The 72089-nt window shown below is 44.3% G+C and overlaps 1 protein-coding gene and 1 non-coding gene across 3 annotated transcripts; both read left to right on the forward strand.

Moving 5' to 3' along the window:
* The first annotated feature begins 2519 nt into the window (after positions 1-2519).
* trnal-cag (transfer RNA leucine (anticodon CAG)) lies at positions 2520-2601 on the forward strand. The gene has a single exon. It is a non-coding gene; the product is annotated as a tRNA-Leu (tRNA).
* A 2186-nt stretch (positions 2602-4787) lies between these two features.
* Positions 4788-56155, forward strand: LOC144981478 (uncharacterized). Of its 2 annotated transcripts, none has more exons than XM_078929546.1 (4): positions 4788-4969; positions 5064-5129; positions 5211-5279; positions 52386-56155. In XM_078929546.1, the coding sequence occupies exons 1-4, from the start codon at positions 4915-4917 to the stop codon at positions 56135-56137; spliced, it is 3942 nt and encodes a 1313-aa protein (XP_078785672.1). In that variant the 5' UTR covers positions 4788-4914; the 3' UTR covers positions 56138-56155. The 2 variants fall into 2 exon arrangements, with proteins under 2 accessions (XP_078785672.1, XP_078785673.1); XM_078929547.1 differs by lacking the exons at positions 4788-4969; positions 5064-5129; positions 5211-5279 and adding exons at positions 51839-51995; positions 52090-52155; positions 52237-52305.
* The last annotated feature ends 15934 nt before the right edge of the window (positions 56156-72089 follow it).

Below are 72089 nucleotides of genomic sequence, written 5' to 3' on the forward strand. Positions count from 1 at the left end.
TGACTTCTCCGGAAACAAGGTAGGTGAAGCTATCAGTTTGTAGATCCCAACACAATCCTAAGCTTCTCTGAATGGGGAGAGGATCCACACTGAGATCTAAATCTTTGAGATTTTTTGCACGATCTTCAGATGTGAATGCTTCCATAACCTCACTGCTATTTGAAGCCACTTTATGCAAACGGACAAGAAGGTCAATCACGGAAACGACAGATGTCTAACTTTGACAATTTTCCAAAACGAACTGTTAAGCATAGATTACATAAACAAAAATGCTTCTTTTGACAACTAAACACAAGGCATTACAATCAACATGAATACCAGATTTGTTCATGAGTGAACTATTTATCTAAAATGGTCTGTCTGTTTTACAACATGTTTGCAAAACTAAAGCTTTAGTGCTGCTGTCTTATATGGCAGCGCTATAATTTCTGCTTCTTTTTGGTTTCTGCATTGAAAGGAGGGCATGACACACTACACTTTGATGAAGTCGCATGCCATATTTCCTTCCAGTCTTGTACTGGCACGTGTTTGAATCCAAATTCTGATATTCAGCCAGCAGTCATGCTTTTGCTCAACTGTCCACTGCTGTCCTTAACAATGTAACAGTGCATTATATTTACCGTCAAGCAACATCATCAACAAACTTGGTTGATGTCAAGTCATTCAGACAAAACGGACCTCTTAGGAGGCTGTTGTCGTACGTGCTAGAAATGAAGGAAAGACTGATCAATCCTTTCTGATTCCCTCCATCAGAAAACTCTTTCTGAGGTTCTGTGTGGTTTGTTTTGTGTTTGTTTATAAGAACTTCAATTATATAGAATTTTCTGTTTTGAAGTGAATGGAAAAGGATGAGATGGGATTTCCTGGCAGTGAGGATTTATCTTAATACCAATGAAACAAATTCTTAGGTCATTTACAAACAAGTTACAAATTGTATTTGTCCTTATTGCGGGAGTATTAAGGGCTACCTGGCTGTCATTGGATGCTAATGAATGAGGAGTCAAGTCATTGCATTAGAACAATCGGTCTGACGACTTAAGGCCTGTTCACACCGGGACGAATTTCGCCGGCGATTTTCGCTGACGTTTAACGCCTCGTGACTAAACAAAGGGCACCAATGTGAGTGTGCACACCGACGCGAAAAAACGCCACGCGTCAAAGCGTCAAAAAAAAAACGCCTCGGGTTTGTTTATTTTTTTTGACGCCTCGCGTCGAAATCTATTCGACCAATGAGAATGGCGCTTTTGCACACGTGTCTGGAGCTTCTGAAGTTACAGTAAAACACAACTTGGGGGCGCTCAAACACAAAACTGCCTTTCTGAGCACACATACCAGCGAAGAAGATAGACGCCAAGTCGCGTCTACACTGCCGCAAAGAAATAATGAGGGACATTCTTAAATATCCCCGAACCAAGCACCAGTTGGAGCTACTGGTGCTTGAAATATTCATGTATTCTTTGTATTATTCTGACAAGCGCGTAAATACTTGCTCTCTTCTTCTGAGTGAAAAGCGACTTTAAGAAGCGTAAAGTTGTGCAGCGCCACCTTGTGTACAGGAGTATTTCTGTTTACATTAAGCGCCATCTAATGTCAGGGAATGAAATTGCATGTTGCACGCTCGGCTCATCGTCAGCGAAAATCGCCTGGGTGTGAACACAAAAAACGCTGGCGAATAACGCCTGGCGAATATTCGTCCCGGTGTGTACGGGCCTTAACACTGTACCTCACTGGTGAGTTGAGAATGGATGCTCTTGACATAAGTTTCGGTCCGATCGTCTCGCAGCTCCACCGTGATTGGTCGCTGCAGCCGCAGTCCGATAGGACCAGCCACTTTGTGAAAGGTAGAAATGAGCTCGACTGCCTGTTCAGCACTTCGGCGAGGGTAGAAAACGACCCAGATGTTCAAAGGGATCTAAAGGAAAAACATTTAGACCAACACAATACTAAAAACGTCAAGGCTGGAAAATCTGGGGCTGCTATGACATCGTCAGCGAAAATCGCCTGGGTGTGAACACAAAAGACGTGGCGAAAAACGCTGGCGAATAACGCCTGGCGAATATTCGTCCCGGTGTGTACGGGCCTTTAGCTGTAATGCACAGTGGGCATCTTGCTGCACTTACCAACACCTTTCCTGAAGTGTGAGAAAACAATGTCTGTCACTAAGGTTTCTGTAGTGTAGTGGTTATCACGTTCGCCCAAACCGCGAAAGGTACTCAGCTCGAAACTGGGCAGAAGCATGTACTTACTTCTTAAATTGGAGACGTCAGGAGATATGACAGTTTCGTAACGGAACTTCTTTGCTGATCATGTCTCTAACGACAAGCAAACTCATTGTGAAAGGCCAGTTAGCTCAGATGGTTTAGAGCGCTACTCAGCAAGACAAACATCTCAGTAGTCTAAATTCTGTTAAAAAAGAGAAGGCCGTTTTCACCATTCAATCTTTGCCTTCTGAACAGACATGTTGTTCAGCACATTGGTCTTTTTTGTATAGAACTTTCCATAAAACTTTCATGGAGGATGTCAGGATGGCCGAGTGGTCCAAGGCACTGCGTTCAGGTCGCAGTCTCAGAAGAGGTGTAGGTTCAAATCCCACTTCTGACATTCAGCCAGCATCTTAACCAATGTTTACTGCTGACTTCATCAATGGAACCCTGCTCTCTGCTTTCTAGTGACAACAGCTTACATGATTACAACTTATTCAGACAAATCTTTTTTAATTTGCTCTCAATGTTTTGTAAAGTTGTATAAGGAAATTCTGTAAAAAATATTGGTGAACATTTTTTTCTTTTAAAGACTGATGTATTTTTTTAATGGCTGATGCACTTTATTTTACACAAATTGGCTGTCATTGGAGATTACCAATGGCAGATGGCAATCCTGGAGGATATCAGCTCTTTGTTCATCCAAACAGGCCCTGATAAAACACTGAGAAGTTAGGAATATGAAAGATCGTAAAGTACTTTTTTCTTTGTGTTTTTGTGATTCTATTAAAGACATTTTGATAAGAATGACGGTACCGCGATTTAGCCGTAGCTTCAGCTGTTTGCGGAAAAGTCTTTAACTATCTCCACCAATCATTCTTGGAGGCTTAATCACATGTCATCAGTCTGACCAATCAGAAGTGGTTAAAGTCTTCACTTGTTCAGATTCTGCTCATAAAGTCTCTCAGTTCCAACAAAAATACCATCTTAAGCTCGTCTTTAGCGCTGTAGCTTTCCACAGAATCCGGTGTCAGACCATGGAACGTGTGAACTAAACCAATTTAGCTCAGAGAAGCGAATCGGTTTGCCCTTTTGTGGCAGTTTTCACACGACATCTCCCATAATGCATTAGGTTAAAGTGACAGCGTCTCAGCGCACAATGAGTCTTTCTTTTTAAACGTCTTGAAACCACAACAAACACGCATCAAACAGTTTTTGAATCTTTTAACTTAACTTTTATTACATCTTTTAGAAAAAAACAGCTGCAACATCCAGTTCTGTCTGCCACAATCATCACAAAAATGCATGTGAGTTTGCAGAGGGCCTGTAGTCAATACAGACTATTTTTTTTAACTTTTTTTTTTTCATTTATCGATGCTGGTGCGCCGCAGGATTTTTGTCAAGGTTAACGTGTGCCGTGGCTCAAACATGGTTGAAAAACACTGTGCTAGAGGCCAGAATCACTTTTTTCAGTGTAGAACTTTCCGAGAAGTCTCCGCAAAGAACCAGAGTGCATAGATACTAGATTGGTGAATATAGACCTTGATACATTGCGTTTGAGCAATTCTTTTGAGAAAATCAGAGCAGTTTGACAGTGGCTTCTTCTCTTGTTTTGAGTTCTATAGGAACAAAGTTTCACAGGTAGACATTCGGAGCATAGTTACCACATACGTGACAAGAGTCTCCAGACACTCCGATTTTTGGGAAGAAGCCGCCTAAATAGCGCTGAAGCTCTCAGCACCATGGAGAGCAGCTTTCAACTGACAGACAGCACTTGAACAGAAGAAACTCTTAAACTGACAGATATCAGCATCTGCAAAGTTATTCTCTTTTAGCGCCATTTATATTAAAACTTTTTTTCATTTTGTTTGAATTTTCTTGATATTTTAACCACATTTTCAAATTTACCGTCAATTGTGTGTAAACAGACTTTGCAAAGTTGTACAGATCTGTTTTAGCGCGACTTTTTATGTCATAAAATCTGCAAAATCTGACACAATGTGTAATGACTTTAAATCTCCACTAGAGAGCGCTCACATGATGTTGTAATCTTCAGTGTGAACTTCATAATAAAAGGAAGTTGTCTAACATTCAACAAAGATGTAATAGTTCTAGGAGAATAAAAGTTTGATCTTTAGTCTTTGAGGACAAAGGAGTTTGCAATGAAGGAAGGTTTGTTTTTGACTGTCTGCTCACGGATCAGAACAGTTCTGCTCTTGCTCTGAAGATGCAACACGGTAACGGTCCTGAAACAGAGTCCTGACATTTATATAAAAATATATTAAAATATTTATATCAAATGTCTATAAAAATGAAAACAAAATTTCTGCATAGACAAATTCTGTGGAGCTTCGATGTCCTCCATTATACTTAAGATTCCCTATTACTGTCAAATGATTTCATTTTCTTCAGAGTTAACAGTTTGATTCCTTAACAATGTGAACTTTTTACACAAAGATTACAGGAACATTTGTTTTTATTGTTGACTTAGTGTGACATTTTCAAGCTTTTATCTTAACCTAATAAAGCTGAGAACTAACAAGGTAATCCATAAATACTGAGGTTTCATCACAGGTGTGTCAATCAAAATGTGAATCCAGCTGATCTGAGGAGAAAGACAATCAGCTGTTATGAACAGCAGCTGTGTTTCCTGCAGGAGGAACTTTTTTAAAGCTCCTCTTGTTTGTTGGCTTCTCATTCGGTGTCTGAAAAGATGGGAGCTCAGTCGGTTGTGGCCCTTTGTGTTTTGGCTGTTCTCCTTAGCAAAGGTATGTAGGTTTATCGGAAGGAGAATTCACTGCAGATTGAAATTAGTTTTTCATAAACCATCAAAGCAAACATTAAAACTGTGATTCTCCTCAGGTTTAAGCTTGCCAGTTGCTAGAGAGAGCCAGGATGCAAACCATAAAAAGATTGGAAGAGGAGCTGGTGAGACTTAATGCTAGCAAAAGTATATACAGAAAAAATTCTCGAGTGGATGTTTACTACCTTCTTTTCCTCCCCCAAAAGATTTGGCTTTAGAGAACAGCTTTGATCTCCTACAGTCACTGGATTCCAGGTTGGAAAATCTGGTTAAAGGTGAGAATTTGTAAAAATTAACGAATGCAAATGTTAAAATAAACTTTCAAGGTCTTAAAAGTAAAAATTTGTTTTGTTAGTACAACTGGAAACCAATGAGGTGGAAGCCCATATAACACTCAATCAAGACCAGACTGTGTCCGACGCCGCCAGCAACCAGACTGTGTCCGACGCCGCCAGCAACCAGACTGTGTCCGACGCCGCCAGCAACCAGACTGTGTCCGACGCCGCCAGCAACCAGACTGTGTCCGACGCCGCCAGCAACCAGACTGTGTCCGACGCCGCCAGCAACCAGACTGTGTCCGACGCCGCCAGCAACCAGACTGTGTCCGACGCCGCCAGCAACCAGACTGTGTCCGACGCCGCCAGCAACCAGACTGTGTCCGACGCCGCCAGCAACCAGACTGTGTCCGACGCCGCCAGCAACCAGACTGTGTCCGACGCCGCCAGCAACCAGACTGTGTCCGACGCCGCCAGCAACCAGACTGTGTCCGACGCCGCCAGCAACCAGACTGTGTCCGACGCCGCCAGCAACCAGACTGTGTCCGACGCCGCCAGCAACCAGACTGTGTCCGCCGCCGCCAGCAACCAGACTGTGTCCGCCGCCGCCAGCAACCAGACTGTGTCCGCCGCCGCCAGCAACCAGACTGTGTCCGCCGCCGCCAGCAACCAGACTGTGTCCGCCGCCGCCAGCAACCAGACTGTGTCCGCCGCCGCCAGCAACCAGACTGTGTCCGCCGCCGCCAGCAACCAGACTGTGTCCGCCGCCGCCAGCAACCAGACTGTGTCCGCCGCCGCCAGCAACCAGACTGTGTCCGCCGCCGCCAGCAACCAGACTGTGTCCGCCGCCGCCAGCAACCAGACTGTGTCCGCCGCCGCCAGCAACCAGACTGTGTCCGCCGCCGCCAGCAACCAGACTGTGTCCGCCGCCGCCAGCAACCAGACTGTGTCCGCCGCCGCCAGCAACCAGACTGTGTCCGCCGCCGCCAGCAACCAGACTGTGTCCGCCGCCGCCAGCAACCAGACTGTGTCCGCCGCCGCCAGCAACCAGACTGTGTCCGACGCCGCCAGCAACCAGACTGTGTCCGACGCCGCCAGCAACCAGACTGTGTCCGACGCCGCCAGCAACCAGACTGTGTCCGACGCCGCCAGCAACCAGACTGTGTCCGACGCCGCCAGCAACCAGACTGTGTCCGACGCCGCCAGCAACCAGACTGTGTCCGACGCCGCCAGCAACCAGACTGTGTCCGACGCCGCCAGCAACCAGACTGTGTCCGACGCCGCCAGCAACCAGACTGTGTCCGACGCCGCCAGCAACCAGACTGTGTCCGACGCCCTTCTTCAATAAATGTTTCTTACATCTTAATGAATTTTTGTTTTTCTCACATTTGGGCAGGACCTCAAAAGACAACATTGGCTTCCTCATTATGGCAGGTCACACAGACAGGTTTTACAAATTTTAAGGGTCAAATTGATCCCAAGGATAATAGGAGGGTTAAATTGAGTAGATTATATGAAGACTTAAGTTGAATCCCTTGACATTTTGGGAAATCCAATCAACCTTGTAAATACGGTGGTTCCGGGTTACACAGCAGGACGCGTGGCGTGCCTCTCTGCGAATACAACTATCTTCAAATTACTTAAGTGGATTTTCTCCAAGAGCTGACCATGCCCCCGATGAAAACCCAGGAATACGAAGACCTCAAAGTCTCTTGACATTATTCAAGAAACTCTGAAAAGTTTTATGGACAAAGTGTCCGCTAAGCTAACGCCACTTTGGGAAATGATGGAAGAGTTCCGAAGATTGTGGGCTCAAAACGAGCAGCGAGAAAATCGGGTCCATTCTGCAGAAAAGACTTGATGTGGAACAGCAAGTAAGGATGATTGTCATTATCACTGGAGTACCAATCAAGCCCCGAGCGAGGCTAACAGCGGGTGCTAACACTGCTAATGCTAGCGCCAGTGTAGCTAGCAGTGCTAATACGGAGATCGGTGCAGAATCTCTGGTACTCCAAATGGAAACATTTCTCATATCTAAAGGGATTTCCCTGGATTTCGATACCATCGAGACTGGCCACCTGCTCCCCAGGAGGAAGGAGACAGATAAACCAGCAATCCTCATTAGGTTTGTGAATCACAAACACAAGCTAGCTTTGATGACCCAAAGGAAACACTTGAAAGGTTCGGCTGCTTATCTGAACGACCATCTGACCAGAAGGAATGCTGAAATCTCAAAACATTCACCGCTTCTCAGGAAGCGTAAGCAGTTTGAGAACACTTGGGTTAAAAGCTGCAGGATTTACGTCAAACCGATCGGTCCACCGGACCGGGCCTTCCACTCCCTTTCAAGCAACATTTATTAATGTCTAATTATCCTAAGTTTGATTAGTTACTCTATGAATGTATAACTGATGATTATATTGCTTTTGTGTATTATTTCTACTTAATTGCTTGAAATAAACCAATTCAATTCAATTCAAAATACAGTGATAAAATATTGTTTTTGAATTAATATATTCTCTGTTTAAAAATTGCTGACCATTAAAATCGTTTAATGAAAAATGTTCATTTATGTAAAAATACAAATATTTAGCTGGAAACCACAGGGAATCAAACCCCAACATGCTAAGCATGTGCACCATTACCAGTGTCTTTTGCTTTTTGATCAGACCAAAGGCAAAACCTGAATTTAATTTTGCAGGTGTATTAAGTCATCATCCCATCAAATTATTTAAATAAAAATGAAACTTCCATGTCAAACTTAATCTTTTTAAACATGTACGGTCCCCAACCACAAGGCTGGTCCGCTGAAGAAATATTCAATACCGTACTCATGAGTCTGAACTATCTTGTATTTTGAAAAATGACCGGAAAAGTCATTTTTTCCCAGTAAAAAACAAAAAAGCAATTAAAACAGGTCATTTTGCTCAGCTTTATGGTTTAATATATGTTTATTTTTGTGTATGTATCCGCCCTGTCGTTTCATTTGAACAATTGATGTACAGTTTCATCTTTGTTTTTTACTGTGTCACCTGTGTTCCGAATGAATAAATAGTGTAAACAAAGGAATGCTGGGAAATTAGCACCGCTTCTGCACCACAAACCAGAATCAAATTTCTAATGAGCTCCTGCTGCTCTGCAGAAAATATGTTTTAAAAAAAGAAAGAATTTTCCATTTTGGCTAAAAACTAAACAATCATAATTAAAAGACCACTGGGAAGGATTCTACAGTAGAAAAAATATAGTTGGAGTGGGCGTTTGCTTGCTCCACAGCTCTACCAAGTGGACAGAAAATGTACTAGCAATACAGAGAGTTAAAAAACATGATGGGGTCCATTACTTGTGAATCTCATCTCCTATGTTTTATTTGTTTTGTTGTCTATCCTTCAGTTTAAGTTCAGCATGGCGACATCTGTGCTAGAGCTGTTGAGGGAGGCTGCAGATGTCTTCCAACAGCAAAACCAGCAGGAAACAGCACGAGACGATCTTCTAAATGTGATTCTTATTTTGCTATGATTACAATTAACTGCCTGTTGGCTCATAACTTTTTAAATCTGTGTGGCCAGTGCTTTATTCTTGGCTGAACTGACCCGGAAGTAGGGTTAGGGTGAGGCTAATACGTACTAACAACATTTATCTATGGATGTAGTTAAAATTTATGCGGACAATACTGCTATGTGCATCTTGGCTGCAAGTAAATATGTGGGAGTAACATCAGCCTTTATTTTGTCTGGACACGACTGGAAACACAAATTCACACGATTGTTTACATGTTTTCTCAGGACTATGTTGAGCAGCATTCTGCACTCAAAAGGAGCCTCCGCCAGCTCAAACACCGTCCCAAAGCCGCTCCTCTGCTCGGAAACACGGTTTCCCTGAGTCCAGCAGGCGGCAGCGGCATGATCTTATCCCTCCCAGGTGATGAACAGATTCTGGCTGGTAAGCCAACGATGGTCAAGCCATGCACCTGCCTTTAACTGAAGCCTTTCTTTTATTTTGGCAAATGTTTTTGGATCACCAGAATCTGACGCTCCCGTTCGCTGAACAGCTGCTACTTTCCATATATTGAGTTTCTGAACATTTGACTGGCTCAAGCAGTTGGACTACGACAGAGGGTTCCGCCGGGGTGCTCGCCGGCCGCTATAGCCAAAGGACTGTTCATGCCTGGATTCATCCCCGCCGTCTACTAAAACGACAAAGAAGAAGGGAGATCGGCACCACTGGTTACCCTTGGTTCTTTAGCTGATCTGTGTTTGATGAGTGTTTATGCGGTGTGTGTGTGTGTGTTTCTTTGTGTTTGGATTTGGTTTTGGGTTGCTGACCAGAGTTCGGGAAACTGCTGGGACCCGCTCTCATAGGATTTTTGTTTGTTTCTTGAAAAATTCTTTATATAAATATTTTTTTTTTATAACGCCACTAATCCTTCCCTATTTGCCCCCCTCCCCCAGCACTGAGGACCCAGGTGTCAGTCCTGTGCCTAAGATGGAAGCCTTCCTGGTCTGGAGTGACGTGTCCTTGGGTTGAAGGGTTCACATGTGTGTGTGATCTAAATCACGTGATTGGGGTGATTTTATATTTTTTGTTCTAAGGGAGCCTCCACCTCCCTTTGCCATTCAGGTCCTCAGAACTGAACTTCTGTTATAATTTATGTATTTGGCGTGCATGTATTTTAACAAATCATTTTTAATTGGGTTTAGAATTTTGTAATACATTTTTTTTAACTCTGCTGCCCTTGTTTCCTGCTTTTGCGTGCATCCATCGAAATTCCCTCCAGACCACACGTTGTTGGTTGCACGTATTCAAAATTAAAGTCCCATTAGATGTAACACACCTAGATGTGGGATATTTGTTCTCCACATTTGACCCATCCCCTGGGAGAGCGGTGAGCTGCAGACACAGCAGCGCTCAGGAACCGTTTGGTGTGTTTAACACCAACCCTAAACTTAATCCTAACCTTAACCATTCGTCTGGGTCCGTTTGGCCAAGAAAAAGGTTCAGCACTTGCCACTTGTATTTACGTGCAAATAGTCACTTTCTTGATAATAATATACATTGATGACCCAAACTTGCATGCTAGCACCCACTTTAGCACCCACTTCACACTTCCCAGCCTGATTTCTTTCTATTAAAATGGGATTACTAACCTGCACAAGCTGACTCCTCCCCATCATAAAATATTGCTCTCATCATTTTTGCAGTTGATTGTAAAATATTGCGTCCCCTTTTGTGATTCTTTGCGTGCCTGTTTGGACCTTGTCATTACTTTACTCAGCAAGACGGGCAAGACTCAATGCAAGACTCAATGCAGATAGTAATGGCGCATGTGTGTCACGTCGTATATCACGCCAACCCAGTAATATATATCCATGGCGACTGCTTTTATGCCACTGAGCAGCGTCCTGCACCTATAGCAGTATGATTTTATGAGGAAGAGGGCAGTTCTGCTCCAGTCCAAATGGAATTTTTAACCTGTTTTAATCTCTTACCTTTTCAACTGATGTAGTACTTTAAAAGTTTTGAGTAAAAATCACGAAAAAGAGAGAATCAAGCTCTTAAAGGTTTGTGGGTAGCTCTGAAAAGAGCCGTTGTGGGTCAGAAAACACCGTTCTGGAGCTGCCATGGGTCTGCTCCCTCTGCTGGAAAGTGGATCATGAAGGAGTTTCTCAGCTGGAGAGCCTCTCTGCTGGAAGCAACCTATCTTATCCCGTGCAGCTGCTCGTCTTCAGTTACCACAGCCTCATCACTGCAGGTTCCTGTGGTTCCTGAGGACCTGATGAAGCTGTGCAGAACACTAGAACTTCACACTCTGTTCTGGATCTTCAGTCAGATGTCAATACAGACTCCACTGTGTAGAGACCATCCAGAAGGCTTTTTCTTCACAAGCAGCTGGGCTGGTGATAGGTGGCAGTTAAAGGTCCACCTCTATCGAGTAAGGAGGCGTCCAGGGAATGACTGCATCGCGTTTTTCTGCAATGGGAAGGTGTCATCTGCCACATAGACACGGGGGAAAGTTCCTTTGCCTCGGGGGGCCTTCAAGACAACATGCTTGCTGTCCACTGCCCCAGAGCAATTAAAAGCCACCAGAAAAGAACTAACTAACCTGGCTCCAGGGTGGGGCTCTGGTAACTCTGATTGGGGGGAGTAAGTGAATCTAGTAATGAAAAGCTTTTTGTCTGAATCGCCCTTAGTCTGGCCCATCTACCAGGACCAGTTGGAGGTGGAACACCACCCAGCTACCGGCTCCTAGGATCATTCGGGCACGCAAACCCCTCCACCACGATAAGGTGGCGATTCAGGGAGGGGATATTTATCAGTCACTAGCCAATCATTAACAGTTACTGTGGGGACACCGAAGAACTTGGAGAAAACCCACAGGACTGCCAGGCTTTAATATGGTTCATTATCTATACATTTTACACTGATATTTATGTAAGTATGGATTCATTTTTGTTTGTTTATTATTATTAATTTATGATTATTATTTTATTTTTTATCATTTTATTACTATTAATGTATTATTAGATACTCAATTCGTGTATTTTATTATTTATTTTTTTATTATTATTATTGTTATCATGGCCCACAGCAGTCACTGACCAAGGACCATATTGTTTTCACAGCCTGTTTGTCTTAAATTCACTAAAAAAAAGTCTTTTTTAGAATCTAGGGAAAGACAAAGCAACCGGACAGAACCTACTAATGCACAAAGGAACACAAAAACTATTTCTGCACATAGAGAGATTTGTTTGTGCAGAAAAAAAACCCACTTCCAGACAACTAACTATCCATCCATCCATCTTCTTCCACTCATATGGGACGGGGTCACAGGGGCAGCAGTGCAGTGGGGTACAGAAATGTTCTGGAGGTCACTGATCAGGCGTTGTGCCACAACCGCTTTTGGTTGAAATTCTCAGCACGTGAGATATTCCCACTGACACACACATACACACCTTATTTGGTAACGCATTATTTTACGGTACAGTACTTACAGTGTACTTAAGTGGTATTTAGATGGTACTTATTGTGTAACCACTGGGTACTTACAGGGTATTTACATGGTCCTTTTTATGGAATTTACTGGGTACTTGTCGGGTATTTACATGGTATTATTTATGTGACTTACTGGGCACGTACATGGCACTTTGATGTTTCTACTCTGTAATTGCATGGTACTTGCTCTGTATTTATGTGGTACTACTTGGTTCATACTTATGTGGTACATACTGGAAATTTATAATATACTTACTGGGTATTTACATGTTGTGCAACGGTGTCTTTTATGGTACTTACCACATGTAAGAACAAGGTAAGTACAAATAAAGTACCTTGAATTTAAGTCTACACTCGTATGTTTCATGGTATTTACCATGAATTTACCACAGAAACTACCGACAACAGCCTCCTAAAAGAAACAGGTTAGTCTTGTCTAAATGACTTGACATCAACCAAGTTTGTTGGTGATGTTGCTTGACGGTAAATATAATGCACTGTTACATTGTTGAGGACAGCAGTGGACAGTTGAGCATAAGCATGACTGCTGGCTGAATGTCAGAAGTTGGATTCAAACACGTGCCAGTACGAGACTGCAACGTTAGCGCAGTGCCTTGGACTGCTCATCCATCCCGACATCTTCCTGGACCAACTTTGGAAACTGTGAAACAAAAAAGTCTTATGTGCTACAAGTGCTTGTTTGTTCAGAAAGCAAAGATTGAATTGGGAAAAAGGGCCTTTCTTTTTTACTGACTTGTCAACTACTTGTCAACCATTTTCGGCTCCCGCGCAAAAGACCGGGGTTCAATTCCCTTGACTGGCAGCACTGCTTTCTAGATTAGCTAACAGAATATGCAAAACCATTTGCTGGGTAACCTCGTAATTCCTGCTTGTTCACTGTTGCCATCACAAAAATGGCTGCCATCTTTATAAAAATCAACAGATCATTAAGGAACACCACATGACTGAAATGACCTGTCTGTTTCACAACATTTGTGACAATATCTGAAGCTTTAGTGCTTCTGTGTTATATGGCAGCACTATCATTTCGGTTTCTTTTTGGTTTCAATTTTTTGTGAAATAAAACTTGATTGATTCCATAACAGTTAAATTATATTGTTACCATAGCTCCAATAAAAACCACAGATAAAAAAAACAACCTAAATAAATGTGCTTAAAAATGATAACAAGAACAAGTGTCCAGTGTCTAAGAGGCAATGTAGAGTGTAGCATCTGATGCGAAGAAATCTCAGCAAAAGGATTCTTTTCTGCATTGACATGTTGCAGACTCCACAGGAAAGGATGTGAAGTGTTATTTCTGGATCCTCCAAAGCGATGACATCACTGTCAATCTGCACAAAAAAAACCCATTAGTTCAAAAAAACGAGTTTTATTTGATGTCACACGGAACATATAGGAAAAAAACAAGTCCAGTAGTATTTTCAGAAGCGTAAATAAAAAAAGTGCGAAATGGAGCTTCTTTCTTGCTGTGTGCGAACATTTTTTTCTTCTTCTTTTTTTCTTTTTATTCTCTCTCTTTTTCTTTTCTGGAGGGAAGAAGAGAGAGGGATGTTAGAGAGGGGGGGGTGATAGTGGGAGGGGGGGATAAGACCATGAAGCAGCATTGAGCAGACAAGTTTACTGGTTGTTTATCATTACGGTAAGGTTCAAATGTAGTAAAAAAAGGGTGGGGCCTGTCCACACACACACACTGAAATGTTATCAACACACCTGCTAGCTGCAAAAATGTCCACATGTCAACATGTACACAAAACAGATAGTGTTCACACACGCATACCTATGCCTTTAAACCAACTAATGTGAGATCTTTCATTCATTCAATCATGCAAACTATTAGTGCAAAGGTGAGCTAACACCTGTGCTCAGGTGAGTGTTTATATTCTTCTAAAATGGATGGTGGAATGTGAAAAGAAGGAGGAGGAGGAGCGCCCAGCCACCCCCACACCCAGACCCCCGCCGCAGCAGCAGCGGCAGCCGGAACCCCCCAACGCCACACGGCAGCAGGCAGGGGACAACCGCCCCCCAGGCGACCAAATCCGCCACCCAGGCCAGGACCAGCAGGACCGCCGCGAGGCCCCCAGAGCCAGAGAGCAGTGTGTGAGCTGTGTGCGAACATTTGACATACATGTACTTGGTGGCCATTTATAAGCCCACTAAAACTGGACAACTGTGGTTAATCAGGTGAATCCGAACGGACTATGAAAATGCAGCTGAGAAAAAAATAGTAGACAAAAGAGTCAATCATCTGATTCTGCAGAATTACGTACATAATTGACGTAACGTTCAAGCTTCCCGGTGCTTCAAAAACCCCCGCCCTTTAAAAAAATAATAAACTGTACCCTGTAAAGTTTGTTGTGATGCCAATAGCTTAATGTGGGTGCTAATGTGTCTTCAAAATAGTAAACACATTGCTGCGGTTCTCTGTTCCACGAAGAAGAAACGGCGGTTGGCGTGGATACGCAACGCTACTCTGAGGTGTCACGTGACTTCCACCTCCTGAGCTTTATTTAAACTTGCGCAGATACAGATTAACAAATTTGTGTTGTATTAAATGTAATGAAAGGGTATGATTCAGTAACGGGGGGCCCGTCGTATGGAGAGTGTTTGTTTGGAAATGAAATAATAAAAAGAGACAATGTGTCACGTGAAGAGAAGGCTTAAAACTGAATGTTATTGTATTGGAGAGTAAAGATCGGTGGGTATATCATGCACCAAGACAATCTGTTAGACATATGTAGAGAGTATTTTCTGAAGGCTATAAAAAAACAAGAATATAAGGTAGTTGTTGATATAAACGGGCACGACAATGGGGGTGCTAAACACATCTAAACAAAGACCCTTTTGCAACAGCTATACAAAGCCCGGCATGGCTCTTGCAAAATGCTAGCATGGCCTGCTGCTCTTTCATTTACAAGATCCAGTTTAACACAGTTTCTTTTTACTTACCTTCTGTTCTTCCATTAGCAAAATGACCTCCTCTGGTAAGCCTTGAGCATGCAAAAAGACACTTACAGACGTCAATTGTTGGTTTCACTTCTCCAGCTCCTCAGATACTGTAGTGCTGAAGGATGTGGTTCACATGATTCACATGCGATTAAAGTCAGAATTCTAAGAAAAAAGTCAGAATTCTTGAATTAAAGTCAGAATTCTGAGAAACAAGTCAGAATTCTGAGATTAAAGTCAGAAATCTGACTTGATTTGATTCTGTACCGGTCAGTCGTTAGCGTGTTAGCTTTAGCATGGCTCGTAGGTTTATTCCCTTCGGTCTTCAAAAATTACTGGCTTGTGAAACCTTCCAGTATATTTGGAAACAAGGCAACAGAGGTTAAATGCATCTGGCATTGAATGCAGCGAACTGTCTCCTAGTGATGGGATTTGCAATGAATGCTTAACTCAGGATAGTTTGCTAATACTTTATCCTAATTAGTTATGATGCTAGAGTCATCCAACACCGGTCCCTATGTTTTTTTTGGTCTAAATTTAATGATTTTATTTCTTTTACAGAAATATTTTTTTATGTTTAGTCTGTTTTAATTGTTGCACACTTTAAATGAGCAGCAGACCACTGAACATTTTGTGCGTTTATTTACGGGTTCTTTTCAGTACAGCAGCGGCTGCCAGCTCATACAGGTGGGTTTTTTCTAGGAAAACGAACTCTCAGCGCTCCTCCGATCTCTTTTCTCTTCCCTCTCTCTTTCATGCTGCTGTGCGCGCTCGAGCATGACGTCATTCTTGCTCGACAGCGCTCGTTCCACCTGCTGGTCATTTGCAGTACTGCATAATTTGTAATTAACCCACAACACTTGAAACAGTTTTAACATTTAACAATTATAAAATAATTAACAAAGGGGTGGCTTATTTTCACTGTCCCTACACTCTCCCCTCAAAAATTCAATGGCGTCCCGACATTATAAGAAACATTTTTCCTGATGTTTTTACACTAAAGCAGTCCTTTCATAAGAGTCAGAGGTCACAATAAGTCACAGACGCAATACTGATATCCAGTAGTCCATATGGCAGGTATCTCTACTTAATGCCACATGGTCGCAGCAGTAGTTGATGTGCACGTCAACTGTCCACTGCAACATCTGTCGAACAAACAGGTATCTGCATCTGCTCTGAGTAAGGCACTTTAACCTTAAAAAAGTCTTCATTCTATTTTGTGTACTTCAGTAGATCTAATTTTTGACTTATTATGTGTTAAAAAAGCACCAATGTCAAAACTTAAACTTAATCATGGTTTGGTAAAACTATGAACTCAACTTTTTCAAATCACAACTCTTTTTACAACTTTTACTTAAGAAGGAACAAACTAAAAATCACATTCACTAAGCATGTGAAAATGTAGGCTGCCCCAATTGTTGATATGTAAACACCATTTTGGGTTTTCTTTTACGAAACGGATAATTTTTCACTGTCTGTGGTGTTTCAGGATCCTCATCGTCACTGGAAGAAGAGGGTGATGACTCTTCTTTCTCTGTGTCAGGCGTTTTGTCAATCTCTGCTGGAGCATCTGTTGCCAGTTCTGGTTCATCCTCATCCTTCTGCTCTGTCTGTGACGCCTCTCTGTTGTCTGGTTCAGAGTCTGCTGCTTCTGTTCTTCGCTGGTGCTCCCCTCGATTTTCCCATCTCGATTTTAGTCCAACCATTGATGTCCACTGTTCCTCATCATCAGACACAGATTCCTCTTCTTTTTGTTTCCGGAGACTAATTTTTTATTCCGTCCAGATTTAGTTGGCTCAGGTTCACTAGTTAGTGGGAGAAAGTCACACGGCAGCAGAAGATTCCGGTGAAGGATTTTAACACGGCCCTTTCCAGTCTCTGGCTTTACTTCATAAACTGGGCTTTCAGGGTGTTTTCTCTGTCACAATATACACCTTTTCTTCCCAATATGACCTCAATTTACCCGGTCCTCCCCTCTCAGTGAAAGTCCGGACAAGTACTCTACAGCCAGGATTCAACTCTGCGCCATATATTTTTTTATCGTAGTGAATTTTTCCTCTGACTCCTTCTTTGATGGCTGTTTTTGAAGCTAGTTGGTATGCTTCAGTTATTCTTTTTCTCCATTTCTCTGCATAGTCTTCATGTGATGGGCTTTGGTCTTTCACCATGAGGCCGAACATGAGATCTATAGGGAGTCTAGGTTGGCGACCAAACAGAAGGAAATAAGGTGCATAGCCCGTAGCTTCGCTGCGTTTGCAGTTATACGCATGGACTACCTTTGCAAGAGAAGCTTTCCGGTCTGTTTTAGCATGTTCTGGCAAATTCCTAAGCATTGCCAAGAGTGTTCTGTTGAATGTTTCTACTTGCCCATTTCCCTGTGGATGATACGGTGTTGTGTGAGACCCAGAAACCTCACTGTACTCCTGAAGTTTAGCGAACAGTTTGTTCTCAAACTCCCTTCCCTGGTCATGGTGAAGCTTGGTGGGGAATCCAAATCTCAACACAAAGTCTCCAAAAATCTTTTCTGCTGCGGTTTTGGCAGCTTTGTTTCGGCACGGGTAAGCCTGAGCAAATCTGGTGAAGTGATCCATCACTACAAGAATATATTCAAATCCTCCTTTACACTTTTCCAGATGCAGAAAATCAAAAGAGGTCAATTCAAAGGGGTAGACAATATTCGTGAGAGGAGCTTTGACAGGCTTGTTAGGGCGTTTGTTTTTCAAGCACCTGCACACATGCGTGACATAGTGTTCCACGTCTTCCTGCATGTGTGGCCAATAGAAGCACTCTCGAATAAGGTGCAAAACTCTCTCCACCCCAAGATGACCCATTTCTTCGTGTAGTTCTTTATAAACCAGTTGTTGAAATCTGGTAGGAAGAATCAGCTGTGAGCGGGAAGCTGTTTTGCGACACAGTAGTCCATCGTCATCGAGGTATAGTCTTTGTTTTTGTCTCATTAGAGCACTTGTGTTTGTTGGCTCTCGCGCAGCCGTTGTCTCTCTCGCTGCCTGGGAACTCTCTCCCGACGCTGCAGCCGTCAAAGACATCCTTCTTCCCACACACCGAGTTTGCTACTTAGCTCTCACAAATGGACACAGGAAACAATTTCTGTTCACTTGAAGTGCAGTCCCCCACTCACTTCGTCTTTCTCCTTCACTCACAGATGAGGGGTCCCGCCTTCCTTTTTATTTTCAACTGCACGTAAAAACAACGTTTACATATGCTGACGCATTTACGTATTCCAAAACGAAGATTGTCTATAATGACAGACATCGCACTCTAACACCCCCACTCGATGATGTCATTCAAATCAATAACATTACATACCAAACATGTATGCACAGAACCTTTCTATTTTGGGTTTTGTGGCAGACTTTGTGAACACGTCTGCCACCATGCTTTCTGTTGGACAATAAACCAGTTCAACTTTTCCCTCTAATACAGTAGACCTTATAAAGTGGTATTTAATGTCCACATGCTTACTTCTCTGGCGGTTAACAGGATTCTTAGCCAGACGAATAGTTCCTTGATTGTCCTCAAAAATTTTAGTCGTAGTGTCCTGAAAGCTATAGTCCATATCTTTCAATAGTTGTGTGAGGTAAAGAGCTTCCTGGATTGTGCCTGCTAAGGCCATGTATTCTGCCTCACACGTCGACAGTGCTACTGTCTGCTGTTTCTTGGTTTTCCATGAAATGACAGCACCATCTTCATTTAAACTGAAACAGTAACCTGTGGTGCTTTTCCTGTCATCTGGGTCGTTAGCCCAGTCTGCATCAGAGTAACCAGTCAGTCCCAGTTTGTTGACACTTCTTCTATAACACAACTCAATGCCTTTGGTCCCTTTCAAATACCTGTAGACATGTTTCACCGCTGTCATGTGCTTCTCTCTAGGATCTGAGAGATATTGTGATAATTTACTCACAATCCAACTGATGTCTGGTCTGGTACAGCTCATGATGTAAATGAGGCTGCCCAACATTTCCCTGTATTTTCTCTGATTTGTTGGATCTCCTTCTGGAGTGAGATCACATTTTGTTTCACTGGGGGTAGCTCTGGCTTTACAATCACACATCCCGAATCTTTCCAGAATTTTCTCAATGTATCTGGATTGGTTCATTTTGACAGTATCTGCAGTTTGGGTAAATTCAATGCCAATAAAATGAGAGAGCTTCCCCAAATCTTTCATTTTGAACTTATTTTTCAGTTTTTCCTTGACTTCTTCCATACCCTTCTCATTGCTAGCAGCAACAATGATGTCATCCACCCATACCAACAATATTACTCTTTCTTTGTCAGACTGTTTGGTGTAAACACAGTTATCGGTTTGACTCTGTACAAATTCATTTTTAGTCAAAAATTCATGGAGCATCAAGTTCCAGTTCCTACCAGATTGTTTTAGGCCATAAATTGATTTGTTTAACTTACATACCAGTTCCTCCCCTTTTTCAGATTTTACATGAAAACCTTGTGGTTGTTCCATGTACAGTTCAAAGTCGATGGGTGCATGTAGGTATGCTGCCTTAACGTCTAACTGATGCAGTTTAAGGTCATACTGTGTTGCTAATTGCATTAGCATGCGTAGTGATGTCAGACTAGCAGTTGGAGAAAACGTTTCAGAGTAGTCCAGTCCTTCGACTTGTGTGTACCCCTTTGCTACGTATCTAGCCTTGCATGTTTCATTCCCTTTTTCATCCTCTTTTATAGCATAAACCCACCTTCCCCCCACTGTCTGTCTACCTTCCGGTAGTGGTACAAGAGTGAAGGTGTCATTTTCCTTGAATGAAACCATCTCATCTATCATAGCTTTTCTCCACCTGTCTGCTTTCTCTGATGCTACAGCCTCCTCATAGCTCTGTGGTAACCCAACAGTCATCCTGTAACAGTAGTCAACACTTAGTTCACTGTTCTGTACTGCACACTCATATATTTGGGTTTCTTTCTCACTCTGTCTGATGTACGGGTAGTTTGGGCGTCGGTGTCTGTCTCTTGGTTGTCAGTCCTTATCTGTTCTGTTTCTGACTGAATGTCTTTGGTTGGTCCTGGTACGTGCTCTACAAAGTAGTCTCCCATTTGTTCTGTGTCAGTCTGCGTCTGACTCTCTGTCTTTTCTTTTGTGATGAAGTGTATCAGTCTGTGTTTCTGCACACTCTTGGTTTCTGGAAAAAACACCATGTTTGCTGGAGAATGTCGATCAAAACCAACAAAAATCCCCTTTTTGCCTCTAGAGTCTAACTTTTTCTTGTTTTGTTCGTACACAATACACTCTGAGCCAAATTTTCTCATTCTGGATAGATCTGGTCTTTTACCAGTGAATAGAAAATATGGTGTCTCCCCTGTTCTTTTACAGTAACATCGGTTTCTTATCACTGTAGCCATCCTGGCTGCATAAGGCCATAACTCTTTGGGTAAGCCTGATTCTATGAGCATACACCTCACCATTTCAAACACTGTTCGCCAGTTCCTCTCCACGGTCCCATTTTGATGGGGGGAGTATGGAGCTGACCTTTCATGTTTTATTGTATTGTCTATCAGCAGTGTCTGATACTCTTCTGAAGTAAACTCAGTCCCATTGTCTGATCTGAGACGTTTTACTTTACCATAGGGTGCTATGTCTGCTAAAAACTGTTTCGTAGCTTCAACTGCTTTGTTTTTGTTTCTTAGGAAGTACACATAAAGAGCACCTGAAAAGTCATCAGTGAAAGTGATCGCATACTTGTACCCCTCAAATGACTCTGGTGCAATAGGGCCCCCCAGGTCCGTGTGTACAAGTTCTAATGGAGCTTTAGCTCTGGCATCACCTTCTCGGTTTCTGGTTTGAGTAAATTTGCCTTGTGGACAAATCTCACATTCACCTGGTTTCTTAGCTTTCTCTCTGATTTTCATGCCATCCACAACAGACTCAAGTTTAAGCACATCACCATAATTACAGTGACCCAGTACTTCATGCCAGGTTTTTAGATCGAAACAGGTGTTACATTCATCATTATTGTCATCATCTGGTTTCTCTACAGTCTCCAGGTAATACAGTCTGCCTTTTACCTTCATGCTGCATGTTGTTCCATCAGGAAGAATCATCTTGCTGTTGCTCTTCTCAAAATGGAATTTTGCTCCCTTAGAAGCTGCAGCCTCCACAGACAAGATGTTCTGTGGGTATTCAGGAATCAGCAGAGCACATGAAAGAGTGACGTTCACCACCTTTCCTTTGTCGTTGACCAACTCGATCTGGGCGTCGCCTTTCTTCAGGACACTCCCAGTTTTCCTTGTGCCATCTGCTAACTCCATCACGTGATTCTTTGGATGAAAAGTTTTGTCAAACCTTATGAAGGCCTTTTCATCTGTCACAATGTGTGCAGAAGCACCGCTGTCCACCAGAAGACCTTTCCGTGGTGTAGACTGAGATGCATATCCATCCACCTTTAGGACGAATGAATTCTGCTCCTCCTCCGCTTGTCTTGCATCTTCCCTCACAGGTGTGCCGTCCCCTGGAGCCTCCAAAATGGCCGCCACCTTGTTCCTGCCCCATGCAGACTTGTTCTCCTTCGTGTACTTGCCATGGATCTTCTTGTCTTTGTTTCTGCAGTCTCGTGCTCTGTGTCCCACCTTCTCACAAATAAAGCATTCTCCGTTGAAATGGCTCTCTTCCTCGACTTTATGCTTTGGTCTGGAGACTTTGTATCTTGTTGTCATGACTTCATCACTTCGGGTTTTATTCCGGTATTTTAGCGTGCATTCAAAACTTCTCAGCCGAGTTTTAAATTCTGTGAAAGTCAATGTCTCTCTTGTTTGAGTCACATGCACTGAAAATGGGTTGTAATCATCCGTCAGGCCTTTTAAAACCATCGCCACCAAAAGTGCATCACTGAGCGTCTCCTTTGCTCTGTTCAATGCCGCCACTATTTTCTCAACACGTGTTAAATAGTCAGCCAAATCTTCACCGTCCGCCATTAGCACGTTAGTTAGCTCTGTGTATAAGCTAACGATTCTCGGTTTTTCCTCCGACTCAAAATGGCGCCTCAATATCTCCAAACTTTTCCTCCCGTCATCAGGAGCTTCATAGAGAATCTGCATTAACGTTTTATCGTCCAAGCAGCCACACAGTTCTGCATAAGCAAGTTCATTCCTCCTACCGATCTCCTCAGCCTCAGTATCCACTGGGTCCCTTCCCAGAATGGTTTCTTTGAGTCCGATCGTTTTTAGGTAGGCCAGGAATCTTGCTTCCCAGATATGATATCTGGCTTCATCACCGTCGAATCGTGGCGGCGGTCCCCGTCCATACACGTGTGTGTTCGTAGCCTGCCTGGGCCCATAACCTGTTGGCTCTCGCGCAGCCGTTGTCTCTCTCGCTGCCTGGGAACTCTCTCCCGACGCTGCAGCCGTCAAAGACATCCTTCTTCCCACACACCGAGTTTGCTACTTAGCTCTCACAAATGGACACAGGAAACAATTTCTGTTCACTTGAAGTGCAGTCCCCCACTCACTTCGTCTTTCTCCTTCACTCACAGATGAGGGGTCCCGCCTTCCTTTTTATTTTCAACTGCACGTAAAAACAACGTTTACATATGCTGACGCAATTACGTATTACCAAACGAAGATTGTCTATAATGACAGACATCGCACTCTAACAGTGTTTCTGTGGCCTAGTTGTTGTCCTTTTTTGGGGCACTTCCCTGACAACACATATTTCAGCACCTCACCTATCACTGGGTCATCCCAGTGATAGGTGACAAATGTATATATACACTTGTCATTCAAATTTTTTTCTTTGCACTTTTAAAATTGGTTTGGCACCACTAAATGTGCATCCAACATGCAGGCAATATACTGTATTCAATTCTTCAGCAGCAACAATAATACATTCACAAAATGTATTAATATAGAGATCTCATTTATGTTACAACAGTTGCGCTTTGTTAGTTCTGCTGATCAGTTAGAGGACCCACAGATTAAATTTCGCCTAGGGCCCCCGGAAGACCAGGCCCAGCCCTGAATACAAGTATTTCCAAGTTGGTTTGAGTTGCTTCTTTAATTTCTCTTCTTCTTGAACAATACTCATATTATTATTTTGTAACTGAAATAAAACAGAAAAAATGTGTTCACAGACATTAGCTTTCCATAACAAGGAATAACAGGCCAACTGCTAATTCACAGCTTGTAAGAAATACTTTAAACTACACAAGAAACAGCTAAACAACTTCCTAAGAAACATTAACAATGTATAATCAACTTACAAAGACGGAAAATTCCCAATGCTTGCAAGCACAGAGCCATCTCAGCATGAACGTGGCTGCATCTCCGTGAAAATGTGCTCAATTGAACTCAAGAACGCATGGTGAGAGCACTCACTCTGACACAATGAAAAATCGAAACTTAACAAACGACAGATATCTAACTCTGACAATTTTCCAAAACAAACTGTCAATCATAGATTACATAAACGAAAATGCTTCTTTTGACAACTTAACAAAAGGCATTACACTCCCCGCTTGAAATAATGCTGTTATATCACAACAAACATCAACACAAATTTACGTAACTTTTTCAGTTATATGGGATAGGAACAACAATGTCTGAAACTGGTCTAAGGTAAGTCTTTAAAGTCCCGTCTTATGCAGTGCGTACTTCCATCTTACGTACTTTACCGTCCTTGCTACGAAAGGATTTCACGATCAATCCCAACGGCCACTCATTTCTGTTGGTCTGGATATCCTTCACCAGAACCATATCTCCTTTTTGGATGTTTGGTTTATCCTGAGTCCACTTACTGCGGCTCTGCAACGTTGACAAATAGTCCCTTTTCCACCTTTTCCAAAAGGTGTCAGCGAGGTGCTGAACGTGCCTCCACTGTTTTCCAAACAGCTGACCTGATTTGAAGCTTCCAGAAGGCGAAAAAACAGTGCTCATCTTTTGTGTCAGTAAAGCAGCTGGGGTTAGCACCTCAGGATGGTCTGGGTCACTTGATATGGCAACCAGGGGCCTAGAGTTCATGATTGCCATCACTTCAACCATGAAAGTGCTCAAAACCTCATGCGTCAGATGAGTTGTGTCTGTCTTCATTAACATTGCATCCAAGATACGTCTGGCACCCCTAATTAGGCGTTCCCAAGATCCTCCCATATGGGATGCATGTGGTGTGTTAAACATCCACACACAGCCTTTCTTTGTAGGTATTTGCCAACTACACTATCATCTGCGATAAATTCCAGTTCTTTGCATGCTCCAATGAAATTTGTCCCTCTGTCTGAATGCAGAAGTTTGGCGGCAGGACCTCGAATAGCAAAAAACCTTCTCAAAGCATTGATAAAACTGTCAGTTGACATGCAGTGCCCATCTTTTACTTTGAGCACAACCACCATGCATGTGACGTGTGACAACTGACCATGGGCCAAAAACATCTAAACCAACCATTGTGAAAGGAGGTCCAGGTGTTACTCTGCCTGCAGGTAGGTCAGCCATTTTCTGAGTTTCCTTTTTTCTCCGTACCTTACGACAGGTGACACATCTGTGAATGACCAAAGACACAAGACGTTTACCGCCGATGATCCAGTATCCACAACAGCGTATGCTTCTGTGTCTTCCTTGATGAGAGACTTGCTCATGATAATATCTTGCAAGCAATGTAGCAATTTGATGGGAAGCTGGAATGATTAGAGGATGTTTCTCTTTTTCTGTCAGATCAGCAGAAGATAAATGTCCACCAACCCTTAAAAGTCCATCCTTGTCCAAAACTGGATTAAGCTTCACAAGACTGTCATTGTTTGCAGTTTGACTACCTTTAAGGTTTCTGAACGTCCCTTGGGAAGTTTCCCGATGAACAGCTTGAATGATAACAACTTCTGCTTGCTCAAGTTCTGCAATACTCAGCGTTCCAGTGTAATCCTTTAACTTTTTCTTAAAGGGTGATGCAAAATGAATGAGTCTAGCTATGGCTCGGCAAAGTGATGTCCAGTTGGAGAACTTTTCAAAGCGCTGAGATCCCAGCTGTGTTTCTAATGTTGTAGTCAGAAGTGTAGTGATTTCTGGACGTAACTCTTTATCCGATGCTGGTTCCACCAAGGAAAAAACACTTGCTTGGTGTGACTTTGAAATTTGTTCAGAGTAGAGAAAAGGGGGACCAGAACCACCGGGGGACAGGTTACCAGCTGTCCCCAACTTACCCCCTTCCTCATATAACCTCATATTAGGGTGAGGGGGTGGGGGGTCTAGCCTGCGATGCGCCTTGGGGGGGGTTACTTGGCAGTGGCCCCCCTCCTATGGTTGCCGTATGGAGTGGGCCCCCCCTCTTTCGGTTTTATTTGCACCTTAGACATGTAGGGTCCTTGGTAGGTGGGGTGAGGGGACATCACTGTGAGTAATCAGGAGATGTCCCCTTAGTGCCCTACTCGCCAATTTTAACTGCACCCCCCTTAGTACACACACCCCTCCCCCTTCAATATATACATTCCAACATAAACACACACACATGCGCACACACACCCTTTCAAACACACATACACGCACACACATTTTGCAAGGAAGGTGGGACCTGGGTCCATCTGTCCCCTACCCCTTCCCTGGTGGGGGGTGCGGGCCTCTTGGCGATGGTGGCCGTGTCCCTTGGGTGCTGGCTCCCTGGGCCCGGCGGTGCTCTCTCTGCACGGTGGTGGAGTTCATATTACACCTGAGCCGGGGGTGTTCGTGTCCCTGGGGGGTGGGTCCTGGTCCTTGCCCCTGAGCGCTGGGCCCCGCCAAACTTCCAACATGGCCGAGCCTGGTCGGGCCATATTTATAACACCCCTTGTGGGCCCTCTTTTTTCCCCGGGGTTCCCCCCTCCTGGGCGGGGGCGGCGGGCCCCTGCCTTGCTCCTCAATGGACCAACCGTGGGCCGGGCGGATGGCTGCCTGGAGTGCGGAGCGGGTCTCCCTTGGGGGGTCCTGGCTCGTACCTGGGGTAGGGGCGAGGGGATGCCCGGAACTCCTGGGTGGTGGTGGGGTGCTCGTCTGGGGCTGTGGGCGTCCTTCTCCTGTGGGGCCCTGCGTTGGGCGCTCCCGGCGCGGCGGGGGGGCTGCTCTCCTGGTTGGGCTGGGGCGGCGCTCTCTTTCCCTCCGTGCCTCCCTGCTCTCTGGCTCTGGGGGCCTTGCGGCGGTCCTGCTGGCCCTGGCCTGGGTGGCGGGCTTGGTCGCCCGGCCGGCAGTTGTTCCCTGCCGGTTCCCGTGTGGCGTTGGGGGGATTTCGGCTGCCGCTGCTGCTGAGTGGGGGTCTTGGGGTGGGGGTGGCTGGGCACTCTCCCTCCTTCTTGTCACGTTCCACCATCCATTTTAGAAGAATATAAACACTCACCTGAGCACAGGTGTTAGCTCACCTTTGCACTAACAGTTTGCATGATTGAATGACTGAAATATTTCACACTAGTTGGTTTTAAGGCATAAGTATGCGTGTGAACACTATCTGTTTTGTGTGCATGTACTGTGTCCTTCAGCCTTCTTCTTTTACGAATGCCTTTAAACCAACTAGTGAGAAATCTTTCATTCATTCAATCATGCAAACTATTAGTGCAAAGGTGAGCTAACACCTGTGCTCAGGTGAGTGTTTATGTTCTTCTAAAATGGATGGTGGAATGTGAAAAGAAGGAGGAGGAGCGCCCAGCCACCCCCACACCCATACCCCCGCCGCAGCAGCAGCGGCAGCCGGAATTCCCCCAACGCCACACGGGAACAGGCAGGGAACAACCGCCCCCCGGGCGACCAAGACCGCCACCCAGGCCAGGGCCAGCCGGACCGCCGCGAGGCCCCCAGAGCCAGAGAGCAGGGAGGCGCAGAGGGAAAGAGAGCGCCGCCCCAGCCCAGCCAGGAAAGCAGCCCCCGCCGCGCCGGAAGAGCCCAACGCAGGGCCCCACCGGAGAGGGACGCCCACAGCCCCAGACGAGCACCCCACCACCACCCAGGAGTTCCGGGCATCCCCCCGCCCCGACCCCAGGTACGAGCCAGGACCCCCCAAGGGAGACCCGCTCCGCACTCCAGGCAGCCACCCACCCGGCCCACGGTAGGTCCAGGTAGGAGCAAGGCAGGGGCCCGCCGCCCCCGCCCAGGAGGGGGGAACCCCGGGGAAAAAAGGGCGGCCCACAAGGGATGTTATAAATATGGCCCGACCAGGCTCGGCCATGTTGGAAGTTTGGCGGGGCCCAGCGCCCAGGGGCAAGGACCAGGACCCACCCCCCAGGGACACGAACACCCCCGGCTCAGGTGTAATATGAACCCCCCCACCGTGCGGAGAGAGCACCGCCGGGCCCAGGGAGCCGGCACCCAAGGGACACGGCCGCCATCGCCAAGGGGCCCACACCCCCCACCAGGGAAGGGGTAGGGGACAGATGGACCCAGGTCCCACCTTCCTTGTAAAATGTGTGTGCGTGTATGGGTGTTTGAGAGGGTGTTTGTGTGCATGTGTGTGTGTTTATGTTTGAATGTATATATTGAAGGGGGAGGGGTGTGTGTACTAAGGGGGGTGCAGTTAAAATTGGCGAGTAGGGCACTAAGGGGACATCTCCTGATTACTCACAGTGATGTCCCCTCACCCTCCACACCAAGGGGCCCTAAATGTCTAAGGTGCGGTTAAAATTGGCGGGTAGGGTGCCAGGAGGACATCAGCTGCTTGCTTGCAGTGATGTCCAAGCACCCCCCCTACCAAGGACCCTACATGTCTAAGGTGCAAATAAAACCGAAAGAGGGGGAGGAAAAGAGGAAAATTCTTTATATAAATATTTTTTTTTTATAACGCCACTAATCCTTCCCTATTTGCCCCCCTCCCCCAGCACTGAGGACCCAGGTGTCAGTCCTGTGCCTAAGATGGAAGCCTTCCTGGTCTGGAGTGACGTGTCCTTGGGTTGAAGGGTTCACATGTGTGTGTGATCTAAATCACGTGATTGGGGTGATTTTATATTTTTTGTTCTAAGGGAGCCTCCACCTCCCTTTGCCATTCAGGTCCTCAGCGCACTGAACTTCTGTTATAATTTATGTATTTGGCGTGCATGTATTTTAACAAATCATTTTTAATTGGGTTTAGAATTTTGTAATACATTTTTTTTAACTCTGCTGCCCTTGTTTCCTGCTTTTGCGTGCATCCATCGAAATTCCCTCCAGACCACACGTTGTTGGTTGCACGTATTCAAAATTAAAGTCCCATTAGATGTAACACACCTAGATGTGGGATATTTGTTCTCCACATTTGACCCATCCCCTGGGAGAGCGGTGAGCTGCAGACACAGCAGCGCTCAGGAACCGTTTGGTGTGTTTAACACCAACCCTAAACTTAATCCTAACCTTAACCATTCGTCTGGGTCCGTTTGGCCAAGAAAAAGGTTCAGCACTTGCCACTTGTATTTACGTGCAAATAGTCACTTTCTTGATAATAATATACATTGATGACCCAAACTTGCATGCTAGCACCCACTTTAGCACCCACTTCACACTTCCCAGCCTGATTTCTTTCTATTAAAATGGGATTACTAACCTGCACAAGCTGACTCCTCCCCATCATAAAATATTGCTCTCATCATTTTTGCAGTTGATTGTAAAATATTGCGTCCCCTTTTGTGATTCTTTGCGTGCCTGTTTGGACCTTGTCATTACTTTACTCAGCAAGACGGGCAAGACTCAATGCAAGACTCAATGCAGATAGTAATGGCGCATGTGTGTCACGTCGTATATCACGCCAACCCAGTAATATATATCCATGGCGACTGCTTTTATGCCACTGAGCAGCGTCCTGCACCTATAGCAGTATGATTTTATGAGGAAGAGGGCAGTTCTGCTCCAGTCCAAATGGAATTTTTAACCTGTTTTAATCTCTTACCTTTTCAACTGATGTAGTACTTTAAAAGTTTTGAGTAAAAACTAAAAAAGAGAGAATCAAGCTCTTAAAGGTTTGTGGGTAGCTCTGAAAAGAGCCGTTGTGGGTCAGAAAACACCGTTCTGGAGCTGCCATGGGTCTGCTCCCTCTGCTGGAAAGTGGATCATGAAGGAGTTTCTCAGCTGGAGAGCCTCTCTGCTGGAAGCAACCTATCTTATCCCGTGCAGCTGCTCGTCTTCAGTTACCACAGCCTCATCACTGCAGGTTCCTGTGGTTCCTGAGGACCTGATGAAGCTGTGCAGAACACTAGAACTTCACACTCTGTTCTGGATCTTCAGTCAGATGTCAATACAGACTCCACTGTGTAGAGACCATCCAGAAGGCTTTTTCTTCACAAGCAGCTGGGCTGGTGATAGGTGGCAGTTAAAGGTCCACCTCTATCGAGTAAGGAGGCGTCCAGGGAATGACTGCATCGCGTTTTTCTGCAATGGGAAGGTGTCATCTGCCACATAGACACGGGGGAAAGTTCCTTTGCCTCGGGGGGCCTTCAAGACAACATGCTTGCTGTCCACTGCCCCAGAGCAATTAAAAGCCACCAGAAAAGAACTAACTAACCTGGCTCCAGGGTGGGGCTCTGGTAACTCTGATTGGGGGGAGTAAGTGAATCTAGTAATGAAAAGCTTTTTGTCTGAATCGCCCTTAGTCTGGCCCATCTACCAGGACCAGTTGGAGGTGGAACACCACCCAGCTACCGGCTCCTAGGATCATTCGGGCACGCAAACCCCTCCACCACGATAAGGTGGCGATTCAGGGAGGGGATATTTATCAGTCACTAGCCAATCATTAACAGTTACTGTGGGGACACCGAAGAACTTGGAGAAAACCCACAGGACTGCCAGGCTTTAATATGGTTCATTATCTATACATTTTACACTGATATTTATGTAAGTATGGATTCATTTTTGTTTGTTTATTATTATTAATTTATGATTATTATTTTATTTTTTATCATTTTATTACTATTAATGTATTATTAGATACTCAATTCGTGTATTTTATTATTTATTTTTTTATTATTATTATTGTTATCATGGCCCACAGCAGTCACTGACCAAGGACCATATTGTTTTCACAGCCTGTTTGTCTTAAATTCACTAAAAAAAAGTCTTTTTTAGAATCTAGGGAAAGACAAAGCAACCGGACAGAACCTACTAATGCACAAAGGAACACAAAAACTATTTCTGCACATAGAGAGATTTGTTTGTGCAGAAAAAAAACCCACTTCCAGACAACTAACTATCCATCCATCCATCTTCTTCCACTCATATGGGACGGGGTCACAGGGGCAGCAGTGCAGTGGGGTACAGAAATGTTCTGGAGGTCACTGATCAGGCGTTGTGCCACAACCGCTTTTGGTTGAAATTCTCAGCACGTGAGATATTCCCACTGACACACACATACACACCTTATTTGGTAACGCATTATTTTACGGTACAGTACTTACAGTGTACTTAAGTGGTATTTAGATGGTACTTATTGTGTAACCACTGGGTACTTACAGGGTATTTACATGGTCCTTTTTATGGAATTTACTGGGTACTTGTCGGGTATTTACATGGTATTATTTATGTGACTTACTGGGCACGTACATGGCACTTTGATGTTTCTACTCTGTAATTGCATGGTACTTGCTCTGTATTTATGTGGTACTACTTGGTTCATACTTATGTGGTACATACTGGAAATTTATAATATACTTACTGGGTATTTACATGTTGTGCAACGGTGTCTTTTATGGTACTTACCACATGTAAGAACAAGGTAAGTACAAATAAAGTACCTTGAATTTAAGTCTACACTCGTATGTTTCATGGTATTTACCATGAATTTACCACAGAAACTACCGACAACAGCCTCCTAAAAGAAACAGGTTAGTCTTGTCTAAATGACTTGACATCAACCAAGTTTGTTGGTGATGTTGCTTGACGGTAAATATAATGCACTGTTACATTGTTGAGGACAGCAGTGGACAGTTGAGCATAAGCATGACTGCTGGCTGAATGTCAGAAGTTGGATTCAAACACGTGCCAGTACGAGACTGCAACGTTAGCGCAGTGCCTTGGACTGCTCATCCATCCCGACATCTTCCTGGACCAACTTTGGAAACTGTGAAACAAAAAAGTCTTATGTGCTACAAGTGCTTGTTTGTTCAGAAAGCAAAGATTGAATTGGGAAAAAGGGCCTTTCTTTTTTACTGACTTGTCAACTACTTGTCAACCATTTTCGGCTCCCACGCAAAAGACCGGGGTTCAATTCCCTTGACTGGCAGCACTGCTTTCTAGATTAGCTAACAGAATATGCAAAACCATTTGCTGGGTAACCTCGTAATTCCTGCTTGTTCACTGTTGCCATCACAAAAATGGCTGCCATCTTTATAAAAATCAACAGATCATTAAGGAACACCACATGACTGAAATGACCTGTCTGTTTCACAACATTTGTGACAATATCTGAAGCTTTAGTGCTTCTGTGTTATATGGCAGCACTATCATTTCGGTTTCTTTTTGGTTTCAATTTTTTGTGAAATAAAACTTGATTGATTCCATAACAGTTAAATTATATTGTTACCATAGCTCCAATAAAAACCACAGATAAAAAAAAACAACTTAAATAAATGTGCTTAAAAATGATAACAAGAACAAGTGTCCAGTGTCTAAGAGGCAATGTAGAGTGTAGCATCTGATGGGAAGAAATCTCAGCAAAAGGATTCTTTTCTGCATTGACATGTTGCAGACTCCACAGGAAAGGATGTGAAGTGTTATTTCTGGATCCTCCAAAGCGATGACATCACTGTCAATCTGCACAAAAAAACACATTAGTTCAAAAAAACGAGTTTTATTTGATGTCACACGGAACATATAGGAAAAAACAAGTCCAGTAGTATTTTCAGAAGCGTAAATAAAAAAAGTGCGAAATGGAGCTTCTTTCTTGCTGTGTGCGAACATTTTTTTCTTCTTCTTTTTTTCTTTTTATTCTCTCTCTTTTTCTTTTCTGGAGGGAAGAAGAGAGAGAGATGTTAGAGAGGGGGGGGGGGTGATAGTGGGAGGGGGGGATAAGACCATGAAGCAGCATAGAGCAGACAAGTTTACTGGTTGTTTATCATTACGGTAAGGTTCAAATGTAGTAAAAAAAGGGTGGGGCCTGTCCACACACACACACTGAAATGTTATCAACACACCTGCTAGCTGCAAAAATGTCCACATGTCAACATGTACACAAAACAGATAGTGTTCACACACGCATACCTATGCCTTTAAACCAACTAATGTGAGATCTTTCATTCATTCAATCATGCAAACTATTAGTGCAAAGGTGAGCTAACACCTGTGCTCAGGTGAGTGTTTATGTTCTTCTAAAATGGATGGTGGAATGTGAAAAGAAGGAGGAGGAGGAGCGCCCAGCCACCCCCACACCCAGACCCCCGCCGCAGCAGCAGCGGCAGCCGGAACCCCCCAACGCCACACGGCAGCAGGCAGGGGACAACCGCCCCCCAGGCGACCAAATCCGCCACCCAGGCCAGGACCAGCAGGACCGCCGCGAGGCCCCCAGAGCCAGAGAGCAGTGTGTGAGCTGTGTGCGAACATTTGACATACATGTACTTGGTGGCCATTTATAAGCCCACTAAAACTGGACAACTGTGGTTAATCAGGTGAATCCGAACGGACTATGAAAATGCAGCTGAGAAAAAAATAGTAGACAAAAGAGTCAATCATCTGATTCTGCAGAATTACGTACATAATTGACGTAACGTTCAAGCTTCCCGGTGCTTCAAAAACCCCCGCCCTTTAAAAAAATAATAAACTGTACCCTGTAAAGTTTGTTGTGATGCCAATAGCTTAATGTGGGTGCTAATGTGTCTTCAAAATAGTAAACACATTGCTGCGGTTCTCTGTTCCACGAAGAAGAAACGGCGGTTGGCGTGGATACGCAACGCTACTCTGAGGTGTCACGTGACTTCCACCTCCTGAGCTTTATTTAAACTTGCGCAGATACAGATTAACAAATTTGTGTTGTATTAAATGTAATGAAAGGGTATGATTCAGTAACGGGGGGCCCGTCGTATGGAGAGTGTTTGTTTGGAAATGAAATAATAAAAAGAGACAATGTGTCACGTGAAGAGAAGGCTTAAAACTGAATGTTATTGTATTGGAGAGTAAAGATCGGTGGGTATATCATGCACCAAGACAATCTGTTAGACATATGTAGAGAGTATTTTCTGAAGGCTATAAAAAAACAAGAATATAAGGTAGTTGTTGATATAAACGGGCACGACAATGGGGGTGCTAAACACATCTAGACAAAGACCCTTTTGCAACAGCTATACAAAGCCCGGCATGGCTCTTGCAAAATGCTAGCATGGCCTGCTGCTCTTTCATTTACAAGATCCAGTTTAACACAGTTTCTTTTTACTTACCTTCTGTTCTTCCATTAGCAAAATGACCTCCTCTGGTAAGCCTTGAGCATGCAAAAAGACACTTACAGACGTCAATTGTTGGTTTCACTTCTCCAGCTCCTCAGATACTGTAGTGCTGAAGGATGTGGTTCACATGATTCACATGCGATTAAAGTCAGAATTCTAAGAAAAAAGTCAGAATTCTTGAATTAAAGTCAGAATTCTGAGAAACAAGTCAGAATTCTGAGATTAAAGTCAGAAATCTGACTTGATTTGATTCTGTACCGGTCAGTCGTTAGCGTGTTAGCTTTAGCATGGCTCGTAGGTTTATTCCCTTCGGTCTTCAAAAATTACTGGCTTGTGAAACCTTCCAGTATATTTGGAAACAAGGCAACAGAGGTTAAATGCATCTGGCATTGAATGCAGCGAACTGTCTCCTAGTGATGGGATTTGCAATGAATGCTTAACTCAGGATAGTTTGCTAATACTTTATCCTAATTAGTTATGATGCTAGAGTCATCCAACACCGGTCCCTATGTTTTTTTTGGTCTAAATTTAATGATTTTATTTCTTTTACAGAAATATTTTTTTATGTTTAGTCTGTTTTAATTGTTGCACACTTTAAATGAGCAGCAGACCACTGAACATTTTGTGCGTTTATTTACGGGTTCTTTTCAGTACAGCAGCGGCTGCCAGCTCATACAGGTGGGTTTTTTCTAGGAAAACGAACTCTCAGCGCTCCTCCGATCTCTTTTCTCTTCCCTCTCTCTTTCATGCTGCTGTGCGCGCTCGAGCATGACGTCATTCTTGCTCGACAGCGCTCGTTCCACCTGCTGGCCATTTGCAGTACTGCATAATTTGTAATTAACCCACAACACTTGAAACAGTTTTAACATTTAACAATTATAAAATAATTAACAAAGGGGTGGCTTATTTTCACTGTCCCTACACTCTCCCCTCAAAAATTCAATGGCGTCCCGACATTATAAGAAACATTTTTCCTGATGTTTTTACACTAAAGCAGTCCTTTCATAAGAGTCAGAGGTCACGTTAAGTCACAGACGCAATACTGATATCCAGTAGTCCATATGGCAGGTATCTCTACTTAATGCCACATGGTCGCAGCAGTAGTTGATGTGCACGTCAACTGTCCACTGCAACATCTGTCGAACAAACAGGTATCTGCATCTGCTCTGAGTAAGGCACTTTAACCTTAAAAAAGTCTTCATTCTATTTTGTGTACTTCAGTAGATCTAATTTTTGACTCATTATGTGTTAAAAAAGCACCAATGTCAAAACTTAAACTTAATCATGGTTTGGTAAAACTATGAACTCAACTTTTTCAAATCACAACTCTTTTTACAACTTTTACTTAAGAAGGAACAAACTAAAAATCACATTCACTAAGCATGTGAAAATGTAGGCTGCCCCAATTGTTGATATGTAAACACCATTTTGGGTTTTCTTTTACGAAACGGATAATTTTTCACTGTCTGTGGTGTTTCAGGATCCTCATCGTCACTGGAAGAAGAGGGTGATGACTCTTCTTTCTCTGTGTCAGGCGTTTTGTCAATCTCTGCTGGAGCATCTGTTGCCAGTTCTGGTTCATCCTCATCCTTCTGCTCTGTCTGTGACGCCTCTCTGTTGTCTGGTTCAGAGTCTGCTGCTTCTGTTCTTCGCTGGTGCTCCCCTCGATCTTCCCATCTCGATTTTAGTCCAACCATTGATGTCCACTGTTCCTCATCATCAGACACAGATTCCTCTTCTTTTTGTTTCCGGAGACTAATTTTTCTCTTCCGTCAAGATTTAGTTGGCTCAGGTTCACTAGTTAGTGGGAGAAAGTCACACGGCAGCAGAAGATTCCGGTGAAGGATTTTAACACGGCCCTTTCCAGTCTCTGGCTTTACTTCATAAACTGGGCTTTCAGGGTGTTTTCTCTGTCACAATATACACCTTTTCTTCCCAATATGACCTCAATTTACCCGGTCCTCCCCTCTCAGTGAAAGTCCGGACTAGTACTCTGCAGCCAGGATTCAACTCTGCGCCATATATTTTTTTATCGTAGTGAATTTTTCCTCTGACTCCTTCTTTGATGGCTGTTTTTGAAGCTAGTTGGTATGCTTCAGTTATTCTTTTTCTCCATTTCTCTGCATAGTCTTCATGTGATGGGCTTTGGTCTTTCACCATGAGGCCGAACATGAGATCTATAGGGAGTCTAGGTTGGCGACCAAACAGAAGGAAATAAGGTGCATAGCCCGTAGCTTCGCTGCGTTTGCAGTTATACGCATGGACTACCTTTGCAAGAGAAGCTTTCCGGTCTGTTTTAGCATGTTCTGGCAAATTCCTAAGCATTGCCAAGAGTGTTCTGTTGAATGTTTCTACTTGCCCATTTCCCTGTGGATGATACGGTGTTGTGTGAGACCCAGAAACCTCACTGTACTCCTGAAGTTTAGCGAACAGTTTGTTCTCAAACTCCCTTCCCTGGTCATGGTGAAGCTTGGTGGGGAATCCAAATCTCAACACAAAGTCTCCAAAAATCTTTTCTGCTGCGGTTTTGGCAGCTTTGTTTCGGCACGGGTAAGCCTGAGCAAATCTGGTGAAGTGATCCATCACTACAAGAATATATTCAAATCCTCCTTTACACTTTTCCGGATGCAGAAAATCAAAAGAGGTCAATTCAAAGGGGTAGACAATATTCGTGAGAGGAGCTTTGACAGGCTTGTTAGGGCGTTTGTTTTTCAAGCACCTGCACACATGCGTGACATAGTGTTCCACGTCTTCCTGCATGTGTGGCCAATAGAAGCACTCTCGAATAAGGTGCAAAACTCTCTCCACCCCAAGATGACCCATTTCTTCGTGTAGTTCTTTATAAACCAGTTGTTGAAATCTGGTAGGAAGAATCAGCTGTGAGCGGGAAGCTGTTTTGCGACACAGTAGTCCATCGTCATCGAGGTATAGTCTTTGTTTTTGTCTCATTAGAGCACTTGTGTTTGTTGGCTCTCGCGCAGCCGTTGTCTCTCTCGCTGCCTGGGAACTCTCTCCCGACGCTGCAGCCGTCAAAGACATCCTTCTTCCCACACACCGAGTTTGCTACTTAGCTCTCACAAATGGACACAGGAAACAATTTCTGTTCACTTGAAGTGCAGTCCCCCACTCACTTCGTCTTTCTCCTTCACTCACAGATGAGGGGTCCCGCCTTCCTTTTTATTTTCAACTGCACGTAAAAACAACGTTTACATATGCTGACGCATTTACGTATTCCAAAACGAAGATTGTCTATAATGACAGACATCGCACTCTAACACCCCCACTCGATGATGTCATTCAAATCAATAACATTACATACCAAACATGTATGCACAGAACCTTTCTATTTTGGGTTTTGTGGCAGACTTTGTGAACACGTCTGCCACCATGCTTTCTGTTGGACAATAAACCAGTTCAACTTTTCCCTCTAATACAGTAGACCTTATAAAGTGGTATTTAATGTCCACATGCTTACTTCTCTGGCGGTTAACAGGATTCTTAGCCAGACGAATAGTTCCTTGATTGTCCTCAAAAATTTTAGTCGTAGTGTCCTGAAAGCTATAGTCCATATCTTTCAATAGTTGTGTGAGGTAAAGAGCTTCCTGGATTGTGCCTGCTAAGGCCATGTATTCTGCCTCACACGTCGACAGTGCTACTGTCTGCTGTTTCTTGGTTTTCCATGAAATGACAGCACCATCTTCATTTAAACTGAAACAGTAACCTGTGGTGCTTTTCCTGTCATCTGGGTCGTTAGCCCAGTCTGCATCAGAGTAACCAGTCAGTCCCAGTTTGTTGACACTTCTTCTATAACACAACTCAATGCCTTTGGTCCCTTTCAAATACCTGTAGACATGTTTCACCGCTGTCATGTGCTTCTCTCTAGGATCTGAGAGATATTGTGATAATTTACTCACAATCCAACTGATGTCTGTTCTGGTACAGCTCATGATGTAAATGAGGCTGCCCAACATTTCCCTGTATTTTCTCTGATTTGTTGGATCTCCTTCTGGAGTGAGATCACATTTTGTTTCACTGGGGGTAGCTCTGGCTTTACAATCACACATCCCGAATCTTTCCAGAATTTTCTCAATGTATCTGGATTGGTTCATTTTGACAGTATCTGCAGTTTGGGTAAATTCAATGCCAATAAAATGAGAGAGCTTCCCCAAATCTTTCATTTTGAACTTATTTTTCAGTTTTTCCTTGACTTCTTCCATACCCTTCTCATTGCTAGCAGCAACAATGATGTCATCCACCCATACCAACAATATTACTCTTTCTTTGTCAGACTGTTTGGTGTAAACACAGTTATCGGTTTGACTCTGTACAAATTCATTTTTAGTCAAAAATTCATGGAGCATCAAGTTCCAGTTCCTACCAGATTGTTTTAGGCCATAAATTGATTTGTTTAACTTACATACCAGTTCCTCCCCTTTTTCAGATTTTACATGAAAACCTTGTGGTTGTTCCATGTACAGTTCAAAGTCGATGGGTGCATGTAGGTATGCTGCCTTAACGTCTAACAGATGCAGTTTAAGGTCATACTGTGTTGCTAATTGCATTAGCATGCGTAGTGATGTCAGACTAGCAGTTGGAGAAAACGTTTCAGAGTAGTCCAGTCCTTCGACTTGTGTGTACCCCTTTGCTACGTATCTAGCCTTGCATGTTTCATTCCCTTTTTCATCCTCTTTTATAGCATAAACCCACCTTCCCCCCACTGTCTGTCTACCTTCCGGTAGTGGTACAAGAGTGAAGGTGTCATTTTCCTTGAATGAAACCATCTCATCTATCATAGCTTTTCTCCACCTGTCTGCTTTCTCTGATGCTACAGCCTCCTCATAGCTCTGTGGTAACCCAACAGTCATCCTGTAACAGTAGTCAACACTTAGTTCACTGTTCTGTACTGCACACTCATATATTTGGGTTTCTTTCTCACTCTGTCTGATGTACGGGTAGTTTGGGCGTCGGTGTCTGTCTCTTGGTTGTCAGTCCTTATCTGTTCTGTTTCTGACTGAATGTCTTTGGTTGGTCCTGGTACGTGCTCTACAAAGTAGTCTCCCATTTGTTCTGTGTCAGTCTGCGTCTGACTCTCTGTCTTTTCTTTTGTGATGAAGTGTATCAGTCTGTGTTTCTGCACACTCTTGGTTTCTGGAAAAAACACCATGTTTGCTGGAGAATGTCGATCAAAACCAACAAAAATCCCCTTTTTGCCTCTAGAGTCTAACTTTTTCTTGTTTTGTTCGTACACAATACACTCTGAGCCAAATTTTCTCATTCTGGATAGATCTGGTCTTTTACCAGTGAATAGAAAATATGGTGTCTCCCCTGTTCTTTTACAGTAACATCGGTTTCTTATCACTGTAGCCATCCTGGCTGCATAAGGCCATAACTCTTTGGGTAAGCCTGATTCAATGAGCATACACCTCACCATTTCAAACACTGTTCGCCAGTTCCTCTCCGCGGTCCCATTTTGATGGGGGGAGTATGGAGCTGACCTTTCATGTTTTATTGTATTGTCTCTCAGCAGTGTCTGATACTCTTCTGAAGTAAACTCAGTCCCATTGTCTGATCTGAGACGTTTTACTTTACCATAGGGTGCTATGTCTGCTAAAAACTGTTTCGTAGCTTCAACTGCTTTGTTTTTGTTTCTTAGGAAGTACACATAAATAGCACCTGAAAAGTCATCAGTGAAAGTGATCGCATACTTGTACCCCTCAAATGACTCTGGTGCAATAGGGCCCCCCAGGTCCGTGTGTACAAGTTCTAATGGAGCTTTAGCTCTGGCATCACCTTCTCGGTTTCTGGTTTGAGTAAATTTGCCTTGTGGACAAATCTCACATTCACCTGGTTTCTTAGCTTTCTCTCTGATTTTCATGCCATCCACAACAGACTCAAGTTTAAGCACATCACCATAATTACAGTGACCCAGTACTTCATGCCAGGTTTTTAGATCAAAACAGGTGTTACATTCATCATTATTGTCATCATCTGGTTTCTCTACAGTCTCCAGGTAATACAGTCTGCCTTTTACCTTCATGCTGCATGTTGTTCCATCAGGAAGAATCATCTTGCTGTTGCTCTTCTCAAAATGGAATTTTGCTCCCTTAGAAGCTGCAGCCTCCACAGACAAGATGTTCTGTGGGTATTCAGGAATCAGCAGAGCACATGAAAGAGTGACGTTCACCACCTTTCCTTTGTCGTTGACCAACTCGATCTGGGCGTCGCCTTTCTTCAGGACACTCCCAGTTTTCCTTGTGCCATCTGCTAACTCCATCACGTGATTCTTTGGATGAAAAGTTTTGTCAAACCTTATGAAGGCCTTTTCATCTGTCACAATGTGTGCAGAAGCACCGCTGTCCACCAGAAGACCTTTCCGTGGTGTAGACTGAGATGCATATCCATCCACCTTTAGGACGAATGAATTCTGCTCCTCCTCCGCTTGTCTTGCATCTTCCCTCACAGGTGTGCCGTCCCCTGGAGCCTCCAAGATGGCCGCCACCTTGTTCCTGCCCCATGCAGACTTGTTCTCCTTCGTGTACTTGCCATGGATCTTCTTGTCTTTGTTTCTGCAGTCTCGTGCTCTGTGTCCCACCTTCTCACAAATAAAGCATTCTCCGTTGAAATGGCTCTCTTCCTCGACTTTATGCTTTGGTCTGGAGACTTTGTATCTTGTTGTCATGACTTCATCACTTCGGGTTTTATTCCGGTATTTTAGCGTGCATTCAAAACTTCTCAGCCGAGTTTTAAATTCTGTGAAAGTCAATGTCTCTCTTGTTTGAGTCACATGCACTGAAAATGGGTTGTAATCATCCGTCAGGCCTTTTAAAACCATCGCCACCAAAAGTGCATCACTGAGCGTCTCCTTTGCTCTGTTCAATGCCGCCACTATTTTCTCAACACGTGTTAAATAGTCAGCCAAATCTTCACCGTCCGCCATTAGCACGTTAGTTAGCTCTGTGTATAAGCTAACGATTCTCGGTTTTTCCTCCGACTCAAAATGGCGCCTCAATATCTCCAAACTTTTCCTCCCGTCATCAGGAGCTTCATAGAGAATCTGCATTAACGTTTTATCGTCCAAGCAGCCACACAGTTCTGCATAAGCAAGTTCATTCCTCCTACCGATCTCCTCAGCCTCAGTATCCACTGGGTCCCTTCCCAGAATGGTTTCTTTGAGTCCGATCGTTTTTAGGTAGGCCAGGAATCTTGCTTCCCAGATATGATATCTGGCTTCATCACCGTCGAATCGTGGCGGCGGTCCCCGTCCATACACATGTGTGTTCGTAGCCTGCCTGGGCCCATAACCTGTTGGCTCTCGCGCAGCCGTTGTCTCTCTCGCTGCCTGGGAACTCTCTCCCGACGCTGCAGCCGTCAAAGACATCCTTCTTCCCACACACCGAGTTTGCTACTTAGCTCTCACAAATGGACACAGGAAACAATTTCTGTTCACTTGAAGTGCAGTCCCCCACTCACTTCATCTTTCTCCTTCACTCACAGATGAGGGGTCCCGCCTTCCTTTTTATTTTCAACTGCACGTAAAAACAACGTTTACATATGCTGACGCAATTACGTATTACCAAACGAAGATTGTCTATAATGACAGACATCGCACTCTAACAGTGTTTCTGTGGCCTAGTTGTTGTCCTTTTTTGGGGCACTTCCCTGACAAATGTATATATGTATATATACACTTGTCATTCAAATTTTTTTCTTTGCACTTTTAAAATTGGTTTGGCACCACTAAATGTGCATCCAACATGCAGGCAATATACTGTATTCAATTCTTCAGCAGCAACAATAATACATTCACAAAATGTATTAATATAGAGATCTCATTTATGTTACAACAGTTGCGCTTTGTTAGTTCTGCTGATCAGTTAAAGGACCCACAGATTAAATTTCGCCTAGGGCCCCCGGAAGACCAGGCCCAGCCCTGAATACAAGTATTTCCAAGTTGGTTTGAGTTGCTTCTTTAATTTCTCTTCTTCTTGAACAATACTCATATTATTATTTTGTAACTGAAATAAAACAGAAAAAATGTGTTCACAGACATTAGCTTTCCATAACAAGGAATAACAGGCCGACTGCTAATTCACAGCTTGTAAGAAATACTTTAAACTACACAAGAAACAGCTAAACAACTTCCTAAGAAACATTAACAATGTATAATCAACTTACAAAGACGGAAAATTCCCAATGCTTGCACGCACAGAGCCATCTCAGCATGAACGTGGCTGCATCTCCGTGAAAATGTGCTCAATTGAACTCAAGAACGCATGGTGAGAGCACTCACTCTGACACAATGAAAAATCGAAACTTAACAGAAACGACAGATATCTAACTCTGACAATTTTCCAAAACAAACTGTCAATCATAGATTACATAAACGAAAATGCTTCTTTTGACAACTTAACAAAAGGCATTACACTCCCCGCTTGAAATAATGCTGTTATATCACAACAAACATCAACACAAATTTACGTAACTTTTTCAGTCATATGGGATAGGAACAACAATGTCTGAAACTGGTCTAAGGTAAGTCTTTAAAGTCCCGTCTTATGCAGTGCGTACTTCCATCTTACGTACTTTACCGTCCTTGCTACGAAAGGATTTCACGATCAATCCCAACGGCCACTCATTTCTGTTGGTCTGGATATCCTTCACCAGAACCATATCTCCTTTTTGGATGTTTGGTTTATCCTGAGTCCACTTACTGCGGCTCTGCAACGTTGACAAATAGTCCCTTTTCCACCTTTTCCAAAAGGTGTCAGCGAGGTGCTGAACGTGCCTCCACTGTTTTCCAAACAGCTGACCTGATTTGAAGCTTCCAGAAGGCGAAAAAACAGTGCTCATCTTTTGTGTCAGTAAAGCAGCTGGGGTTAGCACCTCAGGATGGTCTGGGTCACTTGATATGGCAACCAGGGGCCTAGAGTTCATGATTGCCATCACTTCAACCATGAAAGTGCTCAAAACCTCATGCGTCAGATGAGTTGTGTCTGTCTTCATTAACATTGCATCCAAGATACGTCTGGCACCCCTAATTAGGCGTTCCCAAGATCCTCCCATATGGGATGCATGTGGTGTGTTAAACATCCACACACAGCCTTTCTTTTGTAGGTATTTGCCAACTACACTATCATCTGCGATAAATTCCAGTTCTTTGCATGCTCCAATGAAATTTGTCCCTCTGTCTGAATGCAGAAGTTTGGCGGCAGGACCTCGAATAGCAAAAAACCTTCTCAAAGCATTGATAAAACTGTCAGTTGACATGCAGTGCCCATCTTTTACTTTGAGCACAACCACCATGCATGTGACGTGTGACAACTGACCATGGGCCAAAAACATCTAAACCAACCATTGTGAAAGGAGGTTCAGGTGTTACTCTGCCTGCAGGTAGGTCAGCCATTTTCTGAGTTTCCTTTTTTCCCCGTACCTTACGACAGGTGACACATCTGTGAATGACCAAAGACACAAGACGCTTACCGCCGATGATCCAGTATCCACAACAGCGTATGCTTCTGTGTCTTCCTTGATGAGAGACTTGCTCATGATAATATCTTGCAAGCAATGTAGCAATTTGATGGGAAGCTGGAATGATTAGAGGATGTTTCTCTTTTTCTGTCAGATCAGCAGAAGATAAATGTCCACCAACCCTTAAAAGTCCATCCTTGTCCAAAACTGGATTAAGCTTCACAAGACTGTCATTGTTTGCAGTTTGACTACCTTTAAGGTTTCTGAACGTCCCTTGGGAAGTTTCCCGATGAACAGCTTGAATGATAACAACTTCTGCTTGCTCAAGTTCTGCAATGCTCAGCGTTCCAGTGTAATCCTTTAACTTTTTCTTAAAGGGTGATGCAAAATGAATGAGTCTAGCTATGGCTCGGCAAAGTGATGTCCAGTTGGAGAACTTTTCAAAGCGCTGAGATCCCAGCTGTGTTTCTAATGTTGTAGTCAGAAGTGTAGTGATTTCTGGACGTAAATCTTTATCCGATGCTGGTTCCACCAAGGAAAAAACACTTGCTTGGTGTGACTTTGAAATTTTTTCAGAGTAGAGAAAAGGGGGACCAGAACCACCGGGGGACAGTCTACCAGCTGTCCCCAACTTACCCCCTTCCTCATATAACCTCATATTAGGGTGAGGGGGTGGGGGGTCTAGCCTGCGATGCGCCTTGGGGGGGGGCTACTTGGCAGTGGCCCCCCTCCTATGGTTGCCGTATGGAGTGGGCCCCCCCTCTTTCGGTTTTATTTGCACCTTATGTAGGGTCCTTGGTAGGGGGGGTGAGGGGACATCACTGTGAGTAATCAGGAGATGTCCCCTTAGTGCCCTACTCGCCAATTTTAACTGCACCCCCCTTAGTACACACACCCCTCCCCCTTCAATATATACATTCCAACATAAACACACACACATGCGCACACACACCCTTTCAAACACACATACACGCACACACATTTTGCAAGGAAGGTGGGACCTGGGTCCATCTGTCCCCTACCCCTTCCCTGGTGGGGGGTGCGGGCCTCTTGGCGATGGTGGCCGTGTCCCTTGGGTGCTGGCTCCCTGGGCCCGGCGGTGCTCTCTCTGCACGGTGGTGGAGTTCATATTACACCTGAGCCGGGGGTGTTCGTGTCCCTGGGGGGTGGGTCCTGGTCCTTGCCCCTGAGCGCTGGGCCCCGCCAAACTTCCAACATGGCCGAGCCTGGTCGGGCCATATTTATAACACCCCTTGTGGGCCCTCTTTTTTCCCCGGGGTTCCCCCCTCCTGGGCGGGGGCGGCGGGCCCCTGCCTTGCTCCTCAATGGACCAACCGTGGGCCGGGCGGATGGCTGCCTGGAGTGCGGAGCGGGTCTCCCTTGGGGGGTCCTGGCTCGTACCTGGGGTAGGGGCGAGGGGATGCCCGGAACTCCTGGGTGGTGGTGGGGTGCTCGTCTGGGGCTGTGGGCGTCCTTCTCCTGTGGGGCCCTGCGTTGGGCGCTCCCGGCGCGGCGGGGGGGCTGCTCTCCTGGTTGGGCTGGGGCGGCGCTCTCTTTCCCTCCGTGCCTCCCTGCTCTCTGGCTCTGGGGGCCTTGCGGCGGTCCTGCTGGCCCTGGCCTGGGTGGCGGGCTTGGTCGCCCGGGCGGCGGTTGTTCCCTGCCGGTTCCCGTGTGGCGTTGGGGGGATTTCGGCTGCCGCTGCTGCTGAGTGGGGGTCTTGGGGTGGGGATGGCTGGGCACTCTCCCTCCTTCTTGTCACGTTCCACCATCCATTTTAGAAGAATATAAACACTCACCTGAGCACAGGTGTTAGCTCACCTTTGCACTAACAGTTTGCATGATTGAACTAATATTTCACACTAGTTGGTTTTAAGGCATAAGTATGCGTGTGAACAGTATCTGTTTTGTGTACATGTCGACAGGTGGACATTTTTGCAGCTAGCAGGTGTGTTTATAACATTTGAGTGTGTGTGTGGATAGGCCCCGCCCTTTTTGTACTACATTTGAACCTTACCATAATGATTAACAACCAGTAAACTTGTTGCTTTATGCTGCTTCATGGTCTTACCCCCCTTCCCCTCCTATTATCACCCTCCTACCCCCCCTCTCTAACGTCCCTCTCTCTTCTTCCCCTCTTTCCTTTTCCGTCCGGTCCAACACCAAAGATTTTCAAACATGATTGAAATTAATAAAGTTTGGCCTCAATTACAAAAGGGGTTTATTCAGACATACCTTTGGTTTGTCTGAAGATTAATAAACCCTCTTGTTAAAGTAAAATATGTCCAACACAAGAGGCCCTCAGCTCTCATCTGTCTGCCCAGCTGTTGGACAGGACAAGTAAAAAAAAAAAAAAAGAAAAAGAAAAGGGGGACCAGAAAACCAGATGCTTGCCTGCAGCTCAGAGACTCGAACAGATCGGGTCGCTTGGTCGGCTGGATTTAATGCAGTTGGAACGTACTGCCATTGATTTGGCTTTGTAGATACTCTGATCCTAGTGACACGGTTGCCACATACATGTAGAATCTTCTTGAGGTATTGTGTATATAGCCTAACACAATCCTGCTGTCAGTGAAAAATCTAACACAGTCCACTTCCATGTCCAGAAGGTCTCTGAGCAGTTCAAACATTTCAACTGCAAGGACAGCGGCACACAGTTCTAGGCGTGGTACAGTGTGTGCAGGCCGGGGTGCAAGTTTTGACTTCCCCATCACAAACCCAACATGATGTTTGCCATCAGTGTCAACTAAATGAAGGTAAGCCGCTGCTCCTATAGCAACAACTGAAGCATCAGAAAAAATGCAGAGTTCTCTTCCTTTCATTTTTCCTGGAGAAACTGCACAGTAACACTTTGGAATCTGGAGATTTCCAGGAGCCTTTAAAGAGTTTCTCCAAGAAATCCACATTTCTTCTTTCCCAGTCTCTCTCTTCTGATGACAAATCACAAACGAGTGCCATGCATGATTATGGGGGCCACAAAACCCAGTGGGTCATATAAACAGTTGACCGTTGATGGCACGCCTCTTCTTGTGAAGGGTTTGACTTCTCCGGAAACAAGGTAGGTGAAGCTATCAGTTTGTAGATCCCAACACAATCCTAAGCTTCTCTGAATGGGGAGAGGATCCACATTGAGATGTAAATCTTTGAGATTTTTTGCGCGATCTTCATCTGTGAATCCTTCCTTAACCTCACTGCTATTTGAAGCCACTTTATGCAAACGGACAAGAAGGTCAATCACGGAAACGACAGATGTCTAACTTTGACAATTTTCCAAAACGAACTGTTAAGCATAGATGACATAAACAAAATTGCTTCTTTTGACAACTAAACACAAGGCATTACAATCAACATGAATACCAGATTTGTTCATGAGTGAACTATTTATCTAAAATGGTCTGTCTGTTTTACAACATGTTTGCAAAACTAAAGCTTTAGTGCTGCTGTCTTATATGGCAGCGCTATAATTTCTGCTTCTTTTTGGTTTCTGCATTGAAAGGAGGGCATGACACACTACACTTTGATGAAGTCGCATGCCATATTTCCTTCCAGTCTTGTACTGGCACGTGTTTGAATCCAAATTCTGATATTCAGCCAGCAGTCATGCTTTTGCTCAACTGTCCACTGCTGTCCTTAACAATGTAACAGTGCATTATATTTACCGTCAAGCAACATCATCAACAAACTTGGTTGATGTCAAGTCATTCAGACAAAACGGGCTTGTTTCTCTTAGGAGGCTGTTGTCGGACGTGCTAGAAATGAAGGAAAGACTGATCAATCCTTTCTGATTCCCTCCATCAGAAAACTCTTTTTGAGGTTCTGTGTGGTTTGTTTTGTTTTTGTTTATAAGAACTTCAATTATATAGAATTTTCTGTTTTGAAGTGAATGGAAAAGGACGAGATGGGATTTCCTGGCAGTGAGGATTTATCTTAATACCAATGAAACAAATTCTTAGGTCCTTTACAAACAAGTTACAAATTGTATTTGTCCTTATTGCGGGAGTATTAAGGGCTACCTGGCTGTCATTGGATGCTAATGAATGAGGAGTCAAGTCATTGCATTAGAACAATCGGTCTGACGGCTTAGCTGTAATGCACAGTGGGCATCTTGCTGAACTTACCAAAACCTTTCCTGAAGTGTGAGAAAACAATGTCTGTTACTAAGGTTTCTGTAGTGTAGTGGTTATCACGTTCGCCTATAAAGCGAAAGGTACTCAGCTTGAAACTGGGCAGAAGCATGTACTTACTTCTTAAATTGGAGACGTCAGGAGATATGACAGTTTTGTAGCAACACTTTTGTAATGGAACTTCTTTGCTGATCATGTCTCTAACGACAAGCAAACTCATTGTGAAAGGCCAGTTAGCTCAGATGGTTTAGAGCGCTACTCAGCAAGACAAACATCTCAGTAGTCTAAATTCTGTTAAAAAAGAGAAGGCCGTTTTCACCATTCAATCTTTGCCTTCTGAACAGACATGTTGTTCAGCACATTGGTCTTTTTTGTATAGAACTTTCCATCAACTTTCATGGAGGATGTCAGGATGGCCGAGTGGTCCAAGGCACTGCGTTCAGGTTGCAGTCTCAGAAGAGGTGTAGGTTCAAATCCCACTTCTGACATTCAGCCAGCATCATAACCAATGTTTACTGCTGACTTCATCAATGGAACCCTGCTCTCTGCTTGCTAGTGACAACAGCTCACATGATTACAACTTATTCAGACAAATCTTTTTTAATTTGCTCTCAATGTTTTGTAAAGTTGTACAAGGAAATTCTGTAAAAACTATTGGTGCACATTTTTTTCTTTTAAAGACTGATGTATTTTTTTAATGACTGATGCACTTTATTTTACACAAATTGGCTGTCATTGGAGATTACAAATGGCAGATGGCAATCCTGGAGGATATCAGCTCTTTGTTCATCCAAACAGGCCCTGATAAAACACTGAGAAGTTAGGAATATGAAAGATCGTAAAATGCTTTTTTCTTTGTGTTTTTGTGATTCTATTAAAGACATTTTGATAAGAATGACGGTACCACGATTTAGCCGTAGCTTCAGCTGTTTGCGGAAAAGTCTTTAACTATCTCCACCAATCATTCTTGGAGGCTTAATCACACGTCATCAGTCTGACCAATCAGAAGTGGTTAAAGTCTTCACTTGTTCAGATTCTGCTCATAAAGTCTCTCAGTTCCAACAAAAATACCATCTTAAGCTCGTCTTTAGCGCTGTAGCTTTCCACAGAATCCGGTGTCAGACCGTGGAACGTGTGAACAAAACCAGTTTAGCTCAGAGAAGCGAATCGGTTTGCCCTTTTGTGGCAGTTTTCACACGACATCTCCCATAATGCATTGGGTTAAAGTGACAGCGTCTCAGCGCACAATGAGTCTTTCTTTTAAAACGTCTTGAAACCACAACAAACACGCATCAAACAGTTTTTGAATCTTTTAACTTAACTTTTATTACATCTTTTAGAAAAAAACAGCTGCAACATCCAGCTTTGTCTGCCACAATCATCACAAAAATGCATGTGAGTTTGCAGAGGGCCTGTAGTCAATACAGACTATTTTTTTTTACTTTTTTTTTTTCATTTATCGATGCTGGTGCGCCGCAGGATTTTTGTCAAGGTTAACGTGTGCCGTGGCTCAAACATGGTTGAAAAACACTGTGCTAGAGGCCAGAATCACTTTTGTCAGTGTAGAACTTTCTGAGAAGTCTCCGCAAAGAACCAGAGTGCATAGATACTAGATTGGTGAATATAGACCATGATACATTGCGTTTGAGCAATTCTTTTGAGAAAATCAGAGCAGTTTGACAGTCACATCTTCTCTTGTTTTGAGATCTATAGGAACAAAGTTTCACAGGTAGACATTCGGAGCATAGTTACCACATACGTGACAAGAGTCTCCAGACACTCCGATTTTTGGGAAGAAGCCGCCTAAATAGCGCTGAAGCTCTCAGCACCATGGAGAGCAGCCTTCAACTGACAGACAGGACTTGAACAGAAAAAACTCTTAAACTGACAGATATCAGCAACTGCAAAGTAATTCTCTTTTAGCGCCATTTATATTAAAACTTTTTTTCAATTTGTTTGAATTTTCTTGATATTTTAACCACATTTTCAAATTTACCATCAATTGTGTGTAAACAGACTTTGCAAAGTTGTACAGGGGCCTGTTGCACAAAAGTAGGATAAGGGATTAAGCCAGGATATCTTGGTGATCTTGGCTCAATTGATCCCCAATCCGGTTGCACTAAAGCTGGATAGGGGGCAGGAGGATATGTTATGGTATAAGTTACCATGGAGATTTATTCTGTGGAGCTAGCCTGCTCCAGACCAGGCTAAATTCCAGGATCTATTAAATCTCATCTATAATGTCAGTCAGCAGTCGCCACAAATGGAAACCAATAGTTATTTCACTGCTCACTATACATTGTTATCACATATAACTAGACCCGCTGTCATTATTTAAACGTTCGTGATCATTAATTTCAATCATTTTGGATAAATAATGAGTTTTAGATGATGTTGCTATCATTAGATAATTTACAGTTTCCCATAGACTATAAGGCTATATGTAAAATAATAGAATATTAGGGCCACAAAGGGAAAAAAAGACAAGTCATAATATTGTAACCAGTTGTTTTAAAGGAGGATAGTTGTTAAAATGACAGATGTGGGGCATTTCGTGAAATTGTACCTCGGTATGGTTTCATAAACGAAGACATGCGGATGTGCCAGAATATGAAGTATCACATTGTCATCACTATCAAAACTGTAAAAAGAATATGTTGCTTTTCTGCAGAAAGAACCAGCCTCATAAATTTATGACTTTATCCTTTTTTCCTTAGTGGGGCCCTAGTACTCTGTCATATAAAATAAAACACATTCCATTCAAAACACAATGTGTAACATTATGTTCCTTTATTGAATAAGGACAAATTAAAGCAGGTAAACTACACTCAAAAAAAGGTTCACTTTGAATGAACATAAGAAAATTATGGAAAGGATTTCCACATGATTAGACAGCGTTACTTGAACAAAAATGAATCATATTGGTCCTACTTAATGTACTTAGATTCAAACTAATAAATTTAAGTTGATTCAATCTAAATACTGCAGTTGGACCCAACTTTAAATTAATATTGTTGCTCACTCTAAAAAGATAAAAGTTGATCCAACTTAACTGAATCACTTCAATTGGTCACACCTCATTAAATTAAGTTTGTTCAAATTAAATTTGTATGACTTCCTAACACAATTTATGTTGATATAACTTAATTTTTTGCTTTGATGTTATTTTATACATCTGACATTGATAATGTTTTCCAATGGGTCTTTTAATTTTCACATCAAAGACATGAAATACGCAGTAATGTCCCACATCACAAGACAGCAGCTCAAATAAGGCGAATGCTGTTTTAAGTTACATGAACAGTTTACCGCACAAGGGGTTTGGTCATCATCCTCTCCCACACTCTAACTCATGGTGCAGAAAAAAAATAACCATAACAGTTTAAATCACTAGTTAAAACAGAGTAAAACAGCTAGACAATAAATCCCATGGTCAAAACACTCACACTTAGACCCCAATTTGCCCAGATAGACAAAGAAAATGGTATCCCACAATTCCTTGCGATTACTAATGTATCCAATTTAACGATATCATATTGGATCAACATGATTGAAATTAGTAACTTTTAAATGGATTATTTTTATGTACGATCGACATGATTCATTCACGTAAGATTTACAAACATAAAATTTTCTGGTTGAAATGACAAGTTACATTTTCGTAAACTTAATTGGCTGGAAATTTAATTCAAATTCTTTTTGAGTGTGCTTTATCACTGTGGCGGTGTTGCCTTTCTTCTTAATTATATCTTTAACCTCCTCGTATGCCTCCATGAGGATTTGTGCTTCCGACAGGGAAAAGTACGCAGCTCTAGTTGCCATGGTAAATCAGTTTATCTGTGATCTGTGGCGGGGTCTGTTTGAGTGAGCCGTGAGCGCGCACCTATCCAGGATTGGTTACACCTGGCTTGATGAATCCGTGTCTGCTCATCCTGGCTTGGTCTTTGTGCAACCAATTAAGCCTGGATGCACATGTTTTGGATTCATTGAGCTCAGCTCAGTCATTTATCCCGGATGTCTTAATTCTACTTTTGTGCAACAGGCCCCAGATCTGTTTAAGCGCGACTTTTTCTGTCATAAAATGTACAAAATCTGACACAATGTGTAATGACTTTAAATCTCCACTAGAGAGCGCTCACAAGAGGTTGTAATCTTCAGTGAGAACTTCATAATAAAAGGAAGTTGTCTAACATTCAACAAAGATGTAATAGTTCTAGGAGAATAAAAGTTTGATCTTTAGTCTTTGAGGACAAAGGAGTTTGCAATGAAGGAAGGTTTGTCTTTGACTGTCTGCTCACGGATCAGAACAGTTCTGCTCTTGCTCTAAAGATGCATCACGGTAACGGTCCTGAAACAGAGTCCTGACATTTATATAAAAATATATTAAAATATTTATATCAAATGTCTATAAAAATGAAAACAAAATTTCTGCATAGACAAATTCTGTGGAGCTTCGATGTCCTCCATTATACTTAGGATTCCATATTACTGTCAAATGATTTTATTTTATTCAGAGTAAACAGTTTGATTCCTTAACAACGTGAACTTTTTACACAAAGATTACAGGAACACTTGTTTATTTTTGTTGACTTAGTGTGACATTTTCAAGTTTTTATCTTAACCTAATAAAATTGAGAACTAACAAGGTAATCCATAAATACTGAGGTTTCATCACAGGTGTGTCAATCAAAATGTGAATCCAGCTGATCTGAGGAGAAAGACAATCAGCTGTTATGAACAGCAGCTGTGTTTCCTGCAGGAGGAACTTTTTTAAAGCTCCTCTTGTTTGTTGGCTTCTCATTCGGTGTCTGAAAAGATGGGAGCTCAGTCGGTTGTGGCCCTTTGTGTTTTGGCTGTTCTCCTTAGCAAAGGTATGTAGGTTTATCGGAAGGAGAATTCACTGCAGATTGAAATTAGTTTTTCATAAACCATCAAAGCAAACATTAAAACTGTGATTCTCCTCAGGTTTAAGCTTGCCAGTTGCTAGAGAGAGCCAGGATGCAAACCATAAAAAGATTGGAAGAGGAGCTGGTGAGACTTAATGCTAGCAAAAGTATATACAGAAAAAATTCTTGAGTGGATGTTTACTACCTTCTTTTCCTCCCCCAAAAGATTTGGCTTTAGAGAACAGCTTTGAAATCCTACAGTCACTGGATTCCAGGTTGGAAAATATGGTTAAAGGTGAGAATTTGTAAAGAGTAACGAATGCAAATGTTAAAATAAACTTTCAAGGTCTTAAAAGTAAAAATTTGTTTTGTTAGTACAACTGGAAACCAATGAGGTGGAAGCCCATATAACGCTCAATCAAGACCAGACTGTGTCCGACGCCGCCAGCAACCAGACTGTGTCCGACGCCGCCAGCAACCAGACTGTGTCCGACGCCGCCAGCAACCAGACTGTGTCCGACGCCGCCAGCAACCAGACTGTGTCCGACGCCGCCAGCAACCAGACTGTGTCCGACGCCGCCAGCAACCAGACTGTGTCCGACGCCGCCAGCAACCAGACTGTGTCCGACGCCGCCAGCAACCAGACTGTGTCCGACGCCGCCAGCAACCAGACTGTGTCCGACGCCGCCAGCAACCAGACTGTGTCCGACGCCGCCAGCAACCAGACTGTGTCCGACGCCGCCAGCAACCAGACTGTGTCCGACGCCGCCAGCAACCAGACTGTGTCCGACGCCGCCAGCAACCAGACTGTGTCCGACGCCGCCAGCAACCAGACTGTGTCCGACGCCGCCAGCAACCAGACTGTGTCCGACGCCGCCAGCAACCAGACTGTGTCCGACGCCGCCAGCAACCAGACTGTGTCCGACGCCGCCAGCAACCAGACTGTGTCCGACGCCGCCAGCAACCAGACTGTGTCCGACGCCGCCAGCAACCAGACTGTGTCCGACGCCGCCAGCAACCAGACTGTGTCCGACGCCGCCAGCAACCAGACTGTGTCCGACGCCGCCAGCAACCAGACTGTGTCCGACGCCGCCAGCAACCAGACTGTGTCCGACGCCGCCAGCAACCAGACTGTGTCCGACGCCGCCAGCAACCAGACTGTGTCCGACGCCGCCAGCAACCAGACTGTGTCCGACGCCGCCAGCAACCAGACTGTGTCCGACGCCGCCAGCAACCAGACTGTGTCCGACGCCGCCAGCAACCAGACTGTGTCCGACGCCGCCAGCAACCAGACTGTGTCCGACGCCGCCAGCAACCAGACTGTGTCCGACGCCGCCAGCAACCAGACTGTGTCCGACGCCGCCAGCAACCAGACTGTGTCCGACGCCGCCAGCAACCAGACTGTGTCCGACGCCGCCAGCAACCAGACTGTGTCCGACGCCGCCAGCAACCAGACTGTGTCCGACGCCGCCAGCAACCAGACTGTGTCCGACGCCGCCAGCAACCAGACTGTGTCCGACGCCGCCAGCAACCAGACTGTGTCCGACGCCGCCAGCAACCAGACTGTGTCCGACGCCGCCAGCAACCAGACTGTGTCCGACGCCGCCAGCAACCAGACTGTGTCCGACGCCGCCAGCAACCAGACTGTGTCCGACGCCGCCAGCAACCAGACTGTGTCCGACGCCGCCAGCAACCAGACTGTGTCCGACGCCGCCAGCAACCAGACTGTGTCCGACGCCGCCAGCAACCAGACTGTGTCCGACGCCGCCAGCAACCAGACTGTGTCCGACGCCGCCAGCAACCAGACTGTGTCCGACGCCGCCAGCAACCAGACTGTGTCCGACGCCGCCAGCAACCAGACTGTGTCCGACGCCGCCAGCAACCAGACTGTGTCCGACGCCGCCAGCAACCAGACTGTGTCCGACGCCGCCAGCAACCAGACTGTGTCCGACGCCGCCAGCAACCAGACTGTGTCCGACGCCGCCAGCAACCAGACTGTGTCCGACGCCGCCAGCAACCAGACTGTGTCCGACGCCGCCAGCAACCAGACTGTGTCCGACGCCGCCAGCAACCAGACTGTGTCCGACGCCGCCAGCAACCAGACTGTGTCCGACGCCGCCAGCAACCAGACTGTGTCCGACGCCGCCAGCAACCAGACTGTGTCCGACGCCGCCAGCAACCAGACTGTGTCCGACGCCGCCAGCAACCAGACTGTGTCCGACGCCGCCAGCAACCAGACTGTGTCCGACGCCGCCAGCAACCAGACTGTGTCCGACGCCGCCAGCAACCAGACTGTGTCCGACGCCGCCAGCAACCAGACTGTGTCCGACGCCGCCAGCAACCAGACTGTGTCCGACGCCGCCAGCAACCAGACTGTGTCCGACGCCGCCAGCAACCAGACTGTGTCCGACGCCGCCAGCAACCAGACTGTGTCCGACGCCGCCAGCAACCAGACTGTGTCCGACGCCGCCAGCAACCAGACTGTGTCCGACGCCGCCAGCAACCAGACTGTGTCCGACGCCGCCAGCAACCAGACTGTGTCCGACGCCGCCAGCAACCAGACTGTGTCCGACGCCGCCAGCAACCAGACTGTGTCCGACGCCGCCAGCAACCAGACTGTGTCCGACGCCGCCAGCAACCAGACTGTGTCCGACGCCGCCAGCAACCAGACTGTGTCCGACGCCGCCAGCAACCAGACTGTGTCCGACGCCGCCAGCAACCAGACTGTGTCCGACGCCGCCAGCAACCAGACTGTGTCCGACGCCGCCAGCAACCAGACTGTGTCCGACGCCGCCAGCAACCAGACTGTGTCCGACGCCGCCAGCAACCAGACTGTGTCCGACGCCGCCAGCAACCAGACTGTGTCCGACGCCGCCAGCAACCAGACTGTGTCCGACGCCGCCAGCAACCAGACTGTGTCCGACGCCGCCAGCAACCAGACTGTGTCCGACGCCGCCAGCAACCAGACTGTGTCCGACGCCGCCAGCAACCAGACTGTGTCCGACGCCGCCAGCAACCAGACTGTGTCCGACGCCGCCAGCAACCAGACTGTGTCCGACGCCGCCAGCAACCAGACTGTGTCCGACGCCGCCAGCAACCAGACTGTGTCCGCCGCCGCCAGCAACCAGACTGTGTCCGCCGCCGCCAGCAACCAGACTGTGTCCGCCGCCGCCAGCAACCAGACTGTGTCCGCCGCCGCCAGCAACCAGACTGTGTCCGCCGCCGCCAGCAACCAGACTGTGTCCGCCGCCGCCAGCAACCAGACTGTGTCCGCCGCCGCCAGCAACCAGACTGTGTCCGCCGCCGCCAGCAACCAGACTGTGTCCGCCGCCGCCAGCAACCAGACTGTGTCCGCCGCCGCCAGCAACCAGACTGTGTCCGCCGCCGCCAGCAACCAGACTGTGTCCGCCGCCGCCAGCAACCAGACTGTGTCCGCCGCCGCCAGCAACCAGACTGTGTCCGCCGCCGCCAGCAACCAGACTGTGTCCGCCGCCGCCAGCAACCAGACTGTGTCCGCCGCCGCCAGCAACCAGACTGTGTCCGCCGCCGCCAGCAACCAGACTGTGTCCGCCGCCGCCAGCAACCAGACTGTGTCCGCCGCCGCCAGCAACCAGACTGTGTCCGCCGCCGCCAGCAACCAGACTGTGTCCGCCGCCGCCAGCAACCAGACTGTGTCCGACGCCGCCAGCAACCAGACTGTGTCCGACGCCGCCAGCAACCAGACTGTGTCCGACGCCGCCAGCAACCAGACTGTGTCCGACGCCGCCAGCAACCAGACTGTGTCCGACGCCGCCAGCAACCAGACTGTGTCCGACGCCGCCAGCAACCAGACTGTGTCCGACGCCGCCAGCAACCAGACTGTGTCCGACGCCGCCAGCAACCAGACTGTGTCCGACGCCGCCAGCAACCAGACTGTGTCCGACGCCGCCAGCAACCAGACTGTGTCCGACGCCGCCAGCAACCAGACTGTGTCCGACGCCGCCAGCAACCAGACTGTGTCCGACGCCGCCAGCAACCAGACTGTGTCCGACGCCGCCAGCAACCAGACTGTGTCCGACGCCGCCAGCAACCAGACTGTGTCCGACGCCGCCAGCAACCAGACTGTGTCCTTCAGCCTTCTTCAATAAATGTTTCTTACATCTTAATGCATTTTTGTTTTTCTCACATTTGGGGAGGAACTCAAAAGACAACATTGGCTTCCTCATTTTGGCAGGTCACTCACAGACAAGGTTTACAAATTTTAGGTGTCAAATTGAGTAGTTTATATGCAGACTTAAGTTGAATCCCAGGACATTTTGGGAAATCAAACCTAATTGGTAAATACAGTGGTGAAATATTTTTTTAATTCTCTATCGTGTAAAAATTGCTGACCATTAAAATCGTTTAATGAACAATGTTCATTTAAAAGTGTAAATATTCAGCTGGAAACCACAGGGAATTGAACCCCAACATGCTAAGCATGTGCACCATTACCAGTGTCTTTTGCTTTTTGATCAGACCAAAGGCAAAACCTGAATTTAATTTCAGGTGTATTAAGTCATCATCCCATCAAATTATTTAAAAATTAAACTTCCATGTCAAACTTAATCTTTTTAAACATGTACGGTCCCCAACCACAAGGCTGGTCCGCTGAAGAAATAATACCGGAGTCATGAGTCTGAACTCTTATATTTTGAAAAATGACTGGAAATTAAAACACGTAATTTTGTTCAGCTTTATGGTTTAATATATGTTTATTTTTGTGTATGTATCCGCCCTGTCGTTTAATTTGAACAACTGATGTACAGTTTCATCTTTGTTTTTTACTGTGTCACCTGTGTTCCGAATGAATAAATAGTGTAAACAAAGGAATGCTGGGAAATTAGCACCGCTTCTGCACCACAAACCAGAATCAAATTTCTAATGAGCTCCTGCTGCTCTGCAGAAAAGTTTTTAAAAAAAAGACAGAATTTTCCATTTTGGCTAAAAACTAAACAATCATAATTAAAAGACCACTGGGAAGGATTCTACAGTAGAAAAAGTATAGTTGGAGTGGGCGTTCGCTTGCTCCACAGTTCTCTCAAGTGGACAGAAAATGTACTAGCATACAGAGTGTTAAAAAACATGATGGGGTCCATTACTTGCGAATCTCATTTCTTATGTTTTGTTTTGTTGTCTATCCTTCAGTTTAAGTTCAGCATGGCGACATCTGTGCTAGAGCTGTTGAGGGAGGCTGCAGATGTCTTCCAACAGTAAAACCAGCAGGAGACGATCTTCTAAATGTGATTTTTATTTTATTACAAATAACTGCCTGTCGGCTCATAACTTTTTAAATCTGTGTGGCCAGTGCTTTATTCTTGGCTGAACTGACCCGGAAGTAGGGTTAGGGTGAGGCTTATACGTACTAACAACATTTATCTATGGATGTAGTTAAAATTCATGCAGGTAATGCTGCTATGTGCATCTTGGCTGCAAGTAAATATGTGGGAATAACATCAGCCTTTATTTTGTCTGGACACGACTGTGAACACAAATTCACATGATTGTTTACATGGTTTCTCAGGACTATGTTGAGCAGCATTCTGCACTCAAAAGGAGCCTCCGCCAGCTCAAACACCGTCCCAAAGCCGCTCCTCTGCTCGGAAACACGGTTCTCCTGAGTCCAGCAGGCGGCAGCGGCATGATCTTATCCCTCCCAGGTGATGACCAGATTCTGGCTGGTAAGCCAACGATGGTCAAGCCATGCACCTGCCTTTAACTGAAGCCTTTCTTTTATTTTGGCAAATGTTTTTGGATCACCAGAATCTGACGCTCCCGTTCGCTGAACAGCTGCTACTTTCCATATATTGAGTTTCTGAACATTTGACTGGCTCAAGCAGTTGGACTACGACAGAGGGTTCCGCCGGGGTGCTCGCCGGCCGCTATAGCCAAAGGACTGTTCATGCCTGGATTCATCCCCGCCGTCTACTAAAACGACAAAGAAGAAGGGAGATCGGCACCACTGGTTACCCTTGGTTCTTTAGCTGATCTGTGTTTGATGAGTGTTTATGCGGTGTGTGTGTGTGTGTTTCTTTGTGTTTGGATTTGGTTTTGGGTTGCTGACCAGAGTTCGGGAAACTGCTGGGACCCGCTCTCATAGGATTTTTGTTTGTTTCTTGAAAAATTCTTTATATAAATATTTTTTTTATAACGCCACTAATCCTTCCCTATTTGCCCCCCTCCCCCAGCACTGAGGACCCAGGTGTCAGTCCTGTGCCTAAGATGGAAGCCTTCCTGGTCTGGAGTGACGTGTCCTTGGGTTGAAGGGTTCACATGTGTGTGTGATCTAAATCACGTGATTGGGGTGATTTTATATTTTTTGTTCTAAGGGAGCCTCCACCTCCCTTTGCCATCCAGGTCCTCAGCGCACTGAACTTCTGTTATAATTTATGTATTTGGCGTTCATGTATTTTAACAAATCATTTTTAATTGGGTTTAGAATTTTGTAATACATTTTTTTTAACTCTGCTGCCCTTGTTTCCTGCTTTTGCGTGCATCCATCGAAATTCCCTCCAGAACACACGTTGTTGGTTGCACGTATTCAAAATTAAAGTCCCATTAGATGTAACACACCTAGATGTGGGATATTTGTTCTCCACATTTGACCCATCCCCTGGGAGAGCGGTGAGCTGCAGACACAGCAGCGCTCAGGAACCGTTTGGTGTGTTTAACACCAACCCTAAACTTAATCCTAACCTTAACCATTCGTCTGGGTCCGTTTGGCCAAGAAAAAGGTTCAGCACTTGCCACTTGTATTTACGTGCAAATAGTCACTTTCTTGATAATAATATACATTGATGACCCAAACTTGCATGCTAGCACCCACTTTAGCACCCACTTCACACTTCCCAGCCTGATTTCTTTCTATTAAAATGGGATTACTAACCTGCACAAGCTGACTCCTCCCCATCATAAAATATTGCTCTCATCATTTTTGCAGTTGATTGTAAAATATTGCGTCCCCTTTTGTGATTCTTTGCGTGCCTGTTTGGACCTTGTCATTACTTTACTCAGCAAGACGGGCAAGACTCAATGCAAGACTCAATGCAGATAGTAATGGCGCATGTGTGTCACGTCGTATATCACGCCAACCCAGTAATATATATCCATGGCGACTGCTTTTATGCCACTGAGCAGCGTCCCGCACCTATAGCAGTATGATTTTATGAGGAAGAGGGCAGTTCTGCTCCAGTCTAAGTGGACTTTTTAACCTGTTTTAATCTCTTACCTTTTCAACTGATGTAGTACTTTAAAAGTTTTGAGTAAAAACTAAAAAAGAGAGAATCAAGCTCTTAAAGGTTTGTGGGTAGCTCTGAAAAGAGCCGTTGTGGGTCAGAAAACACCGTTCTGGAGCTGCCATGGGTCTGCTCCCTCTGCTGGAAAGTGGATCATGAAGGAGTTTCTCAGCTGGAGAGCCTCTCTGCTGGAAGCAACCTATCTTATCCCGTGCAGCTGCTCGTCTTCAGTTACCACAGCCTCATCACTGCAGGTTCCTGTGGTTCCTGAGGACCTGATGAAGCTGTGCAGAACACTAGAACTTCACACTCTGTTCTGGATCTTCAGTCAGATGTCAATACAGACTCCACTGTGTAGAGACCATCCAGAAGGCTTTTTCTTCACAAGCAGCTGGGCTGGTGATAGGTGGCAGTTAAAGGTCCACCTCTATCGAGTAAGGAGGCGTCCAGGGAATGACTGCATCGCGTTTTTCTGCAATGGGAAGGTGTCATCTGCCACATAGACACGGGGGAAAGTTCCTTTGCCTCGGGGGGCCTTCAAGACAACATGCTTGCTGTCCACTGCCCCAGAGCAATTAAAAGCCACCAGAAAAGAACTAACTAACCTGGCTCCAGGGTGGGGCTCTGGTAACTCTGATTGGGGGGAGTAAGTGAATCTAGTAATGAAAAGCTTTTTGTCTGAATCGCCCTTAGTCTGGCCCATCTACCAGGACCAGTTGGAGGTGGAACACCACCCAGCTACCGGCTCCTAGGATCATTCGGGCACGCAAACCCCTCCACCACGATAAGGTGGCGATTCAGGGAGGGGATATTTATCAGTCACTAGCCAATCACTAACAGTTACTGTGGGGACACCGAAGAACTTGGAGAAAACCCACAGGACTGCCAGGCTTTAATATGGTTCATTATCTATACATTTTACACTGATATTTATGTAAGTATGGATTCATTTTTGTTTGTTTATTATTATTAATTTATGATTATTATTTTATTTTTTATCATTTTATTACTATTAATGTATTATTAGATACTCAATTCGTGTATTTTATTATTTATTTTTTTATTATTATTATTGTTATCATGGCCCACAGCAGTCACTGACCAAGGACCATATTGTTTTCACAGCCTGTTTGTCTTAAATTCACTAAAAAAAAGTCTTTTTTAGAATCTAGGGAAAGACAAAGCAACCGGACAGAACCTACTAATGCACAAAGGAACACAAAAACTATTTCTGCACATAGAGAGATTTGTTTGTGCAGAAAAAAAAACCCACTTCCAGACAACTAACTATCCATCCATCCATCTTCTTCCACTCATATGGGACGGGGTCACAGGGGCAGCAGTGCAGTGGGGTGCAGAAATGTTCTGGAGGTCACTGATCAGGCGTTGTGCCACAACCGCTTTTGGTTGAAATTCTCAGCAGGTGAGATATTCCCACTGACACACACATACACACCTTATTTGGTAACGCATTATTTTACGGTACAGTACTTACAGTGTACTTAAGTGGTATTTAGATGGTACTTATTGTGTAACTACTGGGTACTTACAGGGTATTTACATGGTCCTTTTTATGGAATTTACTGGGTACTTGTCGGGTATTTACATGGTATTATTTATGTGACTTACTGGGCACGTACATGGCACTTTGATGTTTCTACTCTGTAATTGCATGGTACTTGCTCTGTATTTATGTGGTACTACTTGGTTCATACTTATGTGGTACATACTGGAAATTTATAATATACTTACTGGGTATTTACATGTTGTGCAACGGTGTCTTTTATGGTACTTACCACATGTAAGAACAAGGTAAGTACAAATAAAGTACCTTGAATTTAAGTCTACACTCGTATGTTTCATGGTATTTACCATGAATTTACCACAGAAACTACCGACAACAGCCTCCTAAAAGAAACAGGTTAGTCTTGTCTAAATGACTTGACATCAACCAAGTTTGTTGGTGATGTTGCTTGACGGTAAATATAATGCACTGTTACATTGTTGAGGACAGCAGTGGACAGTTGAGCATAAGCATGACTGCTGGCTGAATGTCAGAAGTTGGATTCAAACACGTGCCAGTACGAGACTGCAACGTTAGCGCAGTGCCTTGGACTGCTCATCCATCCCGACATCTTCCTGGACCAACTTTGGAAACTGTGAAACAAAAAAGTCTTATGTGCTACAAGTGCTTGTTTGTTCAGAAAGCAAAGATTGAATTGGGAAAAAGGGCCTTTCTTTTTTACTGACTTGTCAACTACTTGTCAACCATTTTCGGCTCCCACGCAAAAGACCGGGGTTCAATTCCCTTGACTGGCAGCACTGCTTTCTAGATTAGCTAACAGAATATGCAAAACCATTTGCTGGGAAACCTCGTAACTCCTGCTTGTTCACTGTTGCCATCACAAAAATGGCTGCCATCTTTATAAAAATCAACAGATCATTAAAGAACACCACATGACTGAAATGACCTGTCTGTTTCACAACATTTGTGACAATATCTGAAGCTTTAGTGCTTCTGTGTTATATGGCAGCACTATCATTTCGGTTTCTTTTTGGTTTCAATTTTTTGTGAAATAAAACTTGATTGATTCCATAACAGTTAAATTATATTGTTACCATAGCTCCAATAAAAACCACAGATAAAAAAAACAACCTAAATAAATGTGCTTAAAAATGATAACAAGAACAAGTGTCCAGTGTCTAAGAGGCAATGTAGAGTGTAGCATCTGATGGGAAGAAATCTCAGCAAAAGGATTCTTTTCTGCATTGACATGTTGCAGACTCCACAGGAAAGGATGTGAAGTGTTATTTCTGGATCCTCCAAAGCGATGACATCACTGTCAATCTGCACAAAAAAAAACATTAGTTCAAAAAAACGAGTTTTATTTGATGTCACACGGAACATATAGGAAAAAACAAGTCCAGTAGTATTTTCAGAAGCGTAAATAAAAAAAGTGCGAAATGGAGCTTCTTTCTTGCTGTGTGCGAACATTTTTTTCTTCTTCTTTTTTTCTTTTTATTCTCTCTCTTTTTCTTTTCTGGAGGCAAGAAGAGAGAGGGATGTTACAGAGGGGGGGGGGTGATAGTGGGAGGGGGGGATAAGACCATGAAGCAGCATTGAGCAGACAAGTTTACTGGTTGTTTATCATTACGGTAAGGTTCAAATGTAGTAAAAAAAGGGTGGGGCCTGTCCACACACACACACTGAAATGTTATCAACACACCTGCTAGCTGCAAAAATGTCCACATGTCAACATGTACACAAAACAGATAGTGTTCACACACGCATACCTATGCCTTTAAACCAACTAATGTGAGATCTTTCATTCATTCAATCATGCAAACTATTAGTGCAAAGGTGAGCTAACACCTGTGCTCAGGTGAGTGTTTATGTTCTTCTAAAATGGATGGTGGAATGTGAAAAGAAGGAGGAGGAGGAGCGCCCAGCCACCCCCACACCCAGACCCCCGCCGCAGCAGCAGCGGCAGCCGGAACCCCCCAACGCCACACGGCAGCAGGCAGGGGACAACCGCCCCCCAGGCGACCAAATCCGCCACCCAGGCCAGGACCAGCAGGACCGCCGCGAGGCCCCCAGAGCCAGAGAGCAGTGTGTGAGCTGTGTGCGAACATTTGACATACATGTACTTGGTGGCCATTTATAAGCCCACTAAAACTGGACAACTGTGGTTAATCAGGTGAATCCGAACGGACTATGAAAATGCAGCTGAGAAAAAAATAGTAGACAAAAGAGTCAATCATCTGATTCTGCAGAATTACGTACATAATTGACGTAACGTTCAAGCTTCCCGGTGCTTCAAAAACCCCCGCCCTTTAAAAAAATAATAAACTGTACCCTGTAAAGTTTGTTGTGATGCCAATAGCTTAATGTGGGTGCTAATGTGTCTTCAAAATAGTAAACACATTGCTGCGGTTCTCTGTTCCACGAAGAAGAAACGGCGGTTGGCGTGGATACGCAACGCTACTCTGAGGTGTCACGTGACTTCCACCTCCTGAGCTTTATTTAAACTTGCGCAGATACAGATTAACAAATTTGTGTTGTATTAAATGTAATGAAAGGGTATGATTCAGTAACGGGGGGCCCGTCGTATGGAGAGTGTTTGTTTGGAAATGAAATAATAAAAAGAGACAATGTGTCACGTGAAGAGAAGGCTTAAAACTGAATGTTATTGTATTGGAGAGTAAAGATCGGTGGGTATATCATGCACCAAGACAATCTGTTAGACATATGTAGAGAGTATTTTCTGAAGGCTATAAAAAAACAAGAATATAAGGTAGTTGTTGATATAAACGGGCACGACAATGGGGGTGCTAAACACATCTAGACAAAGACCCTTTTGCAACAGCTATACAAAGCCCGGCATGGCTCTTGCAAAATGCTAGCATGGCCTGCTGCTCTTTCATTTACAAGATCCAGTTTAACACAGTTTCTTTTTACTTACCTTCTGTTCTTCCATTAGCAAAATGACCTCCTCTGGTAAGCCTTGAGCATGCAAAAAGACACTTACAGACGTCAATTGTTGGTTTCACTTCTCCAGCTCCTCAGATACTGTAGTGCTGAAGAATGTGGTTCACATGATTCACATGCGATTAAAGTCAGAATTCTAAGAAAAAAGTCAGAATTCTTGAATTAAAGTCAGAATTCTGAATAACAAGTCAGAATTCTGAGATTAAAGTCAGAAATCTGACTTGATTTGATTCTGTACCGGTCAGTCGTTAGCGTGTTAGCTTTAGCATGGCTCGTAGGTTTATTCCCTTCGGTCTTCAAAAATTACTGGCTTGTGAAACCTTCCAGTATATTTGGAAACAAGGCAACAGAGGTTAAATGCATCTGGCATTGAATGCAGCGAACTGTCTCCTAGTGATGGGATTTGCAATGAATGCTTAACTCAGGATAGTTTGCTAATACTTTATCCTAATTAGTTATGATGCTAGAGTCATCCAACACCGGTCCCTATGTTTTTTTTGGTCTAAATTTAATGATTTTATTTCTTTTACAGAAATATTTTTTTATGTTTAGTCTGTTTTAATTGTTGCACACTTTAAATGAGCAGCAGACCACTGAACATTTTGTGCGTTTATTTACGGGTTCTTTTCAGTACAGCAGCGGCTGCCAGCTCATACAGGTGGGTTTTTTCTAGGAAAACGAACTCTCAGCGCTCCTCCGATCTCTTTTCTCTTCCCTCTCTCTTTCATGCTGCTGTGCGCGCTCGAGCATGACGTCATTCTTGCTCGACAGCGCTCGTTCCACCTGCTGGTCATTTGCAGTACTGCATAATTTGTAATTAACCCACAACACTTGAAACAGTTTTAACATTTAACAATTATAAAATAATTAACAAAGGGGTGGCTTATTTTCACTGTCCCTACACTCTCCCCTCAAAAATTCAATGGCGTCCCAACATTATAAGAAACATTTTTCCTGATGTTTTTACACTAAAGCAGTCCTTTCATAAGAGTCAGAGGTCACGTTAAGTCACAGACGCAATACTGATATCCAGTAGTCCATATGGCAGGTATCTCTACTTAATGCCACATGGTCGCAGCAGTAGTTGATGTGCACGTCAACTGTCCACTGCAACATCTGTCGAACAAACAGGTATCTGCATCTGCTCTGAGTAAGGCACTTTAACCTTAAAAAAGTCTTCATTCTATTTTGTGTACTTCAGTAGATCTAATTTTTGACTCATTATGTGTTAAAAAAGCACCAATGTCAAAACTTAAACTTAATCATGGTTTGGTAAAACTATGAACTCAACTTTTTCAAATCACAACTCTTTTTACAACTTTTACTTAAGAAGGAACAAACTAAAAATCACATTCACTAAGCATGTGAAAATGTAGGCTGCCCCAATTGTTGATATGTAAACACCATTTTGGGTTTTCTTTTACGAAACGGATAATTTTTCACTGTCTGTGGTGTTTCAGGATCCTCATCGTCACTGGAAGAAGAGGGTGATGACTCTTCTTTCTCTGTGTCAGGCGTTTTGTCAATCTCTGCTGGAGCATCTGTTGCCAGTTCTGGTTCATCCTCATCCTTCTGCTCTGTCTGTGACGCCTCTCTGTTGTCTGGTTCAGAGTCTGCTGCTTCTGTTCTTCGCTGGTGCTCCCCTCGATCTTCCCATCTCGATTTTAGTCCAACCATTGATGTCCACTGTTCCTCATCATCAGACACAGATTCCTCTTCTTTTTGTTTCCGGAGACTAATTTTTCTCTTCCGTCAAGATTTAGTTGGCTCAGGTTCACTAGTTAGTGGGAGAAAGTCACACGGCAGCAGAAGATTCCGGTGAAGGATTTTAACACGGCCCTTTCCAGTCTCTGGCTTTACTTCATAAACTGGGCTTTCAGGGTGTTTTCTCTGTCACAATATACACCTTTTCTTCCCAATATGACCTCAATTTACCCGGTCCTCCCCTCTCAGTGAAAGTCCGGACTAGTACTCTGCAGCCAGGATTCAACTCTGCGCCATATATTTTTTTATCGTAGTGAATTTTTCCTCTGACTCCTTCTTTGATGGCTGTTTTTGAAGCTAGTTGGTATGCTTCAGTTATTCTTTTTCTCCATTTCTCTGCATAGTCTTCATGTGATGGGCTTTGGTCTTTCACCATGAGGCCGAACATGAGATCTATAGGGAGTCTAGGTTGGCGACCAAACAGAAGGAAATAAGGTGCATAGCCCGTAGCTTCGCTGCGTTTGCAGTTATACGCATGGACTACCTTTGCAAGAGAAGCTTTCCGGTCTGTTTTAGCATGTTCTGGCAAATTCCTAAGCATTGCCAAGAGTGTTCTGTTGAATGTTTCTACTTGCCCATTTCCCTGTGGATGATACGGTGTTGTGTGAGACCCAGAAACCTCACTGTACTCCTGAAGTTTAGCGAACAGTTTGTTCTCAAACTCCCTTCCCTGGTCATGGTGAAGCTTGGTGGGGAATCCAAATCTCAACACAAAGTCTCCAAAAATCTTTTCTGCTGCGGTTTTGGCAGCTTTGTTTCGGCACGGGTAAGCCTGAGCAAATCTGGTGAAGTGATCCATCACTACAAGAATATATTCAAATCCTCCTTTACACTTTTCCAGATGCAGAAAATCAAAAGAGGTCAATTCAAAGGGGTAGACAATATTCGTGAGAGGAGCTTTGACAGGCTTGTTAGGGCGTTTGTTTTTCAAGCACCTGCACACATGCGTGACATAGTGTTCCACGTCTTCCTGCATGTGTGGCCAATAGAAGCACTCTCGAATAAGGTGCAAAACTCTCTCCACCCCAAGATGACCCATTTCTTCGTGTAGTTCTTTATAAACCAGTTGTTGAAATCTGGTAGGAAGAATCAGCTGTGAGCGGGAAGCTGTTTTGCGACACAGTAGTCCATCGTCATCGAGGTATAGTCTTTGTTTTTGTCTCATTAGAGCACTTGTGTTTGTTGGCTCTCGCGCAGCCGTTGTCTCTCTCGCTGCCTGGGAACTCTCTCCCGACGCTGCAGCCGTCAAAGACATCCTTCTTCCCACACACCGAGTTTGCTACTTAGCTCTCACAAATGGACACAGGAAACAATTTCTGTTCACTTGAAGTGCAGTCCCCCACTCACTTCGTCTTTCTCCTTCACTCACAGATGAGGGGTCCCGCCTTCCTTTTTATTTTCAACTGCACGTAAAAACAACGTTTACATATGCTGACGCATTTACGTATTCCAAAACGAAGATTGTCTATAATGACAGACATCGCACTCTAACACCCCCACTCGATGATGTCATTCAAATCAATAACATTACATACCAAACATGTATGCACAGAACCTTTCTATTTTGGGTTTTGTGGCAGACTTTGTGAACACGTCTGCCACCATGCTTTCTGTTGGACAATAAACCAGTTCAACTTTTCCCTCTAATACAGTAGACCTTATAAAGTGGTATTTAATGTCCACATGCTTACTTCTCTGGCGGTTAACAGGATTCTTAGCCAGACGAATAGTTCCTTGATTGTCCTCAAAAATTTTAGTCGTAGTGTCCTGAAAGCTATAGTCCATATCTTTCAATAGTTGTGTGAGGTAAAGAGCTTCCTGGATTGTGCCTGCTAAGGCCATGTATTCTGCCTCACACGTCGACAGTGCTACTGTCTGCTGTTTCTTGGTTTTCCATGAAATGACAGCACCATCTTCATTTAAACTGAAACAGTAACCTGTGGTGCTTTTCCTGTCATCTGGGTCGTTAGCCCAGTCTGCATCAGAGTAACCAGTCAGTCCCAGTTTGTTGACACTTCTTCTATAACACAACTCAATGCCTTTGGTCCCTTTCAAATACCTGTAGACATGTTTCACCGCTGTCATGTGCTTCTCTCTAGGATCTGAGAGATATTGTGATAATTTACTCACAATCCAACTGATGTCTGGTCTGGTACAGCTCATGGTGTAAATGAGGCTGCCCAACATTTCCCTGTATTTTCTCTGATTTGTTGGATCTCCTTCTGGAGTGAGATCACATTTTGTTTCACTGGGGGTAGCTCTGGCTTTACAATCACACATCCCGAATCTTTCCAGAATTTTCTCAATGTATCTGGATTGGTTCATTTTGACAGTATCTGCAGTTTGGGTAAATTCAATGCCAATAAAATGAGAGAGCTTCCCCAAATCTTTCATTTTGAACTTATTTTTCAGTTTTTCCTTGACTTCTTCCATACCCTTCTCATTGCTAGCAGCAACAATGATGTCATCCACCCATACCAACAATATTACTCTTTCTTTGTCAGACTGTTTGGTGTAAACACAGTTATCGGTTTGACTCTGTACAAATTCATTTTTAGTCAAAAATTCATGGAGCATCAAGTTCCAGTTCCTACCAGATTGTTTTAGGCCATAAATTGATTTGTTTAACTTACATACCAGTTCCTCCCCTTTTTCAGATTTTACATGAAAACCTTGTGGTTGTTCCATGTACAGTTCAAAGTCGATGGGTGCATGTAGGTATGCTGCCTTAACGTCTAACAGATGCAGTTTAAGGTCATACTGTGTTGCTAATTGCATTAGCATGCGTAGTGATGTCAGACTAGCAGTTGGAGAAAACGTTTCAGAGTAGTCCAGTCCTTCGACTTGTGTGTACCCCTTTGCTACGTATCTAGCCTTGCATGTTTCATTCCCTTTTTCATCCTCTTTTATAGCATAAACCCACCTTCCCCCCACTGTCTGTCTACCTTCCGGTAGTGGTACAAGAGTGAAGGTGTTATTTTCCTTGAATGAAACCATCTCATCTATCATAGCTTTTCTCCACCTGTCTGCTTTCTCTGATGCTACAGCCTCCTCATAGCTCTGTGGTAACCCAACAGTCATCCTGTAACAGTAGTCAACACTTAGTTCACTGTTCTGTACTGCACACTCATATATTTGGGTTTCTTTCTCACTCTGTCTGATGTACGGGTAGTTTGGGCGTCGGTGTCTGTCTCTTGGTTGTCAGTCCTTATCTGTTCTGTTTCTGACTGAATGTCTTTGGTTGGTCCTGGTACGTGCTCTACAAAGTAGTCTCCCATTTGTTCTGTGTCAGTCTGCGTCTGACTCTCTGTCTTTTCTTTTGTGATGAAGTGTATCAGTCTGTGTTTCTGCACACTCTTGGTTTCTGGAAAAAACACCATGTTTGCTGGAGAATGTCGATCAAAACCAACAAAAATCCCCTTTTTGCCTCTAGAGTCTAACTTTTTCTTGTTTTGTTCGTACACAATACACTCTGAGCCAAATTTTCTCATTCTGGATAGATCTGGTCTTTTACCAGTGAATAGAAAATATGGTGTCTCCCCTGTTCTTTTACAGTAACATCGGTTTCTTATCACTGTAGCCATCCTGGCTGCATAAGGCCATAACTCTTTGGGTAAGCCTGATTCAATGAGCATACACCTCACCATTTCAAACACTGTTCGCCAGTTCCTCTCCGCGGTCCCATTTTGATGGGGGGAGTATGGAGCTGACCTTTCATGTTTTATTGTATTGTCTATCAGCAGTGTCTGATACTCTTCTGAAGTAAACTCAGTCCCATTGTCTGATCTGAGACGTTTTACTTTACCATAGGGTGCTATGTCTGCTAAAAACTGTTTCGTAGCTTCAACTGCTTTGTTTTTGTTTCTTAGGAAGTACACATAAATAGCACCTGAAAAGTCATCAGTGAAAGTGATCGCATACTTGTACCCCTCAAATGACTCTGGTGCAATAGGGCCCCCCAGGTCCGTGTGTACAAGTTCTAATGGAGCTTTAGCTCTGGCATCACCTTCTCGGTTTCTGGTTTGAGTAAATTTGCCTTGTGGACAAATCTCACATTCACCTGGTTTCTTAGCTTTCTCTCTGATTTTCATGCCATCCACAACAGACTCAAGTTTAAGCACATCACCATAATTACAGTGACCCAGTACTTCATGCCAGGTTTTTAGATCAAAACAGGTGTTACATTCATCATTATTGTCATCATCTGGTTTCTCTACAGTCTCCAGGTAATACAGTCTGCCTTTTACCTTCATGCTGCATGTTGTTCCATCAGGAAGAATCATCTTGCTGTTGCTCTTCTCAAAATGGAATTTTGCTCCCTTAGAAGCTGCAGCCTCCACAGACAAGATGTTCTGTGGGTATTCAGGAATTAGCAGAGCACATGAAAGAGTGACGTTCACCACCTTTCCTTTGTCGTTGACCAACTCGATCTGGGCGTCGCCTTTCTTCAGGACACTCCCAGTTTTCCTTGTGCCATCTGCTAACTCCATCACGTGATTCTTTGGATGAAAAGTTTTGTCAAACCTTATGAAGGCCTTTTCATCTGTCACAATGTGTGCAGAAGCACCGCTGTCCACCAGAAGACCTTTCCGTGGTGTAGACTGAGATGCATATCCATCCACCTTTAGGACGAATGAATTCTGCTCCTCCTCCGCTTGTCTTGCATCTTCCCTCACAGGTGTGCCATCCCCTGGAGCCTCCAAGATGGCCGCCACCTTGTTCCTGCCCCATGCAGACTTGTTCTCCTTCGTGTACTTGCCATGGATCTTCTTGTCTTTGTTTCTGCAGTCTCGTGCTCTGTGTCCCACCTTCTCACAAATAAAGCATTCTCCGTTGAAATGGCTCTTTTCCTCGACTTTATGCTTTGGTCTGGAGACTTTGTATCTTGTTGTCATGACTTCATCACTTCGGGTTTTATTCCGGTATTTTAGCGTGCATTCAAAACTTCTCAGCCGAGTTTTAAATTCTGTGAAAGTCAATGTCTCTCTTGTTTGAGTCACATGCACTGAAAATGGGTTGTAATCATCCGTCAGGCCTTTTAAAACCATCGCCACCAAAAGTGCATCACTGAGCGTCTCCTTTGCTCTGTTCAATGCCGCCACTATTTTCTCAACACGTGTTAAATAGTCAGCCAAATCTTCACCGTCCGCCATTAGCACGTTAGTTAGCTCTGTGTATAAGCTAACGATTCTCGGTTTTTCCTCCGACTCAAAATGGCGCCTCAATATCTCCAAACTTTTCCTCCCGTCATCAGGAGCTTCATAGAGAATCTGCATTAACGTTTTATCGTCCAAGCAGCCACACAGTTCTGCATAAGCAAGTTCATTCCTCCTACCGATCTCCTCAGCCTCAGTATCCACTGGGTCCCTTCCCAGAATGGTTTCTTTGAGTCCGATCGTTTTTAGGTAGGCCAGGAATCTTGCTTCCCAGATATGATATCTGGCTTCATCACCGTCGAATCGTGGCGGCGGTCCCCGTCCATACACATGTGTGTTCGTAGCCTGCCTGGGCCCATAACCTGTTGGCTCTCGCGCAGCCGTTGTCTCTCTCGCTGCCTGGGAACTCTCTCCCGACGCTGCAGCCGTCAAAGACATCCTTCTTCCCACACACCGAGTTTGCTACTTAGCTCTCACAAATGGACACAGGAAACAATTTCTGTTCACTTGAAGTGCAGTCCCCCACTCACTTCGTCTTTCTCCTTCACTCACAGATGAGGGGTCCCGCCTTCCTTTTTATTTTCAACTGCACGTAAAAACAACGTTTACATATGCTGACGCAATTACGTATTACCAAACGGAGATTGTCTATAATGACAGACATCGCACTCTAACAGTGTTTCTGTGGCCTAGTTGTTGTCCTTTTTTGGGGCACTTCCCTGACAAATGTATATATGTATATATACACTTGTCATTCAAATTTTTTTCTTTGCACTTTTAAAATTGGTTTGGCACCACTAAATGTGCATCCAACATGCAGGCAATATACTGTATTCAATTCTTCAGCAGCAACAATAATACATTCACAAAATGTATTAATATAGAGATCTCATTTATGTTACAACAGTTGCGCTTTGTTAGTTCTGCTGATCAGTTAAAGGACCCACAGATTAAATTTCGCCTAGGGCCCCCGGAAGACCAGGCCCAGCCCTGAATACAAGTATTTCCAAGTTGGTTTGAGTTGCTTCTTTAATTTCTCTTCTTCTTGAACAATACTCATATTATTATTTTGTAACTGAAATAAAACAGAAAAAATGTGTTCACAGACATTAGCTTTCCATAACAAGGAATAACAGGCCGACTGCTAATTCACAGCTTGTAAGAAATACTTTAAACTACACAAGAAACAGCTAAACAACTTCCTAAGAAACATTAACAATGTATAATCAACTTACAAAGACGGAAAATTCCCAATGCTTGCACGCACAGAGCCATCTCAGCATGAACGTGGCTGCATCTCCGTGAAAATGTGCTCAATTGAACTCAAGAACGCATGGTGAGAGCACTCACTCTGACACAATGAAAAATCGAAACTTAACAGAAACGACAGATATCTAACTCTGACAATTTTCCAAAA

Source organism: Oryzias latipes, chromosome 13, assembly GCF_053564925.1.
Source record: "Oryzias latipes strain Hd-rR chromosome 13, Olatipes_Hd-rR_3.1".
In the NCBI taxonomy this organism is placed as follows: domain Eukaryota; kingdom Metazoa; phylum Chordata; class Actinopteri; order Beloniformes; family Adrianichthyidae; genus Oryzias; species Oryzias latipes.

What these genes read in the sequence shown, in the direction of transcription:
- LOC144981478 (XM_078929546.1), top strand. Translation starts at nt 4,915, where the DNA reads ATGGGAGCTCAGTCGGTTGTGGCCCTTTGTGTTTTGGCTGTTCTCCTT. An exon ending in AAAGATTGGAAGAGGAGCTG is followed by an intron (nt 5,130 to 5,210) that starts GTGAGACTTAAT and finishes CTCCCCCAAAAG; the next exon opens with ATTTGGCTTTAGAGAACAGC. An exon ending in GTTGGAAAATCTGGTTAAAG is followed by an intron (nt 5,280 to 52,385) that starts GTGAGAATTTGT and finishes TTGTTTTGTTAG; the next exon opens with TACAACTGGAAACCAATGAG.